Source organism: Ranitomeya imitator, chromosome 1 (genome assembly GCF_032444005.1).
Source record: "Ranitomeya imitator isolate aRanImi1 chromosome 1, aRanImi1.pri, whole genome shotgun sequence".
Taxonomy (NCBI): Eukaryota; Metazoa; Chordata; class Amphibia; order Anura; family Dendrobatidae; genus Ranitomeya; species Ranitomeya imitator.
The window spans coordinates 1,187,497,129-1,187,569,217 of NC_091282.1; the positions used below are offsets into that span (position 1 = coordinate 1,187,497,129).

Here is a 72,089-nt window from a genome sequence, read left to right on the forward strand (position 1 = left end):
AACTACTGTCACTTTGTTTATTAACTCTGCATATCTGTCGCAATTGGACTGCTATTCCCCGTTTAACCCTTCATTTCCCTGCGAGGAGTTAACCCCCTGTTAAATTAAAACTTACATTTAACCCTTGCTCTGCCTTCTGTCTGTCCCTGCATCCTGCAACCTGCTTTCAATCCTTCTATAGCAGAGGTCCCCAACCTTTCTGACCTTGAGAGCCACATTCAGCTATGAAAAATGGTCGCGAGTCACATTATGCTTGTATAATGACAGCCAAAGCTTTTCCACTGAAAGCACATCAAGGCAGTATGCCAAGCTCCAGGGTTTCCTATCTTACCCCATTCAGATCTGCTCTTCTGTGCAAGGCTACAAACAATAGTCACCATCTAGAGATCTACTATAAATAGCTGTTTGCTACGCCTGGTGCTCATGTAGCAAGCTGGCAGACAGCCTTGAGCCACATATCATGGGCCTGCAAGCCACATGAGTCTGTTAAGCTACAGGTTGGGGTTGGGTACCCCTGCTCTAAACATTTTGAGTGTGGGCTGCCTGATGACCCTCTAAATATTTGGAGCAAGGGCCGCATGATAACCCTGTAGATATGGTGCAGGATGACAACAACAAAAAGAAGCCATGAACAGAATATCCTTTTTTGGGTGGGAAAGAGTATATTAGAATACACCAGAAAAAAAAGGAACACCTAATCTTTGGCCTGGGAACTTGCCGGGTGTTGTTGCTCTGGGGAACAGTTGTATGACTTTTCCCTCTGGCCATCCCACTACCTCTTCCTGCCTGTTGCGGTGATGTGGTCTCTCTGCACTGCTGTCCTCGCTCTGCCTGGCACCTTCCCCGATTGGATCAGTAACTTCATCGTCCATCATCTCGTCTGTTACATCCGCACTCTTGTCCTCCTGACTTGTCGACTTAACAATATCACTAGTTGCCAACTGTGTCTCATCATCTACCTCTTGAGACACTAATTGCCTTCCCCACCCTTGTCTTCTGCTGACGGTGGCTGCTCATATATTTGGGTGACACTACACACAATCTCCTCATGTCCCTCTTGAAACACATGATGACCCTCTAAATATTATAAGTGAGGGCCGCATGATGACCCTCTAAAAATTTGCATCGAGGGACGACTGTTACACCAAAAAAGTTCTTGTTTCCACCAGAAAAGGTCAGATAAATTCAGTTGGAGCAGCCTGGCAGAAAAGTAGAAGCTCTGCTGCCCAACAGAAAGTGTTTTGTGCTATAGCTAGCTAGCAAGTGGAGGTGAGTAGTACTCATTGTATATGATGTGCTTTTCCTAGGGCCATGTAGAAGGCCACAAAGTTGTCGGTACTGTTCTCATACGGAGTTTGTCCCAAATGATGGAGAGAGAAGGTGAACAGTGCCACGGAGGACTCATTCCTGTGAAAGCGGCAGGGGGGCTGCAATATGCACAGCTAAATGAAAGCCCCCCCATGACTGTGGTGCCAAGGGGAGTGGGAGCATTTAAAGGCAGTGCAGTGGGATTGGTTGAAAGGGGACAAAGGAGGGGGCGGGTGTTTAGGCTGAGGAGGGAGTGGGTATAAAGAAAAATGTGTGGTTAGGGACAGTACATGTGGCATTAGCAGAGAAAGAAGAACCCACCCACCCTCCTTTGTTTTTGTGGGGATTAGTTGATTAGTGGGGGTTGGGGCATTCGGTTTTTTAACAGGATTATTTTACTTCTAGGGAGTTAGTGTTAGGTCATTGTCACAGTGACTGCGGGGGGTTGGGTTCTTGGAGTTGATGTTTTATGGGGTTGAACTGGCTTTGGTTTACGGGCTCTGGACGGGGTGTTTACCTCAGGAGCTTTTGGAGTTGGTTTGCCCGGAAACGGGTTACATGGTGTCCTCGAGCTGGTGGTTACGGCTGAGCGTAAAGAAGGTTAGGTTAAAAAAGTTTGTGGGGGGGGCTTTTGCCCATGGTGTGCCAGTTTTGTTAGCTCCAAGAACCCTCCCCTCAAGTTTTTTACACAATTGTATAAATAGTGTTATTATGTTTGTTTTGTTAATAAACGGCCGCTGTGGCCAATTTATCCAAAGAAAAAATGGTCATGTGTTAATTTGTTCAGTAATAAGTTTTGGTTTTATGGAGAATTTGGTATGGTGGGATTATGATGTCATGAGAGAGAAGGACCAATCTTGGCGATACGCAGTCATGAAGCTTATATTGTGACAAGGGGAGAACAAAACGACACTCCAGTGAACATTTCCGTTTGAGATTTCATGGTGACTGAACATGAGGGACTGTGCAGGATAACTGTTTGTAGGCCAGGAGAGTTTGCAAAATTGCCAGACAAGCCACATTAGTGGATTTCTGTCAATAAAGGAGACAGAAAGATGCTTAACTAACCGTGATCGTGACTAAGTGACAAAGAAACTGTGACAGAAGAAATTATCAGCAGTTTGTGGAAAGTGCGAGCCCACTGCTGTATATGCTGCTTACTGGTGGAGCGAGCAGGCAGAGAGATGGGTCATATCCAAAAGGTCAAGGTCAGGGACAAAAGCAAGAAAGCCCAAATAATGAATAAGAACATCGCCTCAGAAGCTGGTGAATTTGCATCACATTTATTCCACCTGCAACTGCGACGTTTCGATCAAAAGAGATCTTTATCAAGTGCTTGATAAAGATCTCTTTTGATTGAAACGTCGCAACTGGAGGCGGAATAAATGTGATGCTGATTCATGAGCTTGTGAGGCGCTGTCCTAATTCATTATTTGGTATTTGGACATGTTCCGAGAAGGACTCCTTGGAGGTGATGGGCGCCCCAACCTTGGGTAACGTTGACCCTATCTTTCCATGAGGTGCTGTGAGACAATGTTTATAAAATCAAGAAAGAGTCAGGTGGTCAAATAAAATCCGAGGTTTGGGGCAGGAATCAAACAGGCAGAATCAGAGTTGAATTGCAGGACTATGAACCAGGATAAGTATGACATAACTGACAGCTAGAAGTGTCTGCTTGAGGTTTAAATAGTCAGTGACCCAGCCCAAAACTCACAGCAGGAAGCTGATTACAACATAAAACCAGAACCCTTCAACAAGACATAGACATCCTGTCTGGGGGGACCACATGTCACAACCATAATGATTTAAAACAGGACTGTGTCTGCATCCCCCAACACCATTGGAAGTGAAAGCGTGATGCGCCTAGCGGCAGAGGTCATGTGGAAGGCTTCAGAAATGGCGATAACACTACCTCCGTTCAAGCCATTGTACTTTAAGAGACCCTGTAAACAAAAAGCTTGTTGGTTCTTCATGAGTAAAACTATTATTGAACAACAGTGCTTTAAAAAAGTATTCATTCCCTGTGAACTTTTCCACAATTTTTCACATTACACCTACAAACTTAAATGCATTTTATTGGGATTTTATGTGATATAACAACACAAAGTAGTAAGTATTTGTGAAGTGTAAATGAAAGTGTAAAGCAGTCTACCCATAAAGCTAAGTAGGAGAATGTTCGTTGTTTGATTGTTGAGCAATCACATAGAAGACACCGAGCTCAGCCTACATTTTTCTGGTGACTTGGTGAAACACTATTACTAATTGTTGAAATAGTGCTGATATTATAATTACTTTGTACTTTACTTCTGGAATAATTATACAGGAATAGGGCTTTTTTGGAGTGGGTGTCTGTCTGCAGTTACCGCGTATGTAATATAAAGTTTGTTCTAGAAGTGAATCAATGTAGAGCGCGAGCTACAACACTACAAGTAAAAGGTCATAATGGCGTAAAATGTACTTTACTATGAACAGAAACCTCAGCTCTGAAAAGAGATGGAAAATTAGAGAAATTAGATAGTATGGCTAACGCTCTGGTCCTATCTAACATTGACGTGTAACACAATAAACAGCGGACTGTTGGTGTAGTCTGAACCACAAGAACAAACCACACAGTTTCCAAGAGTCAAAAACTGAGTTTCTCAAGTTTCCATTTCCTTTTAATAAGAGCTCTGACGATGTGATTGGGGCACAGTTGTGACATTCTATGGTAATTATGTACAAATATCAAATCTTTAAATCATACACTCCATTATGGTGAAGGTCTACGTACAGTCATGAGAAAAGCTAAGTACACGTTTGGTTTTTCACATCAGGATATAAGAAATGAACATCAGGTCCTTTAGAAGGTCTGAAACTCCTGGTAAATACAATCTCAGTTGCAGAACAGCACATTATAAATTACACTGTGTTATTATCTATGTAATAAAAACTAGTCCAAAATGCTGAAGCAGAGTGTGAAAAATACAGTACACCTCATAAATCAACAGCATCATTGCTTAAAGGGGTTGTCCATGACTTTGACAACCCCTTCTCAAGCCCTATATTCTCCCATGTAAAACCATAACAGCCTATACTCATCTCCGGTGTCGGCGCCATTCCAGGATCAACAGACTGGGACTCGTGTTATGTTGTTATGTCACGTGAGTCCGACAGCCAATCAGCAGCTGCTAATGGATTGCTTCACCTTCACTTTACTTCTTTAAGAAGTGAGAACTGCTTTGCTCTCTGACTTTCTCAGGATGTCAATTTTATCCTAAGAAAGTGAGAATGAACCTGCTCATTAATGGCCACTGATTGGCTCCAGGGCTCAAGTGACATAACAACATCACACAAGCTCCGGCACCGATATCACTGGAATGGTGCCGCACAGGACATCATTATTTTAAGTGGGATAATATGGCTATTGAGAAGGGGTCCAAGCAGTGATTCGGACACTCCTTTTAAGTTCATAGAGGTTTGTGGGCATTCATTTATGGACAGGTCTCCTATAGTCCCACATATTTCAAGTGGGTTGAAGACTGGACTTTGACTGGGCCATTGCAAGCACCTTGAATCTTTTCTTTTTTCAGCCATTTAGGTGAAGATTTGCTTTTGTGCTTGTTTAGTCTTTTCTAATTTTACTGTCATGAACGTGAATATTTCACATGTTAACCAAGACCTTTAGAGTTTGATCTTGAGGTTTTTGCAGTTTCTCAGAGCATTTCACGCAGGGCTGCCACTAGGAATTTTGGGGCCCCATACTGGCAAAATTTTCGGGGCCCCCTTGAGACTCTGCCCAGGCTCCACTCCAGCCCCGCCTCCACCCCTTGAACTGTCCACAGTCAAAAGATTTTTAAAGCCGCCACCACGACAGGGTCAGGCCCTACCCTACTCTAACCTATTAAACATTTGTTAAAGTGTCCAATACAATTTAGGTATATTTTTATTTATTTTTCAATTTTTAAAATGACCAATACCACATACAGGGGAAAAATACCACCGCACCATGACCAGACCACATATTACCACCATATGATCACCAATAATACCACATACAGGGGACAAATACCACTGCACCATGACCAGACCACATATTACCATCACATATTACCACCACATAGTGACCAAATAATAGCACATGTAAGGAACAAATATCGCCACAGCATGGCTGGACAACATATTACCACCACATAGTGACTGAATACTACAATACTGATCAGTAATAAAAAAAAAACACAATACTAATATCACCATAAGTGGCAGTATTCACAGGAGATCTGTACTTAATATGTAGTGTGTTACATTATACACTGGTGCTCTGTATATAGTGTATAATGTAAAGGTAATTCAGTGATCACTGGTGACATTGTACACAGGACCACTGTATATAGTATTCAGTGTATAGCATCTATACAACACAATATCACTGGTGCTCGACACCTCAGCCCACTACATATATGCGAATAATAGGATATAATAACCCAGCCGCTGGTGGCCTCAGAATATGTGCCAATTCTGTAAAAGACAAATCAATATGCTAACAGCTGGCACAGCGCTTAGGTTAACCCTGATGAAGAAGGGCGTTTACCCTTTGAAACGCGTCGGTTAGTCTTTTTACCCTAAGGAGCCTCCGTAGGCCTGTGACGTCACACGCTGCTAGTCAGCGCCGGCCATCTTTGATTCTCAGTGCAACCAGGGACGCCTCCGGCCGGGACGTTCCCTGGCTCTGCACTCACTAGCGGTACCCTATACCGCCCCCGCCTGCTCATACCCCGCTGCACCCATCCTCTGGTTACCGCCAGCAGACCGGCTGTGCCTCCCGACCCACCTCGACATCGGCGGATCATCACACATCTGTACCTACATCCACCAGAATCAGCGGGGCACGCATACCATTGCAGCACACGGTAAGAGATCCACCTTTCTCTTGTGGTTCTGGCCATTACATGTGCGGTCATTTTCTACCATTTGGGGTCATAGTGCTCACACATGTTAGGGGGCATAGTGGCAGCATTCTAACAGCGCAACTTTTAGCACATTGGTTGTTTATTGTGATACACGCTGTTTCTTACCAGCATAATTGGGGTGATCGCGACCCTGTTGCCAGGCTTAGGCCACCTGAATAACCTAAGCACGGTGCCAGCTGTTAGCACAGTGTATAGCATCAGTGTACAGGTAACACACTGACTTACCAGTGACGTCTCTAGGTGAAGTCCTTCATCTTTGCTTTTAATCTTCATCCAGCACAGACCGCCGTCACTTCATCCAGCCAGGGCTCTTCTCTGCAGGAAATAACAATTATCTAAAGCACCGCTTTCAGAACACATTATTTATTTTTTTCCCAAATTCTAAACTACAACAGATGAAGAAAAAAAGCGACAGTGTTGGTCTGCACAGTAACAGGATCGCCCCACCCCCATTTAAAACAGCATTCTCAAAAAATAAAATAAATACATTACTGCAGTAATAATATCCCTTAATTAGCCCCTATGGTAACAATATTCCCCATCCTGGCCCCCATGTGTCTCATTCCTGGCTCCAGCCATATGTTTTCCTATCCTGCCCCCATGTGATGTTCCATCCTGCCCCATATGATCTCCCCATCCCAGCCCATGATCCTGCCCCATCTGTCCCATGATCCTGCCCCATCAGTCTCCATCCTGCCCCATCTGTCCCATGATCCTGCCCCATCTGTCTCCATCCTGCCCCATATTCTTGCCCGATCTGTCTCCATTCTGCCCCATGCCTCCTTTCTGCCTTCTGTGTCTCCATTCTGCCCACTGTCTCCATTCTGCCCTCGTGTTTCCATTCTGCCCTCGTGTCTCCATTCTGCCCCCTGTGTCTCTATTCTGACCACTGTTTCTCCATTCTGCTCACTGTCTCCATTCTGTCCACTGTGCCTCCATTCCGCCCACTGTCTCCATTCTGCCCTCTGTCTCCATTCTGCCCTCATGTCTCCATTCTGCCCTCTGTCTCCATTCTGCCCTCGTGTCTCCATTCTGCCCTCTGTGTCTCCATTCTGCCCCCTGTGCCTCCATTTTGCCCCGTGTCTCCATTCTGCCCCCTGTGTCTCCATTCTGCCCCAGTGTCTCCATTCTGCTCCCGTGTCTCCATTCTACCCCTGTATCTCCATTCTGCCCCATGTCTCCATTCTGCCCCCCATGTCTGCATTCTGCCCCAGTGTCTCCATTCTGCCCCACAGTCTCCATTCTGCCCCTCATGTCTCCATTCTGCCCAGTGTCTCCATTCTGCCCCAGTGTCTCCAATTTTGCCCCTTGTCTGCATTCTGCCCCCGTGTCTGCATTCTGCCCCACTGTCTGCATTCTGCCCCAGTGTCTCCTTTCTGCCCTTGTATCTCCATTCTGCCCCAGTGTCTCCATTCTGCCCTGTGTCTGCATTCTGCCCCAGTGTCTCTATTCTGCCCCAGTGTCTCTATTCTGCCCCAGTGTCTCCATTCTGCCCCAGTGTCTCCATTCTGCCCCACAGTCTCCATTCTGCCCCACAGTCTCCATTCTGCCCCAGTGTCTCCATTCTGCCCCGTGTCTGCATTCTGCCCCAGTGTCTGCATTCTGCCCCAGTGTCTCCATTCTGCCCCACAGTCTCCATTCTGCCCCAGTTTCTGCATTCTGCCCCAGTGTCTCCATTCTGTCCCAGTGTCTCCATTCTGCCCCGCAGTCTTCATTCTGCCCCAGTGTCTCCATTCTGCCCCACAGTCTCCATTCTGCCCCACAGTCTCCATTCTGCCCCACAGTCTCCATTCTGCCCCAGTGTCTCCAATTTTGCCCCCTTGTCTCCATTCTGCCCCATGTCTGCATTTTGCCCCAGTGTCTTTATTCTGCCCCAGTGTCTGCATTCTGCCCCAGTGTCTCCATTCTGTCCCAGTGTCTCCATTCTGTCCCAGTGTCTCCAATGTTTCCCCCTTGTCTCCATTCTGCCCCCGTGTCTGCATTCTGCCCCCGTGTCTCCAATCCTGCTCCCGTCCTTGTGTCTCCATCCTGAAACATTGCCGCTTTCAATTAAAATAATTAAAAAAATTTTAAAAATACTTTCTTCTTACCTGGCCACGCTCCTGCGGCGAAGAGAAGATCCCTCCTGGTGTTTCAGCGCGCACTCGCCAGCAAATGACAATGACATCATATGCTGGCGATGCACACTGACGTCAGCTGCCAGCCTCCGATTGGCTGGCGGCCTTAACCAATGCCTTGTGGGCCCGCACGGGCCCGGAAGGCAAACTGAACCTGCGTCTCGGATGCAGGTTCACGATAGCAGCCGCCTGCTGCTGGGGCCCGGGCCCGGTGAGCAGAAGAGATGGGGCCCGATGCGGGCGCCCTCTGCCCACCGGGCCCCATACACCAGATGGCGGCCCTGATTACACGATCTGAACTTGGTGGGAATTTCCTGGGGCTTCCACTCTTGGGAAGATCATTGGCTGTCTTGAATATTTCCCACTTGTGAATAATCTTTCTCAGTGCAGAATGATGGACTCCAAATAGTTTGGAAATCACCTTATTACCCTTCTCAGAATGATAGGCAGCAATAATTGCTTCTCTAAGTTCATTGCTGATGTCTTTCCTCCTTAGGTTATGTGCACATGACATCTTTTTCAGGCGGATTCCACATTGGAAACTGCCTGAAAACCTATCAGAAACCACTAGAAAGCATGAACATATGCACTTCTATGAAAAATTAAAGTGCTGAGCATGTGTTCAGGCTTTTGAACATCTTTTAAAGGCAACAGATCATGTGCAAATAACACTAGTATGGGGCTAATTTGCAGCTTAATTACGTCCTGAACTTGCCCGGCACTCGTACTTAGAACCCTGGCAGGGGTTTGCCCTATGAAATACTGACTGCAATAATATTTTGTAAGGGTGTAACTCTGTAAAGGATTTACAGCTTTTTATTAGGAAAATGAGCCTCCGATCATTATAGAGATGTATTAAGAAATGAACAGCGTAAAATGTAGGATACAAAATGACATGCTGTTATATGGTAGTCATTATTGTTAAATTATTTCCTGCCATACAAAAGTGAAAAATATAGTGTGGCAAAAATAATTTGAAATGATTTCCTGTCCAGAACATACAACAACACTCCTACTAAAAAAAACTAAAACTACGGTACCTTCCTTCACAAAACACCTACTGTATATAATGTACATGAATGTGCTGAATTCAATGTCAATAAGCTGTAGTAACAAGTTTGGGGATAAGGCAGGCGAAGAACATTCTAAAATTGTTTTTTTTTCTAATCACATACATAAAAACGAAAATTCATAGGTGCTGTAATCTTTTTTTTTTTCATCAATTTATTTTGTTTAAATAAAATAATATAACTTTATAAAAAAATATGAAAAAATGGATCAAAAATTTATAGACACAAAACACCAACATCATGCCACCATCTCATCCCTCAAATACACTCCTTCTTTAATGCAGTTACTGCTTTTAGAAGCTGATGTTCTTTTTTTTAACATTTTATCCTCTTTAAAAAGTCTTAAATTGGTCATTGACATTAGGCAGAAGAACAAGAAGTCATATGAGGTAGGTCACAGCCGTCCTTCTATGTACTGATGAAGTCCGACTGACGAAGACCAATTTGTTAGACTATTATACTCTACTGTATATATATTCTGTACTTTTATGTGACAGTTTAATGTACCACAGTAATGGTTCAATGAAAGCGGGATTGCTTCTGGGATTGGGTTAGCTTGATATACTGTGCATTGAAAGGGCCTTGCAAACATCATTATTAATCTTGAAGGATCATTGTTTCTTCATTGTGGATCCTGAATCCTGTTGGTGAAATTTTCTATAACCATATGGAATTCCAAATTTTCTGGAATGGCGAGAATTTTTTTTGTATTCACATTCTTAATACATTGTCGGACTGGGGTGACAAGTGCCAACCAGTAACCAACTCCAGGACCCCACTTTTCATCTACATGCAAATGTGACATTATCCTCAATCACAAATAGATTGTTAAATGAATAAGATGCCACCTTTGTACATAGTGATTCAAGTATATTGTGCCAAGTACTGCTCATATAAAAGGGTAGTGGCCCACTCCTGACAGGGGCCCACCAGAGGATTTTTCTGTTCTCCTGTAGGCCAGTCCAAGCCTGATTAAAGTTTTTGGTTTTGCCTTCAAAAATTGTCCATAAGGAGAATTGTCCATGTGAATTAATTTTAGTAGTAACCATGTGAAAGTCATTTAATTGGTCATACACTCCAAGGGCGGCCATATCGTACTTGCCACCTGTCCAGGCGCACCGGGGTACAGTAGGTAAGGAGCCATTGTCACTGACAGCTTTGGATTACATGTGAGGTGCTCGGCTAGTGCTTTGTGCTAAGCTACCAAACACCATTAAACCCATATACTGTTCTTGTAAAGGGGCCACTAATCTGGAGCCTTTATAGCCCCATGCTACTGCTTGACCCACTTCTTTTCTGATGTTACTCCACTGATGTTACCAAAGATCTCTTCAACTCAATGAGAGTCCAATCAGTAAAGTATCACACAGCACTGAGCGAAGACTCCTCTGATGACTTGGGCTTGGCCAAATTGGCTGTGGAAGAAGTGGCAGCTTTATCAGCCGGATTCCTTATCGCAAAATAATCAAAAGACTCATAAAGCGATGACTCGGCCTAAAATATAAAAGAAAACACTCAGTAGACTTCGTAATAACAGCATTACCTAAGTATTATAATATAGTCAGGTGATGAATTTCCAATGGACTTATATTTTAAAATCAAGCTGAATTAATTTTCTGATTTTTGTTCAGTTTTGCCTTTTGGTCATGTTTCCTTTTTCCACAGACTATAACGTTATGAACTGCAGGTCACAGTTGGATTGGCCCCCCTGCAGTAGCAGAGAATGATCTGGTGGGACTTAGCTATGACAGAAGAATGGTCCAGTAGAAGACAACCCCATTTGAGGTAATCTTGGAGCAATCTTGGGGTTTATTTCGTATGTCTTGTGTGTGCGATGATGGTACCGAAGATTACATGCACGTAACAGTGGACATGCACATGTTCTGTGTAGACTGAGGTTGGACTTTATAATTAATAATTCCCTCGGTTGAACCAGTTGGTCAAAAGAAAAACCCAGAAGTAAGGAGCGTCGCAGGCCTCCTCTCCAGTGGTAGTAGATTGCTGACCTGTCCAATGAGCCGGTGTCCTACAAATCGATTTGTCTATTTCTTTTTCAACTATTCTATAGTGCAGTGTTCGCCAACTCCAGTCCTCAAGAGCCACCAACAGGTCATGTTTTAGGATTTCCTTAGTATTGCACAGGTAATAATTGCATCACCTGTGCAATACAAAGGAAATCCTGAAAACATGACCTGTTGGTGACTCTTGAGGACCGGAGTTGGGGAACACTGCTTTAGTGTATAAATGCATGATTGGTGAAGGTCTGATTCTTGAGACCCCCATCTACTCACAGTATGAGTAGAGCAGTAGTGTGCATGTGTGACCACTATTGCATTGACTTCTAAGGGTCTATGGAATTGATAGAGCTCCTATAGACAGTAAGTGGAGCAGTGGTCCTACATGTACACTTTCGCTCCACTCGCAGCAGTTGTACACCCACGATTATACATTTACCAGTTATCTAGTGGAGGGTGAATTCACATTGTGCTTTTCTCCATGTTCATGGGTATTGCCGAGGCTTGCATCCCAACCCTCCTGCAAAACGGGATTCGGACAGATGGGGCCATAGACTCTAATGGTGCCAACAGAGCGAATGTGCGCACGTATGTACATCGTTTTCGTACATATATGTCTACAGGAGGCAGACATCCACATGCAGTCTCCTACGTCTGAATGTCCGCCTCCAGTAGGTGTATAAACGTGGAGAAAGGTACAATGCGAAAGCACCCTAAGTATAGAGGGTATTTTTCCCACTGACAACTGTAACTTCCATTGATATTATGTACTATATAAAAATTGATGTTTCCAGATTTCTACTATGACCCCTCGAAGTCATCAAGCACAACAAATGAATGAAAATATTCAAAAATGTGTGCAGGTAAAGTTACACTGAAAGCAGTGCCAATACCAATATCCTTCCAAAATTACCCCAACATATACAACTTAAAATCAATTATACTAAATTATGAGCCCACTTTAATAAAAAATAATCTTACACTTTTATGTAACTTGGTTTTAACATTTTACCTAAAATAAAACTATAAAAAAAAAACTATAACAATGGTATAAAATTAATCATATATATATATCACAGGAAAGTCCTTAAAAGTTTTGATCACTTTTATCATTAAAAGTGAACCTACCAGGATTTTTTTGCTATTAAAGCTAGAGGAATATTGGTATAATTCGTGGTGTAACAATAAATATGATACCTATCTTGTAATAATCCGATGTGGCAGCACTGAGAAATCGAGCTTTGAAGTCACATGCAAATTAACCTAGAAGTGCATTGGGGGCGTGTCAGTGTATTCAGAGTCCAGGCACATTTGCATGTAGCTTCAAAGCTTAATTTCTCAGCTATGGAGCATGGGATTACTACAAGACATGTATCATTTTTATTGTTGTATTAGGACCTATACAGCCGTACCATTAGTTTTAGTAGTAAAATCGTTCTGATAAGCTCCCTTTAAGGGCTGGAAACATAAACTGGAAAAAAATTGGAAACTCTAATAATTACCCATTGGACAGAGTGCCCTGAACTGTCTTCTTCTTCACCTTCAGCTGCATCTTGATGCATTTGGTTAAGCTCCACATGTTCCTGTCTTCTTCTCTGTGGGATTTTCTTAGCTTCAAATATAAATAGTATGTAATATTGAGTAACCACGGTTAAGTCAAGATTAAAGGAAAATACGTGGCACTCTTTGGTAATGTAAGTAGTGCATTTATATTGATTTTACGAGCTCAGATCGGGGTGATCAGTTAGGCTATGTTCACAAGTTGTGTTTTTTTTTAACTTTTTTATGCTTTTTTTATTTTCGCATTTCTTATGCAAACTTTAAGCCGCATTTTACAATACCAGCAAAGTCTATGAGATTTCATAAATTTCATGGTTTTTTTGTCCTCAGTGTGTTGTGCGAAATCTTGGGTTTTGCAGAATGGAGCATGTCACTTCTTTCAGCGTTTTTTTCAGCGTATGTCACCTATTGAACGCAATGGGTTGTGCAAAAACACTGAAAAATGCCACTATCAGTTTTTGCTGCGTTTTGGTGCCAAAACCTGATCAAGTAGAATCAGATTTTTTTATGCACTAAACTTTATCAGCATGCACAAGAGACAAATGTCTAAAATGAATGGAAAAAACGCACCAAAAGCACAGAAAAAAAATCTCAGCGAAAAACGCAACAAAAACTAAGCAAAACCTGCTTTTATGCAGCAAGTTTCTTACTGTCAAGAAAGCAGGTTTTGCCTGTGGAAAAAAAAACGCATCAAAAACACAGAGCGTGAACATAGTCTTATTCTATAATTTTAACCAAAGACAATGGCTGCAAACCAATTAAGGCAACCCAGCAGGCAGAGGAAGTAACACTGATAAACAAATACTGTACAGTTATTTTTAAAAATTTCATTTTTAGCAAAAAAATATTTTCGGCTACCATATTGGATTGGGTTGCCAAAATGGGAACACACCTTTAGGAGGGCATTTCAATGTCGGCATAAAAAAATATTAGCATTGTATAATAAAAAACTTTGGGTAAAAAGTGGGTAAAAAAATCTGTACTAGAAATATAGTAGATGGATTGTTAGTTGAAATGAGGATTTTTATTTGTTCTGCTCTGGTCCGGCATCCAGTCCTGTCCTCCATGGCAGCCAATCTTCACTTCTGCACCCAGCAGCAGGTGCCGACTGTCCCACAGAGAATCAGGTGAATCCCCCCAGTGGCCCCTTTGCCGTAATGGGGTCCCCACCCCCTAAATATGAGTTGTATTTGGCACAGTGCACTTGGTTCTCTATATACAGACAATGGCAGCATCTCATCATTTATTTAATGAATTACTTAGTTTATTATAATATAGAAGCAGAGGTAAATTTGTGATCGGGGGTAATGTAATGTTTGCATGTAAGTGAACAGTGAGCCCCCAGAGTCAATATTAGTGGCTGGCCCTTCGCACCACATTTCGATACTGCCTAGCATCCTAAGCCCGACTTTCTGAGTACCTCTGGCACTGACTAGGCTTGTAAAGACATGATGGAGCAACACAAGTTAATACATCGCGTGAACCCTAGTAAGTGCCAAAGGTTCCACAGGATTCCGGGATGAGGACACCAGGAGCAGAAATTAAGGTATACTACCATGGAAGATTGAACTGAATGCCAGAACAGGGAAGTGCAAATTTAACTGCTCGCTATCATTACAGTACAGTTAGGTCAAGGTCACACATTTAGAATTCTGTCAGGATTAAGGCACAGGCTTCTCATGACATCTGACAATTTATAGAAGTAAAAAACCAGCAGTGAAAATTGAACATTTTGGGGGGTGACCCTCCTGATTTATTAAGAAGTGCATGCCTCTTAATGAATCAGAGGAGGCGCGTACGGGCGTGTGCCGCTATATGCTCCTCACCACAAATCTTACTCCACTAGGTGCTGGAGTGGCTTAGCGAATGCCACCGCTCTCTTTGATCTTAAAGAGCGAGGGTCGCAACACCCCATCACGCCCCCATCTTGCACAAGCTCCACCCACTTTTTCATAGTTGCTGGAAGCATGGCGTAAAAATGTCAAAGGTTGCATTTTTTTGTGCAAACAAGATGTTGTGGAAGAAAATGTGATTTTTCAAAGTGTTGATGAATCGACCTCTTTGGCTTTTTTGAGGTTTGTTTCTCCCGCCACATGGTCACTCAGGTCCATCTGCTTACATTTCATTAATAATTTTTTCAATATGTTCAAAAACATGGAATGCTTAAAGGATACAATGACCAGGACTGATGGGGGAATTTGCTAGCTTCTCCTATGTATTGAAAAAATTGCTAGGAAATAGCTAGCTTTTTCTGGGATAGAATAGGAAATAGGTAGCTTCTTCTAGGATAGAATAGGAAATAGCTAGTGTCTTCTAGAATAGAATATGAAATAGCTAGCTTCTTCAAGAATAGAATATGAAATAGCTAGTTTCTTCTGGGATAGAATAGGAAATAGCTAGCTTCTTCTAAGATATAATAGGAAATAGCTAGCTTCTTCTGGAATAGAATAGGAAATAGCTAGCTTCTTCTAGGATAGAATAGGAAATAGCTAGCTTCTTCTAGGATAAAATAGGAAATAGCTAGCTTCTTCTGGAATAGAATATGAGATAGCTAGCTTTTTCTGGGATAGAATAGCAAACAACTAGCTTCTTCTGGGATAGAATAGGAAATAGCTAGCTTCTTCTGGGATAGAATAGCAAACAAGTAGCTTCTTCTGGGACAGAATAGGAAATAGCTATCTTCTTCTGGGATGGAATAGGAAATACCGTATATACTCGAGTATAAGCCGACCCGAGTATAAGCCGACCCCCTAATTGTGCCACAAAAAACTGGGAAAACTTATTGACGAGCATAAGCCTAGGGTGGAAAATGCAGCAGCTACCGGTAAATGTCAAAAATAAAAAAAGATACCAATAAAAGTAAAATTAATTGAGACATCAGTAGGTTAAGTGTTTTTGAATATCCATATTGAATCACGAGCCCCATATAATGCTCCATACAGTTCATGATGGGCCCCATAAGATACTCCATACAAAATATGCCTCATATAATGCTCCATATTAAAATATGCCCCATATAATGCTGCACAAAGGTTAATAATGGCCCCATAAGATGCTCCATAGAAACATTTGCCCCATACAATACAGTACACAATACAGATGCTCCACACATTATGGCCCCATGAGATGCTCCATACATTATGGCCCCATAAGATGCTCCATACATTATGCCCCATAAGATGCTCCATACATTATGGCCCCATAAGATGCTCAAAACATTATTCCCTAAAAGATGCTCCACACATTATGGCCCCATAAGATGCTCCATACATTATGGCCCCATAAGATGCTCCACACATTATGGCCCCATGAGATGCTCCATATATTGTGGCCCCATACGATGCTCCATACATTGTGGCCCCATGAGATGCTCCATACATTGTGGCCCCATGAGATGCTCCATATATTGTGGCCCCATACGATGCTCCATACATTGTGGCCCCATGAGATGCTCCACACATTTGCCCCATTTGCTGTTGCTGCGATTAAAGTAAAAAAAAAAAACCACATACTCACCTCTCTTTGCTCATGCCCCCGGCACTTGCGATAGTCACCTTCCACGTTCCACCGCTGCGTGCTGCTCTGTCTTCCATCCTCTGCACCGACTGTTTAGGCAGAGGACGGCGCGCACACTGTAACAACTCTGCTGGCATTACGTCATGGCCTCACATCTCTCACACTATCTTACCCACTGCTCCAGGTCATGATGTGGTTTCTGTTTATTGCCAGCTCCATGTTCTGTGTCTCTGCTCTCTGCATGCCTCATGGCTATGTGTATAGGGGGCCGGCGCCTGAACTCTCTGGTTTTATAGGAATCAGGTGCATCTGTCTAATCAGTTCCTGACCAATTATCAAGAGGACTCCTGTATATAGTGCAGCTCCACCCTGTGGTCTGGGCCTGTGCAACTTACTCCCTCAGTCAGTTCTTAGCTGCTGAGGTGCCAGGTCCTGTCTCGTTTACTCTCTCTTGTCTGCCACCCAGGGGGGCGTTGTACCCTGGTCTTAGTCCTGTGTAGCCACCCAGCAGGGCTTCGTACCCTGGCCTATGTCTGCCACCCAGAGGGGCATCATACCCTGGCTTGTGTCTATGTCTCTGTGTCTTGTCTTGTTCCTGACTCTGTCTTAGTCTAGTCCTATTCCACTGTCTGTTTATATCTGTCTTGGTTTGCCTTTTCTGCTCTGTTCGCCACTGTCTGTGGCTCTGTTTCTCTTTGCTCAGTTCTACCACAACCTGTGCTTCTGTGTCTCTCAGCTTTTCCCTCAGCTCTGCACTCAGACCTTGCTTCGCACTCTCTGGCTTTGCTCTGTGTCTCCGCTCTTTGCGGTTCTATCTGGCTCCGCCTCCTGTGTTTCTGCACTTGGCTCCATCTCCGCTCTTGGCTCTGCCTCCAGCGTCTCCGCTCTTGGCTCCGCCTCCAGGGTCTCCGCTCTTGGCTCCGCCTCCAGCATCTCCGCTCTTGGCTCCGCCTCCAGCGTCTCCGCTCTTGGCTCCGCCTCCAGCGCCTCCGCTCTTGGCCCCGCCTCCAGCGTCTCCGCTCTTGGCTCTGCCTCTTGCGTCGCCGCTCTTGGCTCTGCCTTCTCCTTCTCTTCTCTTTGCTCCACCTACTCATACTCGGCCTCCTGCGTTTCTGTTCTTGGTTCTAGCTCTTGTGCTTTCGCTCTGCATCCGCTCTTGCGGTCTTTCTCTACTTGTTACTTAGTCCTCCTGTCTGAACAGGTTCCAACCTGTTTCACATACCTGCCTGCAGACCGGTCCCTACCTGTTCTTCCTATGTTCCAGCCGTACCCACCTGCCTACCAGAGAGCCAGCCGTGTCCGCCTGCCCGCCAGTGTCTCTGTTGTACCCGTCTGCCTGCCTGTGTCCCAGCCGTGCCCGCCTGTCAGCCAGAGTGCCAGCTGTGCCCGCTCCGTTCCTTAGTGGGATCAGCAGCCACAGCCAGACATCACCCTCGAGTGGCACCTGGTAGCTTCCTATTGCACAAGTCTGACCTCACCATCAGAGGCTCCAGCGAACACCTAGGAAGCTACTTAGTTACGCCCCTTCCAGGGAAGTTTGGTCTGTGGTCCAGTGGGGCCACACCCCCGTATGCCCGCGCCAACCAGTCTGGGCGCGTGCGTGACACACACTAATCGCGTCATCGCACCCTCTGACCTGAACAGTCGCAGCCAGAGGACGGAAGACAGAGCGGCGCGCAGTGGTGGAATGAGGAAGGTGACTATCGCGCAATGCTCTCCTCCCCCGATATACTCACCTGCTCCAGGCGTCATCCCTGGCAGCGTCTCACTGTCAGATGGTCTCCGGGAGCTGGCGGCATCTTCCTGTGTTCAGCGGTCACGTACCGCTCATCACAGTAATGAATATGTGTGCATATTCATTACTTTAATGAGCGGTACCACATGACCGCTGAACACAGGAAGAGCTGCCCGGAGACCATCTGACATGTAGGGACAGCGCCAGGAGTAGGTGAGTATGTGACAGCCGCCAATCCCCTCACCCACCGACCCCACGCCAACACTGACTCGAGTATAAGCCGAGAGGGTCACTTTCAGCCCAAAAAAGTGGGCTGAAAATCTCGGCTTATACTCGAGTATATATGGTAGCTATCTTCTTCCGGGATATGATAGGAAATAGATAGCTTCTTCTAGGATAAAATAAGAAATAGCTATCTTCTGGGATAGACTAGGAAATAGCTAGCTTCTTCTGGGATACAATAAGAAATAGCTATCTTCTGGGACAGAATAGGAAATAGCTAGCTTCTTCTGGGATAGAATAGGAAATAGCTAGCTTCTTCTGAGATAGAATAGGAAATAGCTAGCTTCTTCTGGGATAGAATAGGAAATATCTAGCTTCTTCTAGGATAAAATAAGAAATAACTATCTTCTGGGATAGACTAGGAAATAGCTTGCTTCTTCTGGGATAAAATAAGAAATAGCTATCTTCTGGGACAGAATAGGAAATAGCTAGCTTCTTCTGGGATTGAATAGGAAATAGCTAGCTTCTTCTGGGATGGAATATGAAATAGCTAGCTTCTTCTGGGATAGAATAGGAAATAGCTAGCTTCTTCTGGGATAAAATAAGAAATAGCTATCTTCTGGGACAGAATAGGAAATAGCTAGCTTCTTCTGGGATGGAATAGGAAATAGCTAGCTTCTTCTGGGATGGAATACGAAATAGCTAGCTTCTTCTGGGATAGAATAGGAAATAGCTAGCTTCTTCTGGGATAGAATAGGAAATAGCTAGCTTCTTCTGGGATAGAATAGGAAATAGCTAGCTTCTTCTGCTATGTAACAGAAATCAATATATTGCACATGTATGTTTTTTATGACATTTTTTAGAATTACACCTTAACATATACATACATTTTTGTTTCCTTGGTTTGTAAGCACAGTACGCTGCAAGTGCCAGAAAAGGAAATATACCAATGACACCAATGGCAGAAATGTAAATTTGCGAACCTGTAATTTTGGAGAGAAAAAAAATACATTGTTAAAATAAGATGAATTTTCACTTAAAGTATTAAATCCCATTCATTTTAATTGAATTCACAATTGTGTACACCACTGAAAGGAATAATATATTAAAGGGAAAAGGAAGTGAAAAGAGTTATCCTTTAACACTATTCAATGTTAAAACCATAGTCTTTGTGCACACATTTAAAATAAGTCTCTTTTTTGCACTATGTCTCGGCAATTTATGCACAGGACATAATATTAATTGAATTATATCTTGCACTATAGCAATTATAATCATGAGCACAGCGGTGGTTCTACACTAAGTCCACTCCTGACATAATGTGGCAGGTAAAATAATTTGGCTGCCAATAGGTATAGTGGCCAATGTCCCCTCTTAGATATTGTAATTGGCTACTGATATAAATGAAATGTAATAACAGAAGGGGAATATTAATAAGTCTGCTGCAGTAACATTAGAATAGAAAACAACAGCATTAAAAGAGTTATCGGTCTTCTGGTAAAAGTCTATAGTCGCTCTATGCAACTGCAGATTTCTGCATCCTTTCAGTGTGTATCAACAATACACAAATTATAACCTTTCTACTCTGTTAGATAAATAACCTGGGAATAGCAAAAAAAATGTATAATTTAAGTATTAAAATAGACACATGCATATATGTGAATATTTTAGTTTGGAAATATGGTGCAAAATACATAGCCATGGCTAATACAATTATGCCACCCAAGAAAAATACCACACATACATGCCAGTGAAGAATTCAGTAAGTACACAGAGAAGAAACCACTCTAGATAGTGAGGTAGTGAGCAGGTATATATAATACACATCTGCTGGAAAGTGCCAATTAGAAGCAGGGTAAGAGCCTAGGGGCCCACAGTACTCAACGCACGTTTCGCCTAGAAATGATTCATCCAATCTACTATATAATTGTCTAAGGGTCACTTCCGTCTGTCCTTCTGTCTGTCTGTCACGGATATTCATTGGTCGCGGCCTCTGTCTGTCATGGAAATCCAAGTCGCTGATCGGTCGCTGCAAAACAGCCACGACCAATCAGCGACGGGCACAGTCCGGAAGAAAATGGCTGCTCCTTACTCCCCGCAGTCAGTGCCCGGTGCCCGCATACTCCCCTCCAGTCACCACTCACACAGGGCTAATGCTGGCGGTAATGGACCGCGTTATGCCACGGGTAACGCACTCCGTAATCGCTGCTGTTAACCTTTTTATGATGCTGCCTATGCGGCATCAATAGTAAAAAGATCTAATGTTAAAGATAAAAAAAACATTAAAATTAATAAAAAAACAAAAAACCTGCTATACTCACCCTCCGTAGTCCGCTGAGCCGCTCGCGCCTGCCGCCATCTTCCGTTCCCAGCGATGCATTGTGAAATTACCCAGAAGACTTAGCGGTCTCGCGAGACCGCTAAGTCTCCTGGGTAATTTTGTAATGCATCCTGGGAACGGAAGATGGCAGAAGCCGCGCGCGTATCGCCGGAGCTTCGGTGGATCCCATGGGGTGAGTATATAACTATTTTTTACTTTATATTATTTTTTTTTAACAAGGATATGGTGCCCAAACTGCTGTATACTACGTGGGCTGTGTTAGATACCGCGTGGCTGCTATATACTACATAGGCAGTGTTATATACTGCATGGGCTGTGCTATATATTACGTGGCCACTGTTATATACTGCCTGGGCTGTGTTATATACTATGTGGCTGCTATATACTGCGTGTGCAGTGTTATATACTACGTGGCTGCCATATACTGCGCGGCCTGTGTTATATACTATGTCGCCTGTGTTATATACTGCGTGGCTGCTATATACTGCGTGGGCTGTGTTATATACTGCGTGGCTGCTATATACTGCGTGGGCTGTGCTATATATTACTTGGCCAGCGTTATAAAGTACGTGGCTGCCATATACTGCGTGGCCTGTGTTATATACTACGTCGCCTGTGTTATATACTGCGTGGCTGCTATATACTGCATAGGCTGTGTTATATAGTACGTGGCTGTGTTATATACTGCATGGCCACTGTTATATATTGCGTGGCCTGTATTAACGCATCGGGTATTCTACAATATGTATGTATATAGCAGCCACATAGTATGTAGCACAGGCCACATAGTATTTGTCTGCTATATACTACATGGCTCCTATATACTACGTGGCCTGTGCTATATACTATGTGGCTGCTATATACATACATATTCTAGAATACCGGATGCATTAGAATCGGACCACCATCTAGTTAGCTATATTCAGCATTCCACATGGTACTTGTATAGAGATCATAGTGTGTAATTATACATGAAGTCCTCTGAATACGCAACTGAACTGCACGGTATGGGTTACAGAAGACTGTCAGGCAGTAGGCAATTGAGTTATCCCTCTGTATATGTCCATAAACTATGACAGGCTTTAGCAAGACTAATATGTTGTGTGCATAAACTGCCAGGGCATGTGCAAGAAAAAAAAAGAGACTTATTATAAATATACAGTGTGCACAATCACTGAAAAGTAATAAAGGATACTTTAATTCACATTCTATTCCCTTCCTTTTAATATATATAAAAAGTAAAGCATATAGCGCTCAGCAAGGATTGCACACTGTGCAGAGCAGGAGGCAGAACATGACAGCAATTTTTCCTTTGTCTCATTATCAGGACAGAAGATGAAGGGAAAGACGTCCATCTTACCATCATTACCTAAGAAAACCACACAGACGTGAATGGAAACAACGCTCCACTCTAAATACGTAAATGACCTAATATTTTGTTTCTATATGACGGGTATACACGCCGCTCAATCAAAGGGCATCATGTATCAGCCACCGGCTGTAGGATTTCAGCTGCAGAGGAGACTAGGCAGATAATGCAAGGATGCCTATTTCTGTTCACGGCATGGATCAATTATTTTTATATTTTAATAGACTTTTCTCAATGCAGTGATACTACATATATGTATTATTATTATTTTTAATTATCTTTATTTTTAATGGGGGGAAAAGTGTTGTGATGTTAACGTTTCGCTTAGTCCCCTCAGGGGACTTCAACATGCAATCGTCTGATCGCTTGTGCTACACACAGAGATTCCAGAGCATTGCTGCATACCATAAGAATCAGTGGCCTTTGGAACCCTGTCGCAGGCCATGACTATTTCTAGTTTTCCATCCATATAGCCATATGAGGGCTCGTTTTTTGTAGGACAAGTCGTTAAATGATTCCATTAATTTTACCATATCCTGTACTAGAAAATGTGGGCTGTAATGGAGAAAAAAAATATATTATCAGGGCACTCATTGTATGATAAAAAATGACCTGGAAGCATTATCCTCCAGGTTAGTAAGATAATGATGATAGCAAACTTGTATAGAATTTTTGTTATTATTCAAGTGGTGGAAAAAAATGTTAACGTTTGTAAATGACCGTGTGTTTTTTGTGATTGGAGCTGTATTACGCCTTTTTTTTGGCATCCAAAGCTTATGGTTTATGGTTTTATTTATGTCTATTTGGGCTACATACAAGGTTTTACTCTCTTTTTACTGTATCATTTAAGGGACTTGTGTTCGACTGAAAAATGCATTTCTTACATTTCGAGTTTTTTTTATGGTGCTTATCATACAGGTTAAGTTATTTTATGTCCAAATAAAGAACTCACTGGCATTGCTGATTTCTCGTATCAAACAATGAAGATGCAACTCTGGGACAAGCTGCTAGTAGCATACGTGATGCTTACTGAAAAAAAGCTCACATTCCAATGGGTAGCGAAGGATAACTATAAATCTGGGCAATCACCATTCCAAAGTTTTCATTTATGTATTATTCATCTTTTCGTGCAGCAGCATAAGAACATGGACAAATAATGGTCTCCGGTCGTTTCACACGATCACATGCTTCATCAGGGCCACGTGAAACATGTCCATTTATCCAAGATAAGTGTCCAAGATGGAGAATATAGCATAAATAATGTAGCATAGTGCACCCTGACCACCTTCTGACATGGTCCCTTGCTCTTGGTTTATGGCCCCCGAAAAACTAAGACTTGTTATTGCAAAAACAGAATAAAAGCAATCAAAGTTGAGATATATAATTTACAGTACAATCATGTCTACTTACCACTAATACCACCCTGGACATATAATTGTGTCCCATTTCCTTCTGCTTTTTCCAGTGTCGGGATCTCCCATGTAACTTTACAGACATACCGCCCTCCATCGTCCTCTGTGACTCCCTCTATGGTCAGCAGTGTAGTATTATTGGTTAGATTACATGTAGTTTTATTATTTCTCGCTGATGAACTTCTGTTGTTCTCAGACTTCAGTACAGAACATAACACGGTCCCATTGTCTTCTCCATTGCTTGAAATTTGCTTTCTCCATTCAACTCGGACCTGCTGATCATATTCACTAGTCCAGTTGCAACTTATCCTGGCAGTGTCCGATTTATTCAGATTTAGGATTTCTGGATGTTGAGTAATGATTTTCCCTATGACAATATCTGTATAATGAGAAAGCAATAAACAAAAAATGATAACATAGTGACATTAGGGGTGGCCACTTGTTTGGGAAATTCACAAACTGCCCATGGTTCCTATGGCCAAGCTCAGAAGGACGGGGACGGTCAATGGAGTTCTCTGAGGAGGACAATGTCTTCTGAAAATAAAGCTGCTCCTATGACCAACTGATTACCAGAAAAAAACTGGTGCCGATGTGTGGTAGATCTTATCCCCCAGATCTTGAAACTACCCAATATTTAAGGGTTAGTAACAAAACTATCACCCACTCTCCACCTCCAACCACTGGATCAACGAAGCAATAGTTCCAGCAATGTCGAGTGTTCCATTGAACAAGCTCTATTCAGAGATTTATCGGTTTGTGCCAAGATTGGGTATTCGCTCTCAGTCATCTGCATCCAGATTCTGAGCCTCAGCAGACCCAAAATGTCTCTGCATCATGTAAGGAGACTGGTGCTATAAATGAGGCTTGGTAGATGTGAGGCCCTGCTACAAATCAGAAATTTATTAGGCAGGATGCAAACTGTCTCTTCAGAGAGGAAGAGAACCTGAACTCTATAGCACGAGCTGTTGGTAGCAGCACTGACGATGGGCAGTAGCCCGAAACACCATGTCTGCAAAATGAGATTCTGATTTGACTTTTATCCTAAGTCATATTGCAAGACTCGTTAAAGGGTCAATAGTGAATTGTAGAAATGCTGCTTCCAACGGTGGCTCTATAGAGTTCAAGTCCTCTTTTTCTCTGAAGAGGCAATTTGCATAGTAAATTTCCATGAAGAGCCGATATGTCACTCTCCACAAGGAGAAACATTACCCCTTAGACTACAGTATAAGGCAGGATGTAACTCAGGATCAGTGCAGGATAAGTAATGTGATGTATGTACACAGTGATTGCACCAGCAGAATTGTGAGTGCAGCTCTGGAGTATAATACAGGATGTAACTCAGGATCAGTAATGTGATGTATGTACACAGTGACTGCACCAGCAGAATATTGAGTGCAGCTCTGGAGTATAATACAGGATGTAACTCAGGATCAGTACAGGCAGGGCCGGCTCCAGGTTTTCGAGGGCCCCGGGCGAAAGAGTCTCAGTGGGCCCCCCCCTTTAACACATACCCCGATTTATGATGCACAGATACGGCAGAGAAATGTATAGTGCAATGCCAGATTTCACTTCTTACATGAGTGACAGCTATTGTAAATTCTGCAGTGTATATATACAGGACAGGAGGAGTTGTACTGTGCAGTGTATATATACAGGAGGAAAGGTGCTGTGCAGTGTATATATACAGGAGGAGCGGTACTGTGCAGTGTATATATACAGGGGGAGAGGTGCTGTGCAGTGTATATATACAGGAGAGGTGCTGTGCAGTGTCGTGAGCAGGGCGTTGTTGTATCAGAAAATCTTTTCTGTTTTGAGTTTTTCTATGAAACAAAGACTTTTCTACATAAACAACGTTGTTTGGTTTTGCGGCCCTAACAGATCTATGCTACAAAGTAACAGGCGGCTCGGGCATTAATGAGGGACCTGAGGCTGAATCCTTTCCACAAACCCTAATGACCCAATTAGTGCCCCGTCATTAGAAGCTCATTAAACGCCTCCCTGTCCCAAGCAGTCATGTACAGTATGGGGGGATCCTGCAGCCCACCCCCTGACTGCTCCATACCATACACTGCCCTCTGTCGCGCTCACTATTATCCTGTGCATTTCTCCTTCATCGTTACCCCATGTTACACTTGTCACCCCCCACTACAGAGTAGCAGGGCAGCCAATGTCACCCCCTCCCGGACGCTAATGGCAGCAGGAAAAGTCTGCTCCTCTATTGGGTTGGAACCTGATTTAATCAAGGAATAATGTGGATTTGTTGCTGGTGGCTGCAGGGGAAGGGTTAAGTGATGCCATGTCCTTGGTGGGAGCAGTGGCAGCTGCTGGGACCTTGACAGACACAACCAATGTTGCTGTGACTGCACAGTGTGACCTGGAGGAGAGAAGCTGAGACGCAGAAATCACCCACATGCCAGCACTGGGCAGTCCCTCCAGTCACCAGCCTGGGGCCACAGGGCCCCAACGTACAGCCCACAGCTCAGTTTTATCCATGGCAGCAGCTCCCCTTCCTCCTGGCATCTGGGTAACCCCATTTATTCGGATCGGATTGTTATCTTTAAGGTTTAGCAATAACCTTCATACAGATGGGAAGGGGTTAAGCTTCTTCCTACCCCACTGGTGCAGGTTCGGGTGGGGCATGCATGTATTCTGGGTGAGCTGGGCCGCTGCAGGTTGCAGGCTGCACCCCACCAGCTGTCCTCCAGACATCACCCACATTTTTAGGCAGCGGAGACAGACAGCAGCAGACTGAGCCACAAGTCCATCTGCAACCACTGCTGGATACCATAGTACTCACTCAGGCACTGGTAGGACTGAGCTCCTCCGGAATCTGCCTGATAAGTTCAGCAGCACTGCAGCCAGCCAGGGGCGGAGATCAGAGCAGAGAACTCTCTCCGCCCACAAACAATGTCACACTGGCTGCCTTCTCTTAACCCCTATGTGTGCCTGCCTGGCTGCACTGACTGAGTGAGAAGATGCTTGTGTCAGAGCTGGCACATAGGGGTTAAGAGAACGCAGCCAGCAGTGACTTTGTGGGCGGAGAGAGCATGTTCTCCTGCTCTGCTCTCCCAGCTGTATCTATGACAGCGTGAGTGGGCCCCCCTCTCTTCCCAGGGCCCCGGCATTTGCCCAGGTGTGCCGGGTGCTGACACCAGCCCTGAGTACAGGATCAGTAATGTAATGTATGCACACAGTGACTGCACCAGCAGAACAGTGAGTGCAGCTCGGGACCCGTTGAAGCGCATCTGCGTGAAACGGCCGTAGTCCGTCCTTGCTCTCCCCCGCACCTATTCCTCCTTCCTGCCGCCTCTCCGCAATATGTCTAACACCGCTTAAAGCGAATAAAGGACACTATTTTCAGCAAGATTCGGGTGAGTGCTGCATCTTTTGTTATTTAGTAATGTAATGTATGTACACAGTGACTGCACCAGCAGAACAGTGAGTGCAGCTCTGGGGTATAATACAGGATGTAACTCAGGATCAGTAATGTAATGTATGTACACAGTGACTGCACCAGCAGAATAGTGAGTGCAGCTCTGGGGTATAATACAGGATGTAACACAGGATCAGTACAGGATCAGTAATGTAATGTATGTACACAGTGACTGCACCAGCAGAATAGTGAGTGCAGCTCTGGGGTATAATACAGGATGTAACTCAGGATCAGTACAGGATCAGTAATGTAATGTATGTACACAGTGTCTGCACCAGCAGAATAGTGAGTGCAGCTATGGGGTATAATACAGGATGTAACTCAGGATCAGTACAGGATCAGTAATGTAATGTATGTACACAGTGATTGCACCAGCAGAATAGTGAGTGCAGCTCTGGAGTATAATACAGGATGTAACTCAGGATCAGTAATGTAATGTATGTACACAGTGACTGCACCAGCAGAATAGTGGGTGCAGCTCTGGAGTATAATACAGGATGTAACTTAGGATTAGTACAGGATCAGTAATGTAATGTATGTGCACAGTGACTGCACCAGCAGGATAGTGGGTGCAGCTCTGCTCAGCTGCTGCTCATTGTGCTAATTGTGGGTGCGGTCGCTGCTGAACCTGCAGTGTGCTCCTGAGCTCCAGAGAACCACCATCTCTCCACCTGGGGACCTGCTCTCTCTCTTACCCAGGGAGGGAGTGGGTTTCCTGGGATGAGTGAGGGAGCCAAGTCCCAGGCTTCTGCTTCCCGGACCAGGCTGGCGGGGGGCAGAAGGAACCAGCAACCAGCCTGCACATCAGAGGATTCGGGGGTGAGACGCTCCACCAGGAGTCGCAGCAATGTGGCTCCTACTCCCCCCAGGTCTGCAGAGACCCAGAGAAGCCGCAAGGCTTCCATGGAGGAGAAGCCTGCTAGTATGCAAGATGGCGGCCCTTCTGGAGGAAAGCTGAGTGCTCACGGAGGTGAGGCCGACCTCACCGAGGATGGTTGGGCGCTGCAGGGTCCCCAGGAGTCTGTGACCACCTATGCCTCCCGGGTCATGAGCCACCTCCGTGAGTATGAAGATGCTAGCAAGAGACTGATGAGACTCCGGGAGGAGCTGCGCTGCACAAGCAACAAAGCTGCAAGTTCTCCAAACCGAGGAAGAATCAGCTCCAGGTGGAGGTAAGGAGACTGAAAGAGGACATCAATGAGCTTGAAGTCAGAAAAGCTTTCATAAGAGAAAAAAGTGGACCGTTTAAGGAAAAACTTATTAATGAAGATCGATTCAGGGAAATGGCTGATAACAGAGAGCAAAGGCAGATGGGGCTGCAGCCTGAGTGCCAGGTGGATGATGATGATGAGGAGGAGGATGACCAGCAGAAAGCTCCACCTGGCAGCCCTCTTAGTCACTCAGAGGCCACGTGCAGCGAGCTCCCTGCTGGACAGGCGATGATGACATCTCGTCGCAGTTCTGCTGGCTCTGGGGAGGACAGTGACATCGGCCAGGAAGGGGCGCTAATGGCAGAGATCAAGCTGCTGGAGTCCCCAGTGTGCCTTCAGAACTTCCATCTTGGTGATGATTTACCAGAGGAGGCACCTGGAGGCCAGAAGAAAATGGTAAAGAAGATCAAACCTAAGCTGCAGGAAGCGGTAAGCTATGTATATGCCCCCCTCCCTGTACCCCCTGAGTCGGCTGCAGGGTCAGCTCGCTGTATAAGCCCCGTTGCCCAGCCCAGCCCGGGTTCTGCTGTGGATCCGGTGCAAAGGCGCGGGGAGATTACAGAGCACGGTAATGAGGCGCAGAGCTCCGTCTCTGCTTGTAGTAGCGGGGATGTAGCAGCAGGTGCATCAGCCAAGAGGCTGGACAGTGAGGGCGGCCCGGCGGCGGGCAAACGATCAGGCCACGATGCTGTGCGCTCCTCAGTGGGAGGGGGGAGCGGCCCAGTGTCGGGGGCAGCTCCGGTAGCCTCGGTACCCTTGAATGCTGTTGCCGCTGATCACTTAGTTGAGGAGAGGCGGCAGTGTGAGGGGGTTGCTGGGGCTGGGAGTTCCGGTCCTCCTCCCAAAGTCCTGTTCTGTGTTGGCGCTGCTGGTCAACAAGATGCTGACATAAAGGATCAGCGGCGCCCCACAGTGGCGAAAGATCAGCGGCGCCTGGTAACAGTAAAGCAGCGGAAAATATCATCTGATGACGCGGAGGGCACACGTAAGACCAGGGGTGAGGTCACCTCCAGTTCTGTGGAGGAGAATCAGCCCCTTGTGCCTGATGATGCGGAGGTCAAAATGTCACCCCCTGTTGTCACTGGTCCAGCAGGAGTGAATGTGGTGGTGGGTATGGATGAGGAAAACTCTTTGTCTAGTGGTGTGGTTGCTGGTTTGGTAGAGGGTGAGGGGGTTATGGAGGTGGGTAATAGTGATGCTGTTGGTGTGGATGTGGTCACTGGTCCGGTTGCCCCCCCGGTGGTGGCAGCGCCTGTCAGGAGTTATGCCGCTGTCACCTCCGGGGGAAATAGGGCATCCTCCTCATCTCCGGGCTCTGGGGACGGCATGTTGCAACGGCGTCTACTGGAGGCTCTAAAGAAGGGGGAAAGATCACTAATGGTAGAGGGTCGAGAGGTTGATCTATCCTTCTGGATAGAGAGGCATGGCCTCGGGGCCTTCCGAGAGCAAAGAGGGGGGGATACAGTGTGGTCCCTCCCAACAGCCGGGCCGGGTAGTGTGCGTAGGAATGTGGTCCGTCTTCAGTGGAGGGGCAATGATGCGTGTCCTCCAAGGTCTAAAGTTGTGGAGCTCCTGCTGAGGATGGGCTTCAGTGCGATTGACATCTACGCCTTGATACATCCCTATTCCACACCTAATTTTGATGTCAGCTTTGTTCGGCCAGAGGGGCTGGAGCTCTTCTGGTCGAACTATGAGTTGGCAAAAAATGAGCCCGGCTGGCGAGACTTTGCCGTTCAGGTGGTGTCTCGCCAAAACCAAGTCAAGAAAGTGACCGTGATGACTTGTAACGAGTCACTTTCTTGTTATGACATCATGACGTGGCTTAGCCGGTATGGAGAGGTGGTAGAAATGCCAAAGAAAAACCGTGACGAGTTTGGTATCTGGTCAGGGGCCTGGACGTTTATGGTAAAACTTAAGCGTTCAGGTGGTACGGTTGCCCACATACCATCATCTGCCTTCCTGGGTAGGGATCGTATCCTGGTCTTCTACCAGGGGCAACCGAAGCTCTGCCACAAGTGCGGCGACCCCACACACTTCAGCGCAAACTGCACTGTGGGGATATCGGCCATCTTGCTGCCTCTTGTGTGGAGATTAGGTGTCACCTGTGTGGTGACTTAGGTCACCCATTCAGCCGTTGTCCTCGCTCCTTCGCTAATGCAGTCGTGACCCCGGTGGGAGAAAGCCGTGAGGCTGATTCTGCTGGGGAAGGGACTAGCAGGGGTGAAGGAGCTGAGGGGCCAAGGAAGAAAAGCAATAAAAAGACGCCAGCCCAGCTAAGGCGTCTAGACAAGCGCAGACAGGATAGGGAGCTGGGCGAGCCTCGTACTACTGGGGCGGCCCCTGTTCTGGATGCCAGTCTTGCTGCTGAGGCCCCGAGGGATGATGAGTTGGATGAGGAGGTCAGGAGGATCCACAGGGAGGAAAGTGCCACTGCCTCAGAGTCCTCCCATTATGAAAGTATGGATGAGGATAATAGGCAGTGGCTAGAGGACAAGCGTAAGCTCTGCATCAAAAAGAAGAGAAAGAAGGGAGATAAAACATCTTCTCCCACTCTGACCAAGGTACCTAAGGAAGGAAAAACCGACTCCCCTCTGGTTGGTCTTTCCAACCGGTTCCAAGCCCTTGAAAACATCTCTTCCTCTGAGGAGGAAGCTGAGGGTGAGGTTCTGGCTTCGGCGGGGCTCACAGGGGACGCCGAGTCTCCTTCTGGGAATGTAAGATCCTTGGAGGGAGGGACTGGCCCAGAGTCCGGAGACGAGGACCAAAAAAATAAAAAACACGTGGGAATGGATACTTCATTGTCATTAAAGAGGGGGAAGGATTCCTCCTCTGAGGCAGAGGATAAGGGGAGTGGGAAAAAGAAAGCCATCTAACTCAATCACCAATGATGGCGGTACCCACTCCGTTGACGCTGGCGTCCATTAATGTCGCCAGCATAAAGTCAAATACAGCTAGATTTGCGGCCTTTGATTTTCTCAGCCGGGTTGAAGCTGACATTTTCTTTTTGCAAGAGACCAGGCTGCCAAACATGGCAGATGTGTTTAAAGCTAAGAGGGAGTGGAGACTCGGGCCCTCCTATTGGTCTCTTGCGGCCGAGCCGTATAGCGGAGTGGCGGTCCTTTTTACCGCACCGGTGGAATGCCGACGGGTTATTGAGTTAGAAATGGGGAGGTGCCTGATCTTAGATGTCCTCATGAAGGGACAAGAGCTCCGGCTCATTAACATCTATGGTCCCCAATCTAAGTGGGACCGGAAGTGTCTCTTTATGAGGATCAAGCCCTACCTTTTTACAAGTCGGCAGGTTGTCTTTGGAGGGGACTTCAATGCTGTCACGAGGCCCCGAGATAGAGGAGGTTCCAGAGACAAGCTGACTTATGATAGCGTCGCCCTTAATAGTATAGCTAGTGAGGCTCGCCTGGTGGATGTCCACATTCGGCACACCCCAGGCCACGAGGGGTTCACCTATCATAGAGGTAACTGTAGGTCCAGAATAGATAGGTTTTATTTAAAGGAGGAAGCTGTCTCTTCAGCAGTGTCTGTTGTTGAGGTGGAGTTCTCCGACCACTGTTTAATTTTGTTTTCTCTGAATGTTACAGAGACCCTCCGGATGGGAAGAGGCTTTTGGAGGCTCAATTCATCTCTCTTGGAAGAAGCGGAGATAAGACAGTCCTTTGAGGATTTTCTTCAGAGCCAGGTACCATTACTGGATCTTTGTAGTAGTAAGTCAGAGTGGTGGGAGATGTTCAAGGAAAGGGTGGCGAGATTCTTCCGCCAGCTCTCAAGCCTCAGGAGTCTGAGCAGGTACCGCCTGTATCAGGGTCTGAGGAGGAAACTCGAGTATCTTGTCTCAACTGGAGGTAGCCGCGAGGAGATCTCCAGAGTGAAATCTTTGCTTATGAGGTGTCAGTACGATAGACACGCATCTTTGGTTTTTGAGAGGGATTACGGGAAGTACCGCTCACCCGACCCTTACAGAAACTGCAAGATGTCAGTGAATAGTAAAGTGGTTACAGGACTGGTCGACACTACGGGGTCCCTGAGGCGATCCAGATCAGGGATCCTGGAGGTTGTCAGATCCTTCTACTCGCACCTCTTGGGGAAGAGTGATCTTGATTGGGATGAGATGTCGGCTTTCCTGGCTGAAGCTGTGCCCGAACCAGGGGTAGACCCCTCTCTTGACGTTTTGACAGAAATGATCAGGGAAGAGGAAGTTCAGTTGGCGATTGAAGGGCTTGCCCCCAAAAAATCGCCTGGTCCAGATGGCTTAACATCTGAATTCTATAAGACCTTTAAGGACGTTTTGGTTCCCCTCTTGACTGAGGTATTCAATGAGTGTCTTTCCTCGGGCACTCTGCCGAAGTCAATGAGGAGGTCTGCTCTGATCATCTTGTCAAAGGGTAAGGACCCGTCTTGCATTGAGAACTGGCGTCCCATAGCGCTTCTCAATGCAGACAGGAAGGTTCTGGCAAAGGTGCTGTTTAATCGGCTGGTGAAATTTTTCCCTATATTTAACATTGAAAACGCATGCGTTTTTTTTTTTCAAAAATGCAACTTGTAGTATTTTTGTGGGGCGTTTTTTGGACACATAAAAACGCATGCGTTTTCATGCGGTTTTTTTTGGGCCAAAAAATACATTGGAGTCAATGGAAACGCATGCGTTTTTTTCTGCATGCGTTTGTTTGCGTTAAAAACGCATGCGTTTTTATATTAAAAAACCAGAAAACACACTGATATGCCACCCCCCAACATAAAGGTGATAAAGGGGATCCTAACCCTAACCATAAAGGGATTAGAGTTAGGGGTAGGGTTAGGGGTAGGGTTAGGATCCCTTTAGGGTTAGGGTTAGGATCCCTATAGGGTTAGGGTTAGGATCCCCTTTATCACCTTTATGGTGGAGGGTGGCATATCAGTGTGTTTTCTGGTTTTTTAATATAAAAACTCATGCATTTTTTTGTGCATGCGTTTACATGCGTTTTTTCACCATGTGTTTTTTTTTCCAAACGCATGCGTTTATAAACGCAAGTGTGAAACCAGCCTAACAACTTGCATAATTTTTTAAAATTAAATAGTGAAAAAAAAATTGGATTTATTAAAAAAAAAATTTGTTTGCGTTGCCATGTTTTTTGATATTTATTTAATATTTTTCCCTGCTTATTTGTGGGGGTCCTGATCGCTCAATAGACCCCCAAGCAGCTCACAGAACGGAGCACACATCTCCTGTCTGAGCGTGCACAAAGCAGAGTTAGGCTTCAATAGGTTAATTAATTAGAGTGGAATTGAATTCTACTTGAATTTTACAAAAATCCGCATCCTCCAAAATGAGTGTTTTTCTTGTAATTTGATTCCTTATGGATCCAGCAAAGTGGTGTCCGCTGGCCGCCAGCCGCCTTTTTTCTCGGATCATAAAGTGTCTTCAAATGGTTAATCCTTATACTCCTCTCTCTGGCCTCTATGTTCCTCACCATCCCCTATCCGGTACTCATCGCATCTTTTGATCGCGACCACTTGTACTGAAGTTCTCGGGCCTCTCAGACAGAGCCAGGACTTTAGTCGCGCACAAGATCACTGTTCACAAAATTGCTCAGAGCTATCCTGGGCCCCAGCAGAACCGGAAGTCCTGGCTCAGTGTGAGAGGCCCGAGGATTTCAGTGTGAGCAACGGCGATCAGAAGATATGAAGAGGACAGGACGGGTGATGACGAAGAGCGGAGGGGCCGGTGAAGTGAGTATGGGGATTTTTTTTATTTTTGACATATTATGCTTATTATGCTTTGACTACGTGAATAGGTGAATTCAAATTTGCCTGATCTACTCATTTCTACACAATATGATCTAATATGTAATTTCTCAGTTATTCCATAAGAATTAGACCCTAGCGTCAAGTGATTGGCGCCCAAGTCACCTTCACATTAGGTTGTCTTCTGGCTGACCTTTGGAAATGATTGTGTTTAAGTCTGTACTTACCAAAGAAACTCCTCGTTTGGGCAGTCTGACCATGTACTCTCATGACACACGAAGAATTACATTCATACACATGCGAAACAGAGAAAAAGAAAAGGACTCTGCCGAGACAGACAAACAGGAAAGAAAGTAAATGTATATCTGATTAATAGAAATTAATATGCCAATGATCCTTTTGGCATTTTAGTTATGGGGTCAGTAGATCACATTTAGTAGTAAACCTCACCACAGCCGCGATATACTGGCATGAGAGATCACCAACTCATGTCTTTAACAAAAATAAATTGATTTCTATTCTTAAAATTGTTAACTTTATCCTGTATATTAGCACTAGTGTACGTCAATCAATATTGTTATTTTTTATTTAGTTTTATTAGCCGTAAGGGCCAATGACGAGAAAAACTGTACACCATCAAACTCTTACACCTTCAATGTAAAGTAATCCTCCACAAATAAATAATGCCATATCATCTTACACCAGGAAATATGCAATAAATTAAGAGAACGAAAATCTTGTAACGAAAAATAGCTCTATAGTTCAAAAATGGAAGTTTTAAAAGTTTAAATTTACCGGTAATTTATAAATTAACAAACCGTAAAGGGAATTTAAAAAAAATAGGAATCTAAATTGTGTCAATATATTTTGCCTTCAAAACAGCATGCAGTCTTGCAGGTACAATATATTTGTACACAGTTTTTGAAGGAAATCAGCAGGGACCATGTTCCAAACATCTTGGAGAACTAACCACAGATCTTATGTGAAAGTCACTTGTGCAAATCCTTCTGTGTCTTCATGTAATCCCTCACAGACTGATGTTGAGCTCAGGGTTCTGTTGAGCCATCCCTTCACTTCCAGGACTCATTCTTCTTCTTCTTTTCTCTGCCGACTGCTCTTAATGACATTAGCTCGATGTTTGGGGTCATTTTCCTATTATATATATATATACAGTGGGGCAAAAAAGTATTTAGTCAGTCAGCAATAGTGCAAGTTCCACCACTTAAAAAGATGAGAGGTGTCTGTAATTTACATCATAGGTAGACCTCAACTATGGGAGACAAACTGAGAAAAAAAAATCCAGAAAATCACATTGTCTGTTTTTTTTAACATTTTATTTGCATATTATGGTGGAAAATAAGTATTTGGTCAGAAACAAACAATCAAGATTTCTGGCTCTCACAGACCTGTAACTTCTTCTTTAAGAGTCTCCTCTTTCCTCCACTCATTACCTGTAGTAATGGCACCTGTTTAAACTTGTTATCAGTATAAAAAGACACCTGTGCACACCCTCATACAGTCTGACTCCAAACTCCACTATGGTGAAGACCAAAGAGCTGTCAAAGGACACCAGAAACAAAATTGTAGCCCTGCACCAGGCTGGGAAGACTGAATCTGCAATAGCCAACCAGCTTGGAGTGAAGAAATCAACAGTGGGAGCAATAATTAGAAAATGGAAGACATACAAGACCACTGATAATCTCCCTCGATCTGGGGCTCCACGCAAAATCCCACCCCGTGGGGTCAGAATGATCACAAGAACGGTGAGCAAAAATCCCAGAACCATGCGGGGGGACCTAGTGAATGAACTGCAGAGAGCTGGGACCAATGTAACAAGGCCTACCATGAGTAACACACTACGCCACCATGGACTCAGATCCTGCAGTGCCAGACGTGTCCCACTGCTTAAGCCAGTACATGTCCGGGCCCATCTGAAGTTTGCTAGAGAGCATTTGGATGATCCAGAGGAGTTTTGGGAGAATGTCCTATGGTCTGATGAAACCAAACTGGAACTGTTTGGTAGAAACACAACTTGTCGTGTTTGGAGGAAAAAGAATACTGAGTTGCATCCATCAAACACCATACCTACTGTAAAGCATGGTGGTGGAAACATCATGCTTTGGGGCTGTTTCTCTGCAAAGGGGCCAGGACGACTGATCCGGGTACATGAAAGAATGAATGGGGCCATGTATCGTGAGATTTTGAGTGCAAACCTCCTTCCATCAGCAAGGGCATTGAAGATGAAACATGGCTGGGTCTTTCAACATGACAATGATCCAAAGCACACCGCCAGGGCAACGAAGGAGTGGCTTCGTAAGAAGCATTTCAAGGTCCTGGAGTGGCCTAGCCAGTCTCCAGATCTCAACCCTATAGAAAACCTTTGGAGGGAGTTGAAAGTCCGTGTTGCCAAGCGAAAAGCCAAAAACATCACTGCTCTAGAGGAGATCTGCATGGAGGAATGGGCCAACATACCAACAACAGTGTGTGGCAACCTTGTGAAGACTTACAGAAAACGTTTGACCTCTGTCATTGCCAACAAAGGATATATTACAAAGTATTGAGATGAAATTTTGTTTCTGACCAAATACTTATTTTCCACCATAATATGCAAATAAAATGATAAAAAAACAGACAATGTGATTTTCTGGATTTTTTTTTCTCAGTTTGTCTCCCATAGTTGAGGTCTACCTATGATGTAAATTACAGATGCCTCTCATCTTTTTAAGTGGTGGAACTTGCACTATTGCTGACTGACTAAATACTTTTTTGCCCCACTGTATATATATATATATATATATTTGTGCTCAGAAGGGTATGTAAACTTTTGATCTGGGTCATTTGGATGTTTTGGGTTGTCATTGTGATTTAAAAAGTGAAAACACAGTAGTTTGACAATAAATGGCTTCACCCAACCACTAACCATGAGTGGAGAAAAAGTGTTTAAGTGTTTTCATTCATATTCTCTGAAAAAAGGCCAAGAAAGCAAAAATTCTGCTGGGGTATGTAAACTTTAGAGCACAACTGTATAGGTATATGCTTATAGGTATATGGTTACCTGCTTAGGATGCAATAATCTTCACCTCCCACTGGAGCTACCGACTGGAGACTTCCTGGTCTCCAAACACACACCCTTGGGTAGGAGATATGGTGAGTGACTTTCCTTTTCATCTCTTACAGCCACTCACGAAAAAACCAACCCTGTCATTTCCAATTAACCCCACAACACATAGCATGCTGTAGAGAAACATCTGGATTTCACATCATGGACGATAGCAACCTTTGTGGCACATATCTCCCCTCACATACAGTACATCGCCAGTAACCCTGTCACCATATATAGATCTATATAGATCTGTATATGAAGTGTGTATGTGTGTGACATTCTGTGCGCAAAGCAGGAAACATAAAAAAAGAAGAGGAAAGCAGGATATCACTAGATAGCCATACTAAAAAAGTAAAGGAAGAAGAAAACGCACCAAAATTTTTGTAGCAAGTGCAATAAAACATATTGACTTGCTAAGCAGATTTCCTACCATGGTATTTCACTCTATAACCGAGGCTCACTGTTATCAATCACTGCATTTTTAAATATTTTACTTACTCTGATTTGGAAATTGCAAAATATATTTTACAGATACTACAGGTGTAAAATTAGGAAGTGATATTTTAATTTTTTTTTGCTGCCTTTGATTCCAACTGAAACCTGTGGTGTAATTCCACAAAAAAGTTGAAAACATAGCTTGCCAGCAGGTAAGACAAAAGTCACCTAAAGTTGATGATTAGCAGAATAACCTTAATGCGCCATACAAATTAGATAGCTGTCAGACAAATGATCAGCTATCTCTCCCAAAATTCCCCATAAACAGGAATGCTGAGCTTGGCCGATCGCTTCTGTGTTCTTTATGAGAGTTGCAGACAGATTCATCTGACGTCATATCTCCATGGAGGACAGAAGGATTGTCTACTGAAGTTTAAGAGAGACTGGATACTTCTCCGGTTGGGAGGCCCCTGTGCATATTAGACTGTGAGTAAATTTCAACAATATCGGCAGGTTTGGATATTTTTTTCTCTAATGCCTTTTGACTGCCCAACGATGGTCGCTGTTGTATGTGATCCAATTCGTAGTTACTGTGTCCGAGTATACATGCTTATGAGTAGAGTTGAGAAACTTTTTCATTGTTCAGTTCCAATTATGATCGGCGGCGAATATAGTTTTTGCAATATTTGCCAAACACAGCCGAATGTCATTGGAGTCAATGGGAGTAGAAATTAATGAATACTTTCGGAATCGATCATCAAACATATCTCATATCCATCATCTACCTATCTATCTACCGTAGAGAAAAAAAAAGTAATAACTTACCAGACAAATGAAGAATTGCAAGTAAAATAAATGGCATTCTTGACATTATAATAAGATGATCATGTTCAGTGTCACATACTGTGAATTCAGGAAATACACGTGAGAATATACATTGCACTTCTCTCTGCCCTAAGACTTCCTCTTCTCGTTCGTCACAACTCATCAGTGTCGGTATTCTTTACTTCCCTTACACTAAATCTTCTCTTACGATAGTTGTTTTTTTCCCCTCACTGGATATGGGGATACACAGTTGCAATCATTACTTTTTCAATCCCCATTGCAAACTAGGTTTATGACCAAAATTGACAGTCTTTCTGCTGCTTACAATCAAACAATCAAACAAGAACAATCTAAATAGCTCAAAACAACTAAAATAACAAGTGGTTTCTGAAAAATCATCACAAAATACCACTTTCACTGACTGCTGCAGTCTCAGAATTATTCATCTCCTTGATGACAAATGTCTTTAGTACTTATAGCCCTTTTGGCTATTTTGACCTGTTGCAAACTTGATTTATAGCCAGACATCAGACATCAGGTTCGGTCAGCGTTCCTGAGGAATCTTAGTCCAGTCCTCATTGGCAATGGCTTCCATTTCATTAATATTCTACGGTTGTCAAGAGAGTAAACCAAAAAGTTAGGAGAAGAGATTGCTGCTTTGCACAATTAAGAAAAAAGATATAAAAATGTACAAATGTATTGAAAGTTCCCAGTGATACAGTTGGGAATATAGTTCACAAGTTCAAATAGATCTAGTTCAGGATATTTCCCCCCTTTTTGACCAGGTTTAAGTTACGCACTTTTAATGGCTCAAAAAAAATTATTGATTAAATATTCAAATCATTTTTGCCTCTTCTTCACTAAGTATTGTGCTTAATTTTTATGTCATTTTTATATTTCTTTTTTTTTTTTTGCAAAAAAAAAGGAAATGTGTGTATAGTGTTCACATTTTATATATATTTATCAATGCCTACACAAACCCATGAAAAACTTTTTAAATTGCGCTCTCTCTTCCATAGAGATTATTTTTATTTTTATGTTTCGGCCACCGCCATCAGGGGCTTTTCTACAGCATTCTGTAATGCTGTTGATAAACCCCCGATGTAACCTGAAAGGTAAGAAAAACATGTTAGATTATACTCACCCAGGGGCGGTCCCGCTGCGGTCTGGTCCGATGGGCGTCGCGGTCCGGGTCGGCGCCTCCTATCTTCATGCAATGATGTCCTTTTCCTTGCTTCCTGTCGCGGCTCCGGCACAGGCGTACTTTATCTGCCCTCTTGAGGGCGGAGCAAAGTACTGCAGTGCGCAGGCGCCTGGAACGGTCAGAGGCCCGGCGCCTGCGCACTGCAGTACTTTGCTCTGCCCTCAACAGGGCAGATATAGTACGCCTGCGCCGGAGCCGCAGCGTTGAAGACAAGAAGAGGACGTCATCCTATGAAGATGGGAGACCCCGGACCGGACTGCGACGCCCATTGCATCGGACCGCCCGCCCAGGTGAGTATAATCTAACCTCTTTTCTCATCTTTCAGGTTATGTCAGGGGCTTCTCTACAGCATTCCAGAATGCTGTAGAGAAGCCCCTGATGGTGGTGGCCGCAGCTTATATACGAAAAAGTAGGTGTCAGATTCCCTTTAAAAAAAATTCCAGAATGGAGAACACCTAACTCTTTGGCAGAGAAATTCATGAGTGTTGGTGCTCTGCAGAACAGGCTCGCCTTGTCCCTCTGGACACTCCACTGCCCCTTTCTGCCTGTTTCGGCGCTTCCGATCCCTTCCCCACAGCACTACTGGCCTCACTTTGCATGCCAGCTTCCCAGCCTAATGATGACATCAATTTTTATTGAAAACTTTTTCCATTTTTATTCAAGATGTAGCCAGGCCCTTTAATATTGGTTGGGTGAATTGGGTGTCTGTCCTTGTAGGGTACACTTATATAGTGCTGAGCAGCCCACCTGATCTAATAGTATTTGCGTCATCAATAGGCTGTCCGTGAGAAGTAACTAGACAGTATCACACAGATGCTGTGCATAACACATACCCGTGTGACTGGCACCCTAAGCAATCCTCATCTGTGTTCATTTTTAATACTAGACAACCACCTCCTCCATGCATTGGTAAGTTTGTTAGTGGTCGTTTCATCAGTATTTTGCACGTGTGCTGCGGCATTCTCCTAGTGCATTGGCAATCTTCCCTACTATTGGTAAGGCTATTTCCTTTTTTTTGTGTTTTTTTTGGGGGGGAATTTAAAGAAGGCGCACGCAAACTAAGAATATTGCCAAACTGGAGGCCATTGTCCAGGAGGAATGAGCTAACATTCCTCAGCAAAGCTTCCAGAGGCTAGTGTCCGGCTATGTATCAGATTTGCAAGTCATAACTGTTGTGAATTCTGTGGCTGAATTCACTCCTGTGGTCACAAGTGGTACTGCAGCTTCTGAGCTTCCTCCCTCAGGTGTTCTGGTGAGCTCGTTATCTGCTTCATTACTTAACTCCGCCTGATGCTGCTATCCTTGCTCCTTGTCAATGTTTCAGTGTTGGATCTGAGCTTCTCCTGATTGTTCCTGTGACCTGCTGCTCTGTATAGCTAAGTGCTTTTTGCTTTTTTGTTGCTTTTTTTCTGTCCAGCTTGTCTTTTGTTTTGCTGGAAGCTCTGAGACGCAAAGGGTGTACCGCCGTGCCGTTAGTTCGGCACGGTGGGTTTTTTTTGCCCCCTTTGCGTGGTTTTGCTTTAGGGTTTTTTGTAGACTGCAAAGTTCGCTTTACTGTCCTCGCTCTGTCCTAGAATATCGGGCCCCACTTTGCTGAATCTATTTCATCCCTACGTTTTGTCTTTTCATCTTACTCACAGTCATTATATGTGGGGGGCTGCCTTTTCCTTTGGGGAATTTCTCTGGGGCAAGTCAGGCCTATTTTTCTATCTTCAGGCTAGCTAGTTTCTTAGGCTGTGCCGAGTTGCCTAGGTAGTTGTTAGGCGCAATCCACAGCCGCTTTTAGTTGTGTTTAGGATAGGATCAGGTGTGCAGTCTACAGAGTTTCCACGTCTCAGAGCTCGTTCTTGTATTTTTGGGTATTTGTCAGATCACTGTGTGCGCTCTGATCGCTAAGCACACTGTGTTTCTGGATTGCCTTCATAACACCTGTCATTAGCAAACATAACAGTACAAGGAGCCAAACTAATGATTCTCAATAGAGGGAAAGAAAAAGTTCTGACATCATTTTTTTTTTTTTTTTTTTTCTGCTCTGTGTTCACTTTTTTTTTCCCCTAGACATTTGGGTGATTCTGGACACAGGTGTGGACATGGATATTCAGGGTCTGTGCTCTTCAATGGATAATCTCGTTATAAATGTACAAAAAATTCAAGATACTATTGATCAGAAATCTATGTTAGAACCAAGAATTCCTATTCCTGATTTGTTTTTTGGAGATAGAACTAAGTTTCTAAGTTTCAAAAATAATTGTAAGCTATTTCTGGCCTTGAAGCCTCATTCTTCTGGTAATCCTATTCAACAGGTTTTGATTATTATTTCTTTTTTGCGCGGCGACCCTCAAGACTGGGCATTTTCTCTTGCGCCAGGAGACCCTGCATTGAGTAGTGTCGATGCGTTTTTCCTGGCGCTCGGATTGCTGTACGATGAGCCTAATTCAGTGGATCAGGCTGAGAAAAATTTGCTGGCTTTGTGCCAGGGTCAGGATGATATAGAAGTATATTGTCAGAAATTTAGGAAATGGTCAGTACTCACTCAGTGGAATGAATCTGCGCTGGCAGCTTTGTTCAGAAAGGGTCTCTCTGAGGCTCTTAAGGATGTCATGATGGGATTTCCTATGCCTGCTGGTTTGAATGAGTCTTTGTCTTTGGCCATTCAGATCGGTCGACGCTTGCGCGAGCGTAAATCTGTGCACCATTTGGCGGTACTGCCTGAGGTTAAACCTGAGCCTATGCAGTGCGATAGGACTATGACTAGAGTTGAACGGCAGGAATACAGACGTCTGAATGGTCTGTGTTTCTACTGTGGTGATTCCACTCATGCTATTTCTGATTGTCCTAAGCGCACTAAGCGGTCCGCTAGGTCTGCCGTCATTGGTACTGTACAGTCCAAATTCCTTCTGTCCATTACCTTGATATGCTCTTTGTCGTCGTTTTCTGTCATGGCGTTTGTGGATTCGGGCGCTGCCCTGAATCTGATGGATTTGGATTATGCTAAACGTTGTGGGTTTTTCTTGGAGCCTTTGCGGTGTCCTATTCCATTGAGAGGAATTGATGCTACACCTTTGGCCAAGAATAAACCTCAATACTGGGCCCAGCTGACCATGTGCATGGCTCCTGCACATCAGGAAGTTATTCGCTTTCTGGTGTTGCATAATCTGCATGATGTGGTCGTGTTGGGGTTGCCATGGCTACAAACCCATAATCCAGTATTGGATTGGAATTCCATGTCGGTATCCAGCTGGGGTTGTCAGGGGGTACATGGTGATGTTCCATTTTTGTCGATTTCGTCATCCACCCCTTCTGAGGTCCCAGAGTTCTTGTCTGATTATCAGGATGTATTTGAAGAGCCCAAGTCCGATGCTCTACCTCCGCATAGGGATTGTGATTGTGCTATCAATTTGATTCCTGGTAGTAAATTCCCTAAAGGTCGATTATTTAATTTATCCGTGCCCGAACACGCCGCTATGCGCAGTTATGTGAAGGAATCCCTGGAGAAGGGACATATTCGCCCATCGTCATCACCACTGGGAGCAGGGTTCTTCTTTGTTGCCAAGAAGGATGGTTCGCTGAGACCGTGTATTGATTACCGCCTTCTTAATAAGATCACTGTTAAATTTCAGTATCCCTTGCCATTGTTATCTGACTTGTTTGCTCGGATTAAGGGGGCTAGTTGGTTCACTAAGACAGATCTTCGTGGTGCGTATAATCTGGTGAGAATCAGGCAAGGAGATGAATGGAAAACTGCATTCAATACGCCCGAGGGTCATTTTGAGTATCTAGTGATGCCGTTCGGACTTGCCAATGCTCCATCTGTGTTTCAGTCTTTTATGCATGACATCTTCCGTGAGTATCTGGATAAATTCCTGATTGTTTACTTGGATGACATTTTGATCTTCTCAGATGATTGGGAGTCTCATGTGAAGCAGGTCAGAATGGTTTTTCAGGTCCTGCGTGCTAACTCTTTGTTTGTGAAGGGATCAAAGTGTCTCTTCGGTGTGCAGAAAGTTTCATTTTTGGGGTTCATCTTTACCCCTTCTACTATCGAGATGGATCCAGTTAAGGTCGAAGCCATCCAGGATTGGATTCAGCCGACATCTCTGAAAAGTCTGCAAAAGTTCCTGGGCTTTGCTAATTTTTATCGTCGCTTCATCTGTAATTTTTCTAGCATTGCCAAACCATTGACCGATTTGACCAAGAAGGGTGCTGATTTGGTTAATTGGTCTTCTGCTGCTTTGGAAGCTTTTCAGGAGTTGAAGCGTCGTTTTTGTTCTGCCCCTGTGTTGTGTCAGCCAGATGTTTCTCTTCCGTTCCAGGTCGAGGTTGATGCTTCTGAGATTGGAGCAGGGGCGGTTTTGTCACAGAGAGGTTCTGATTGCTCAGTGATGAAACCATGTGCTTTCTTTTCCAGGAAGTTTTCGCCCGCTGAGCGTAATTATGATGTGGGCAATCGAGAGTTGCTGGCCATGAAGTGGGCATTCGAGGAGTGGCGTCATTGGCTTGAAGGAGCTAAGCATCGCGTGGTGGTATTGACTGATCATAAGAACTTGACTTATCTCGAGTCTGCCAAGCGCTTGAATCCTAGACAGGCCCGTTGGTCGTTATTTTTTGCCCGCTTCGACTTTGTGATTTCGTACCTTCCGGGCTCTAAAAATGTGAAGGCGGATGCTCTGTCTAGGAGTTTTGTGCCCGACTCTCCGGGTTTATCTGAGCCAGCGGGTATCCTCAAGGAAGGAGTCATTGTGTCTGCCATCTCCCCTGATTTGCGGCGGGTGCTGCAAAAATTTCAGGCGAATAAACCTGATCCTTGTCCAGCAGAGAAACTGTTCGTCCCTGATAGGTGGACTAATAAACTTATCTCTGAACTTCATTGTTCGGTATTGGCTGGTCATCCTGGAATCTTTGGTACCAGAGAGTTAGTGGCTAGATCCTTCTGGTGGCCATCTCTGTCACGGGATGTACGTACTTTTGTGCAGTCCTGTGGGATTTGTGCTAGGGCTAAGCCCTGCTGTTCTCGTGCCAGTGGGTTGCTTTTGCCCTTGCCGGTCCCAAAGAGGCCTTGGACACATATTTCGATGGATTTCATTTCTGACCTTCCCGTTTCTCAAAAGATGTCAGTCATTTGGGTGGTCTGTGATCGCTTTTCTAAAATGGTCCATCTGGTGCCCTTGGCTAAATTGCCTTCCTCCTCTGATTTGGTACCTTTGTTCTTTCAGCATGTGGTTCGGTTGCATGGCATTCCTGAGAATATTGTTTCTGACAGAGGTTCCCAGTTTGTTTCAAGGTTCTGGCGAGCCTTTTGTGGTAGGATGGGCATTGACCTATCCTTTTCCTCGGCTTTCCATCCTCAGACTAATGGCCAGACCGAACGAACCAATCAGACCTTGGAAACATATCTGAGATGTTTTGTTTCTGCAGACCAGGATGATTGGGTGTCCTTTTTGCCGTTGGCTGAGTTCGCCCTTAATAATCGGGCCAGCTCGGCTACCTTGGTTTCTCCATTTTTTTGCAATTCTGGGTTCCATCCTCGTTTCTCTTCAGGACAGGTTGAGTCTTTGGACTGTCCTGGTGTGGATTCTGTGGTGGATAGGTTGCAGCAGATCTGGACTCAGGTAGTGGACAATTTGATCTTGTCCCAGGAGAAAGCTCAACTTTTCGCTAATCGCAGACGCCGTGTGGGTCCCCGACTTCGTGTTGGGGATCTGGTTTGGTTATCTTCTCGTCATATTCCTATGAAGGTTTCCTCTCCTAAATTTAAACCTCGTTTTATTGGTCCGTATAGGATTTCTGAGGTTCTCAATCCTGTGTCTTTTCGTTTGACCCTCCCAGACTCCTTTTCCATACATAATGTATTCCATAGGTCGTTGTTGCGGAGATACGTGGCACCTATGGTTCCATCTGTTGAGCCTCCTGCCCCGGTTTTGGTGGAGGGGGAATTGGAGTATATTGTGGAGAAGATTTTGGATTCTCGTGTTTCTAGACGGAAACTCCAGTATCTGGTTAAATGGAAGGGTTATGCTCAGGAAGATAATTCCTGGGTTTTTGCCTCTGATGTTCATGCTTCCGATCTTGTTCGTGCCTTTCATGCGGCTCATCCTGGTCGGCCTGGGGGCTCTGGTGAGGGTTCGGTGACCCCTCCTCAAGGGGGGGGTACTGTTGTGAATTCTGTGGCTGAATTCACTCCTGTGGTCACAAGTGGTACTGCAGCTTCTGAGCTTCCTCCCTCAGGTGTTCTGGTGAGCTCGTTATCTGCTTCATTACTTAACTCCGCCTGATGCTGCTATCCTTGCTCCTTGTCAATGTTTCAGTGTTGGATCTGAGCTTCTCCTGATTGTTCCTGTGACCTGCTGCTCTGTATAGCTAAGTGCTTTTTGCTTTTTTGTTGCTTTTTTTCTGTCCAGCTTGTCTTTTGTTTTGCTGGAAGCTCTGAGACGCAAAGGGTGTACCGCCGTGCCGTTAGTTCGGCACGGTGGGTTTTTTTTGCCCCCTTTGCGTGGTTTTGCTTTAGGGTTTTTTGTAGACTGCAAAGTTCGCTTTACTGTCCTCGCTCTGTCCTAGAATATCGGGCCCCACTTTGCTGAATCTATTTCATCCCTACGTTTTGTCTTTTCATCTTACTCACAGTCATTATATGTGGGGGGCTGCCTTTTCCTTTGGGGAATTTCTCTGGGGCAAGTCAGGCCTATTTTTCTATCTTCAGGCTAGCTAGTTTCTTAGGCTGTGCCGAGTTGCCTAGGTAGTTGTTAGGCGCAATCCACAGCCGCTTTTAGTTGTGTTTAGGATAGGATCAGGTGTGCAGTCTACAGAGTTTCCACGTCTCAGAGCTCGTTCTTGTATTTTTGGGTATTTGTCAGATCACTGTGTGCGCTCGCTAAGCACACTGTGTTTCTGGATTGCCTTCATAACACCTGTCATTAGCAAACATAACACATAACAGCCAAATAAACTCTTCTAGGTACTAAAGATGCTTGCCATGAAAAGGGTGAATAATTCTGAGACTGCAGTAGTCATTACAAGTGGCATTTTATATAGAATTTGGAGAAATCACTCGTTATGTTAGTTGTGTTGAACGATTTACATTGTTCTTTTTTTTTATTCAATTATTGTAAACACCAGAAAGTTTTGTAACTGTAATTTTGACTGCAATGTAAAGAATGGTTCATAGACTAAGGTAAAAGGACCCCTAACCCCTTCACCCCAAAGCCTGTTTTCACCTAAGTGACAGGGCCAATTTTTACAATTCTGACCACTGTCACTTTATGAGGTCATAACTCTGAAACGCTTCAACGGATCCTGGTGATTCTGACACTGTTTTCTCGTGACATATTGTACTTCATGATAGTGGTAAAACTTCTTCGATATGACTTGCATTTATTTGTGAAAAAAACAAAAATTTGTCGGAAATTATGAAAATTTAGCAATTTTCAAACTCTTAGTTTTTATGCCCTTAAATTAGAGAGTTATATCACATAATATAGTTAATAAACAACATTTCCCACATGTCTGCTTTACATCAGCACAATTTTGGAAACATAATTTTTTTTTGTTAGGACGTTATAAGGGTTAAAAGTTGACCAGCGATTTCTCATTTTTGCAACAAAATTTGCAAAACCATTTTTTTACGGACCACCTCACACTTGAAGTGACTTTGAGGGGTCTATATGACAGAAAATGCCCAAAAGTGACACCATTCTAAAAACTGCACCCCTCAAGGTACTCAAAACCACATTCAAAAAGTTTATTAACCCTTCAGGTGCTTCACAGGAATTTTTTGAATGTTTAAAAAAATTGAACATTTAACTTTTTTTTCACAAAATTTTTAATTCAGGTCCAATTTGTTTCATTTTACCAAGGGTAACAGGAGAAATTGGACCACAAAAGTCGTTGTACAATTTGTCCTGAGTACGCCGATACCCCATATGTGGGGGTAAACCACTGTTTGGGCACATGGCAGAGCTCGGAAGGGAAGGAGCGCCATTTGACTTTTCAATGCAAGATTTGCTGGAATTGAGATCGGAGCCCATGTCACGATTGGAGAGCCCCTGATGTGCCTAAACAGTGGAAACCCCCACAAGTGACACCATTTTGGAAAGTAGACCCCCTAAGGAACTAATCTTGATGTGTGGTGAGCACTTTGAACCTCCAAGTGCTTCACAGAAGTTTATAATGTAGAGCCGCAAAAAAAATTTATATTAATTTTCACAAAAAATGATCTTTTTGCCCCCAATTTTTTATTTTCCCAAGGGTAACAGGATAAATTGGACCCCAAAAGTTGTTGTGCAACTTGTCCTGAGTACGCCGATACTTCATATATGGGGATAAACCACTGTTTGAGCGCATGGCAGAGCTCGGAAGGGAAGGAGCGCCATTTGACTTTTCAATGCAAAATTGGCTGGAATTGAGATCGGACGCCATGTCGCATTTGGAGAGCCCCTGATGTGCCTAAACAGTGGAAACCCCCCACAAGTGACCCCATTTTGGAAAGAAGACCCCCTAAGGAACTTATCTAGATGTGTGGTGAGCACTTTTAACCCCCAATTGTTTCACTAAAGTTTACAATGTAGCATTGTGAAAATTAAAAAATCATTTTTTCTTTCCACAAAATGATGTTTTAGCCCGCAATTTTTTTTCCCCAAGGGTAACAGGAGAAATTGGACCACAAATGTTATTGTCCAATTTGTCCTGAGTACGCTGATACCCCACATGTGGGGGGGAACCTCCGTTTGAGTGCATGGCAGAGCTCGGAAGGGAAGGAGCACCATTTGAAATGCAGACTTAGATGGAATGGACTGCAGGTGTCATGTTGCATTTGCAGAGCCCCTGATGCACCTAAACAGTAGAAACCCCCCACAAGTGACCCCATATTGGAAACTAGACCCCCCAAGGAACTTATCTAGATGTGTTGTGAGAGCTTTGAACCAACAAGTGTTTCACTACAGTTTATAACACAGAGCCGTGAAAATAAAAAATATTTTTTTCCCCACGAAAATGATATTTTATCCCCTATGTTTTTATTTTCCCAAGGGTAACAGGACAAATTGGACCCCAAAAGTTGTTGTCCAACTTGTCCTGAGAACGCTGATACCCCATATGTTGGGGGGAACCACTGTTTGGGCACACAGGAGAACTCGGAAGGGAAGTAGCACTGTTTTACTTTTTCAAAGCAGAATTGGCTGGAATTGAGATCGGACGCCATGTCGCGTTTGGAAAGCTCCTGATGTGCCTAAACAGTGGAAACCCCCCCAATTCTAACTGAAACCCTAACCCCAACCCAAACCCTAGCCCTAACCCTAGCCCTAACCCTAGCCCTAACCCTAGCCCTAATGGGAAAATGGAAATAAATACATTTTTTTACATTTTATTATTTTTCTCTAACTAAGGGGGTGATGAAGGGGGGTTTGATTTACTTTTATAGCGTTTTTTTGGCGGATTTTTATGATTGGCAGCCGTCACACACTGAAAGACGCTTTTTATTGCAAAAAATAGTTTTTGCATCACCACATTTTGAGAGCTATAATTTATCCATATTTTGGCCAACAGAGTCATGTGAGATCTTGTTTTTTGCGGGACGAGTTGACATTTTTATTGGTAACATTTTCGGGCAGATGACATGTTTTGATCGCTTTTTATTCCGATTTTTGGGAGGCGGAATGAACAAAAACCAGCAATTCCTGAATTTCTTTTAGGAGGGGCGTTTATACCGTTCCACGTGTGGTAAAATGGATAAAGCAGTTTTATTCTTCAGGTCAGTATGATTACAGCGATACCTCATTTATGTAATTTTTTTTATGTTTTGGCGCTTTTACACAATAAAAACTATTTTATATAAAAAATAATTGTTTTTGCATCGCATTATTCTGAGAGCTATAACTTTTTTATTTTTCTGCTGATGATGCTGTATGGCGGCTTTTTTTTTGCGGGACAAGATGATGTTTTCAGCGGTACCATGGTTATTTATATCCTTCGTTTTGATCGCGTGTTATTCCACTTTTTGTTCGCCTGTATGATAATAAAGCAATGTTTTTTGCCTTGTTTTTTATTTATTTTTTTTGCGGTGTTCACTGAAGGGGTTAACTAGTGGGATCGTTTTATAGAGCGGGTCGTTACGGACGTTGCGATACCAAATATGTGTACATTTATTGTTTTTTTTTTTATTTACATACATAAATGGATTTATTGGGAAATGTTTTTTTTTTTTTTATTTGGGGATTTTTTTTTTTTACACATTATATATTTTTTTTTTTTAACTTTCTAACATTGTCCCAGGGTGGGACATCTCTGTATTAGATCAGATCGTTGATCTGACACTGTGCATAGCACTCTGTCAGATCAACGATCTGACAGGCAGCTTAGCTGGCTTTCCATTTCATGACCCGGAAGGAGTCCGGCGGTCATCTTGGATCCGGGGACTCCTTTTGGGTCACCGGAGCAACGCGATCTCATTGCGTTGCTCCGGTGGGAGAGCGCAGGGAGCCCCCGTCCCTGCGCGATCCCCCTCTATGCCGCTGTCACTACTGACAGTGGCATCAGAGGGGTTAAATGCCCGCGATCGGCGATAGCGCCGATCGTGGGCATTGCTGCGGGGTGTCAGCTGTCATATACAGCTGACACCCGCACCCGATCACCGCGGCGCTCAGCGCGAGACCGCGGTGATCGGTGCGCCGTACTAGTACTGCTGCTGGCACAAATGCAGTGGCGGCAGCGCAGTACTAGTACGGCGCATGTCGCGAAGGGGCTAACCGCCTCCGATGGGCTAGATAACACGCTCTGACCACCACTTCTGCTACAATTGTAATCTTTTTCACCAAAGCATACCAGCAAAAGTTAAAAAAAAAAGTGCTGTACTTTAGCGGTGAGGCGGAACAGGGAGCATGTTTTTGAAGTTAGATATAGAATCATTCATTGCTTGTGAACCATTAACACAATACCAGAGTCAAATAGTGATAATCATCCCTGTCATCCTATTTTATATGTCAAACACCAGGACAGTTATGAAAACTAATGTAACCTTAACTATGATCAGGCTGCGTGGTTTCAATTAAGGTATCCAGCATTTGGCGGATATCCTAATATATAAAAAAAAGATCCCTTTATAGCTAAAAGGATATGCATTATTGTTTTTATACTGTATATGTAATGCGACAAATACTTTTTGCTACAAAACTGATGATGGTTCTGGTGCCATATTCGTGTACTATTGGTGGTTCTGGTTATGTATTCCTGTACTGATGGTGATTCGGGTGACATATTCCTGTATTGATTGTGGTTCTGGTGATGTAGTCATATAGGTGATGGTTGTTCTGGTGCTATATTCATGTAGTACTACTTATGGATGTGGTGATGTATTCATGTAGTGATGATGGTTCCAATGCTATGTTCATCACCAGAACAATTAGTAGTTCATGAATGCAAATACAAAATTATCAGTACATAAAAAGAACGCCAGAGCCACCAACAGTACATAAATACATCACCAGAACCATAATCAGTAAATAGGTCACTAGAACCACCATCAGTTTATGAATAATTCACCAGAATGACCATCAGTGCATTAATGAGTAATTAGAACCTCAATCAGTACATGAATAAATCACAAGAACCACTGTCAGTAAATAAATGCACCAGTACCATCATCATTATATATATACATCACCAGAACCACCATCAGTATATGATTACATCACGAAGCTTAGTACAGAAATCAATTATTTTGTCAAGTTAGGCCCATATACAATTGTATCTCATGAACCTACTACTCCCAGTATGTCATTAACAATGGTAAGGAGATGCTTGCATTTGTTGATATCGGTCATTATCAGACTGTGGACCATACAGGAACCACAATACTGATGAAACATAAACATGTACATCCAGGTACTCTATAGGTGACATCTTCTCTGATTAAGTCATTTCTTTCTTTTTGTCTCCATCTTGTCCAGATGCCACTTTTCCATCCACAGCTCTTCTATGCTGATTCTCTCTTCTCTAAGTGTCATTAAAATGCCCTTTACATAAAAATATCTGTCCATTCTATGCCCTAAATAAGCCCTCTTTGGTATTTGGCCTCCACACTACCGCCCCAATGATCTATAACCACCCCACTGTCTGCCATCATCAGCTATAGCCACCACACCATCATCCCTTATGAACCGCAGCCTATACCATTGCTGTCCCCTCTCCACTGTTTTTCTTTGCACTCTCTATATCTCTATGTCTCCCCACCATGCTAACCTCTCTCAGTATGGTGCCCCCACTTCACGCTGCCCCCTCTCCATATCCATTCTGTGCCCCTTTTCACATACTGCCTACCACATTGTCCTCTCCAAACTGCTCCTGCCTAACACTGACCAACTGCATGGCATGATAGCCACCATAGCTGCCCATACAGTATGATATCCACAAAAGTATTCCAAAATACACCATGATGTCCACCAGAGCCCCCCAATATACAGTATGATGTCCACCACAGCAACATAAACAGTATAATGTCCTCAACAGCCCCTATATAGTATGATGCCTCCCCACATATCCTAGAGTATGATGTCCCCACAACTACAAGTATAACGTTGCCCACAGTCTCCCATATAATATGATGTCCCCATAGCCCCTCTTGTTTTGTCCCCACAGCTAGCTCGTTTCATGTCCCCACTGCCAGCCCCTCATATGTCCCCACAGCCAGCCACATTTATGTCCCCACAGCCAGCTATACATATGTCCCCACAGCCAGCCACATTTATGTCCCCACAGCCAGCTCTACATATGTCCCCACAGCCAGCCCCTCTTGCTATGTCCCCCATTCATTGGCAAACTGATAAGAAAAATTAAAAAAGCTTTTAATCCAGGCTCCCGGCCATCGCAGCCTTCGTCTCGTCTTCTGTTTTGTGCAGCAGTGAATGCTGAACGGTGCAATGACGTCACTGCCCAGCACCGTCTGACGTCCTCTACGCACACCATCTCCTTCAGTGCGCAGGCCGGAAGTGTCCTGCATCCTGCTGGAGTTCCCAGAGGAGCAGGAAGCTGATTACAGCTCCTCTGCTCCTGTCACAGGTGGCGCCGACGTCAATTTTATGCGCTAATACAATTCAGTTCAGGGAGGGAACAACAGCCGGGGCGAGCGCCGAGGGGCGAGAGAGGGGCGAGCGCCATCAGTGGCTGACACTGCTCCCCTGTTTGCCTGCCCCACGACTGTCACTGTGCTGAATGCCTGTGGCTGGACGAAGGTGCCGGGTGGCCGCAGGCATTCAGCACAGTCACTTTTCCACCCAAAGTGCACCCCCCTCAGGGAGGCAGGAGGTAGCGCCCTAGCTAGGCAGGTACCTACCCTGCCTACTCCTTGTCCCAGCCCTGATGTAATCTCTCACAAGCACACACACACATATATAGACATACAGATTATACAATGGAAACAGAATCGAAGACAAAACAGCGGAAGAATGCAGGACCTGTATATTTTCTGCATCTTGTGCTCTTCTTTGTGCTATCTACTTCTGCATTTGGGGCACATGCCACGCTAGCCCACCCCAATCTATGCTCTTGAGGGGCGACTGAAAGTACACATTGAAATATAAGGAGATACTTATTCCAATAAATAATTACCAGTGGACTGACAGACCAGTGGGGGATTTTCCTAAGAGCCATGAGAGGACTGGTCTGTGACTAGTCATGTTGAAGGCATATATAGCATCTTTATATAGGGGTCCTCTGTTGTTGGTTTCCATCTCTGCGTAGATCACCGTGTTATCAGGAATCTATGTGGTATCAGTGAGTTATAGTTCATGGTATTGATAAAAGCCGAAGGGAACATAGGTCAAAATTGTACTTAGCCTTGTGTATGGAGATGATCTGAGCTTAAGTAGTCATACCCCTGAACTTGGTTCAGCATTTCATTGTTTTATGACTATCCAGAGGAAGTTTACTAAATTAATTGACAGACAGAACAATTTATCTAGGTTAAAGAAAAAAGTTCACCATCTCACGAAAAGCTATTTGTGAACATTGTGGGTAGAGGTGAGAAATATGTGCAACTCACATGTAACACGTCAACTTATAAATACTAAAATGGTACAATAGAAAATAAATCAATCACCCTCTACCAGCTGAAAACAATTCTCAAATACTGTCTTTCCTCTCATTTGAATTGGCAAAATCCCAGTGCAAGCCCTCATCCTCTCCCAACTAGACAACTACAACAACCTGCTCTGTGGTGTCTTGTCTTACATTCTTGTCCCCCCCATGAACGACCTTCAACACTGCACCTCTCCCCTCAATATTCCTCTGCTGCTTCTCTCTGACAATCCCTTCACTAGTTTTCCATTAACCACAAGACTAATTAACAATATTAACAATGCCTTACAAGGCTGTCTCATCCTGTCCCTGCCATGGTAGCTTTCTAGCAGGAGGCAACTACTCCACCAATTTAAAGGTTATATGTCAACAGGTTGTTGCTCCCTGATCTGAGAGCAGCGTAATATAAGGGCAGTGACCCTGATGCCAGCAATGTGTCACTTACTCGGCTGCTTGCTAAAGTTTTGATAGATCACTGTTATCATAGCATAGCAGAGGATTATATCTAATAAACTATTACACCTGCTGCCAGGTAGTCCATCGACGTCCCCAACACTGATTTGCAGCTTTCTGCCTATGCACAGCATACACAGGAAGCTGCCAATCACTGGTGTGAGTGGGCGTATACCATCTACCTAAAGTTGTGCTCAAAAGTTTACATACTCTTGTAGAATTTGAGCAATGAGACTAAATACAATTTCTGTTCGACGTTCCTTCTATATTTACACTGTTCTGATTGTCTAGCAGTTAAACGACCGTGGACGACAGGCGCTCCTCTTTCCTTTGGACATAACCAGGCCGTCGCTGCTTGACATGCGAAGTCTGTACTTTTAGGCATGACCAACGAAGTCTGGACTTTGGAACTTGACTAGCACAGTTTCAACTATGGGGCATGAGGAATCAGATCACTTTCACCACTATCTACTGCCTCAGTGGCCACAAGTCCATCCTGCTGCTCGCACATCCTCTCCTCCTTTCTTGTGGGCGCCAACTGAGATCCCGCTTCACCATCTTAGCCTTTTAAATTTAGCAACTGCGCCACAGCTGTCACCTGATTCCACATCCCCTTCAATCTCTTCTCTCTGGAAACACTGTCTCCATCCTTCAGTTCCAGCCTGTCCAGTCCAACGAGCAGATAGCGGCATTAAATTGTGAATGCTGTGGAATGTTAACTACCGTAAGTACTTATTCTGCTCACCACCCCTTTACAAGAGGGTCACAGAGTAGGGATTATTACTATATATGGGCAGTAGCGTAGGTACCGGGGGGCGGAGGAGGCAGGCGCCCTGGGCCCCACGCTCAGAGAGGGCCCACCCAGAGCTACGCTACTGTAACTGTATCGGGAGTCTGCCTATGGGGAGTGCATTATACTATATGGAGGCCTATGGGGAGTGCATTATACTATATGGAGACCTATGGAGAGTGCATTATACTATATAGAGTCTGACTATGGGGCGTGCATTATACTATATTGAGGACTATCTGGTGCATTATACTATATGGAGGCTATCTAGGGGGCCATCATACAGTATGGGGATTACAGTGATGGGACTATCATCCAGTGTTGGAGTCATTAAACAGTTTGGGGGATATTAAGGGGTCAGTATATGCACAGTAAGAGGGCATTATGCTGTGTATAAGAGAGCATCATGCTGTGTATAGGGGAGCTGTACAGGGGGAGACTCGGGACATTATTAAATGTAAAGTAGATACTTATTGTTATAGGGGAACTCAGGTTACTGTGACTGTCAAAGGGGCACACAGAGGGCATTATCACTTTTTAGGGGACAAAATGTAGGCTCTGTTTTCTAGGGCACTTGCATGCGGCATTACTATGTTATAGAGGGTTGCTTTAGAATTTAGAGGGCACATAGTGCCACACAGCAGGTGCAGTAATAGGGTCACATAGAGCAGCAGCGACATGGCATTGGGGTATCGGCAGAATGAGGAGTTTGTGCAGGTTGGGAATAGCCCCATTGGGGACAGTGCTGAAAATGTGAGACGTGAAATGTGTCTTTGTTGTAATCTCTGCAGACGAGCACTGGGTGGAAGAAGTTATGTCGGTCTGGGCCAGATGGAAAAGACGGGAAAAGTGAACGATTCCATCAGAAAGGACGTCAGCGGTAAGACACTATCTGTAACTGGGCTGTGATCTCTTATATGTTCTGTAGGACTGACCCTATGACGGTAGTATCCATATTGGAGATTATTTTCAGTAACATCGCTATCATCTGCTGAGGTTCTCCTCCTCTATTAGGGTGCGTCACCCAGTTGTAATCAAGGTCACCCGGTTAGGGGCCCACTCAGAAGTTTTGCCACCCCTGAACCAAAACACTAGCTACACCTCTGTGTGGGTGCCACAAAGGGGGTATTATTAATATATGGAGGCCACAAAAGGGGCATTAAATAATATTAAAGGAACATGACAAGAAATTTTCTTTCTTTAAGAAGAGGTTCTAATATAGGTTGGGCTGTGAAATAAACAAATGTTCCCTACTTTCTAGCCAATGATTATTCAGCAGTGTTTCAGAGCAAAACTTCGCGAGCAAGAGTCTCCTGTCAGATTTTCTTTAGTGCATGGGGGTGACAAAAGAGGGCATTAATAATGTATAGGCTGTAAAGGGGCATTAATAATGTATGGTATTTCTGTGTATTAATTTCTTCACAAACGAGTCGTGGCAGGAAGAAGTGATAGCGGTCTGCAACGCATGAAGAAGATAAGAAAAGATGACTGACTTCAATTGGACGTATTACCGATGAGTCAAAAGATTTGTCTGTACTATATAAACTTTTATGGTCTACAGAGCTTGTAACTGGTATCATTAGATGATCACAGTATGGGGGGAACATTAGTCTTAGTAACATGTTTTTGATTGATTGATTGATTATTGATCAATATGGTGGGATTTTTAGAGCACTATGGGATGCAAATATGTGGTCATGGTGCTGTTGTGTTCATCCCGTGCATTGCATGTCATTGGTATATTGGCCTGGGTATAGTTGGTTTTGTCCTTTGAAAGGATGAAGGTAATATTCAGACTCTATGAAGGGATAATATATGGTCATGTGCGGCAGTGTAATGGTCACACAGGGTGAGGTGTTCTGTCATGACCCTAGACACCAGTGAAACATGTTCTTCAGGGTGAGTGGGATGTTAACCTCTTAGGCTGTATCTTGCTCTTAAAGGTACCCAGATTTACAGTATGGACAAGGAAGGATTCAGTCCGTATTATTAAACTGGATTTTACTGATGTACTTGATGTAACATATATAGAGAGAATGGCAGGTGTATGACTTGTAAATCACACATTGATGGTTAAACATAGTGGCATATAACTTATGCAGTATCCAGCAGTCTTTCATATTTTCCAACAGTACTTTCCTTTCCTCATATTTTCCGACAGTACTTTCCTTTCCTCATATTTTCTGATAGTGCTTTCCTTTCCTCTCTGTCTGCTTCCCATTCCACGGAGCAATCTGTGCCTTAGCTTTACTATCTAGACTACTTCCTCTAAATTTCAAGTCTGGCTTACACATGCCCCTGACTCTGTTACCTTGCTATCTCAGGGTCCACACAAACTCCTGGCTATCTCTTGACCTCAGCCTCAGCACCACTGAAGTTGCTCTCTTCACTTCTTTCCCTGATTCCAGTCCTGGTCCTTTGATCTTCCAGCTGTATTCCAGCTTCTCAGGCAGATATCAATATTGGGGTCAATTTAGAAGCATTCTATCCTCATCCTTCCTTATCACACATACCCTCATGTGGCCTAGTGTCTCCTCACTTCTACTCACTTCAACTCTCAATGGTCAATGAAATTTTAACAAGTAAAGCCATAAGAACAGTCTTATGGCTTTATGGGTTAACTCGAATAGCTGGTGTCTGTGAGGTCATAAACTTTAACAACACCCGGATATTTCCCCTTGCATAATGGTATTATTCAGCCACCACCGTGCATGTTTTTATTTTGTGGTCATGGTATGGTAGTACTTCTATTATTGCTAATACTGGTCTTGGAATAGTGGGTTTTGTTTAGTTATGGTCCGCTGATTATATTTGTTAGTTCTCTGCGTGATATACAGCATATATATTTTATTCACAGGGCCTAACATTGGTCTTTATAGATTACAGTACACTATTGGGGCCCACACTTCTGAGCACAATCTGGTAGTGATGGCAGACCCCGCTCCAAATTTTTCCCTGGGACTCAAAGGTCTCTGGTTGCACTTTTAGCTCCTACGTTTTCTAAGGTTCTAAAAAATATATGTACGTTTTAAAAAAAAATATACTAAACATGTTGTGTATGTTAATAACTTTGTGTATTATTACAAGCAGAAATTTTTTTATTTTGGAAAGGGAAATTTTTCCCAAATTTTCCATCATTCATCTTGTTTTTCATAGATGAAAGAATATAAAATAGCCCACTATCTTGAAGTGCAATGTGCTATAACTTTTTCAGAATTACTTGTATGAGAAAAAGCATTAAATCTTTTCTCACATAAAACAACACATTCCAAACTTCTTCATACAATAGCACATGCATCTGGAGCGCCCCTAGACACAGGGCCATGAGTTCTCGGTACCGGGCCTCTCTGGTTCGGTTCTGAAGCTGTCACGGTGGCTATACCCGGTCCGTGACCCTGCTAAGGGGCATCCAATAAAGGTGGTACAGTCTGTCAGGGATTCGTGACGCCACCTGTGGTGTTCGGTCAGGGCGACCGACGCTGTTGTGGGGTCCGCTGGGGTGATGGAATGGCAGCTGGATGGTATACCTTCCCACAGGTGAAGTATGTCCCCAGGGCTTCCCAGTAAGGTGGATGGTGATGGTGTGAGGTGCAGTCAATAATGAGGACACAGGTTTGCAGTCTCTTTACCTCTTTACTGAAGACTTCAGGATCCGCAATCCAGAGCACGCTTAACAGGGCTATCTGAGACCGGCCGGTCCGATGGGCAATTCCAGAATTCCCTTTGCAGGTGGAAATCGTTGCCTACCACTAGCGTCTGTGTGTTGTAGTGCTGAGAAAGGGGAGAAGCCAGCGCTGCCTATGGTCAGAATGCGATACATAAAGTGCAAATGCACATATTGATTTCTAACTGTATTTCAAAAATGAGACATTTAGCAAACAATTGATCAATTCTTTGAGCTACCCCGCCACTTCACGGCAATCTCATAATGGGGCAGTCCTACGCTACGTTTTTTATATTCGCTGTGCCATAAAGGCTACCTAAATAAATTAAAAGCGAGACCACATTAAATGCAAACTGTGCACTTTATGTATTGCGTTCTGACCATAGGCAGCGCTGGCTTCTCCCCTTTCTTGCTTCGATATTGGTTCCGTGGCTGACCACCACTGTAGCCGTGCGTCGCCTGGTCTTGTGCGCCATTCTTTCTGTGTTTCCTGTGATGATAGGCTGCTGTACACACATACAGCAGCCCTGCCCTGCCTTAGGCTCTGCTTAATTGTGCACCTGTGTCTCAGCCTGTCTCACTCTTCATCTGTGGCGCTGACTGGGCAGTGTGGAAGTTGGACCCGAAATGTCTGTTTGGACCTGGTCAACCTTTATCCTTATCTGCCCCTCTGACGCTATGGGAGTGATTCAGAAATGCTCTAGGTACAGTTTGCATTTAATGTGGTCTTGCTTTTAATTTATTTAGGAGGCCTTTATGGCACAGCGAATATAAAAAACGTAGCGTGGGACTGCCCCATTATGAGATTGCCGTGAAGTGGCGGGGTAGCTCAAAGAATTAATCAATTGTTTGCTAAATGTCTCATTTTTGAAATACAGTTAGAAATCAATATGTGCATTTGCACTTTATGTATTGCGTTCTTACCATAGGCAGCGCTGGCTTCTCTCCTTTCTTGCTTCGATGTTGTAGTGCTACCCAGCTGAGCATTCGGAATAGTCCTCACAACTTCTGTTCTCGTTCGTTCATTCGTTCTTTCTAATGTGTTCCAGATGTTTCTAGTTCAACATCTCCCAGGTATGTTATGGCTAGGACCCACCCGTATGACGGGAAGGCCGGGAGGTCTTCCGGGACCCTAGAGACGCCCCTCTCCCACTGTTGCCCCCTATGTCTTCGCAGGTGTTTAGGTGAGACAGCCAACCTATAATTAACTGTCCTGCGGAGTTTGAAGTAAGGCGTAGAGTCAGTTACTCCCTCGGTGTTCCGGCCACCGGTTACGCGCCTCAGTAGGATGTTGCCTCGGTCTCACGGCACGACTCCTACTGGCTCTCCTTTGTGCTTGATCTCGTTTCTCACTGTCTCACAATATCCTTTGCTTCGTGTCTCTTTCTTAGGATACCGCCGCGGGGTGTGCAGGCGCGGTTCCGTAACGTTCTGTTCTGGTCGCTAGGTGCCAGGTTCCCACGCCTGACAGGGACCCCCCTGTGTCTTCTCCCTGCAATACCCCCTGCCACGGGATGTTGCCTGAATCCAACCCAGTCAGCTTCTGACTAACTTCCTATCCAACCCCTAGTTTTACCAGTGTGAAGAGAGGCCCAATAAATAAAGCCTTTGGCTCCCCCTAGTGGCCGGAGTGTGAAGTGTAATGTGTGCTGGTGATACCTGGTCAGTAGAATTCCTTCAGTGCCATCAGACGTACCATCACTCCCCTTAGTGGCAGAGTGTCATACTGCAACGACTAGATCTCTGGGGCGCTGCACATCTTTTCAGAAAAAAATCTGTTTCTTTCTCCTCCTGGGCTGATCTTTGAGTCCCAATATTTTCAATTATTGAATCAATTCAATTAAAATCTGTCTTCAATGACTACCAACGTCCCCTTTACTGACAGTTGGTGCTCATAAAGTTCTATTGAGAGGGGAGAAAGGCATATGAAGTAGAAGATAGAGGCAGACACAGACATTCGGCTGCAAGTTCACCTGAAATGACAGTTACACTGTAAATAATGGGGCCATGTCATAATGGTCAAACTATGTGCTGCAAAAAGGAGTTGATGTAAACCCTTACAGACTCTGCCCCCTGAAGAAGTTGACAGCGAAACGCGCGTCGGGGTGAGGGGACGCTACGAGCACCATCACGAGCCACCTGGTAATTATCTCTCTTATATTATCTCTCTTACACTGTTATTGTCTGGTACACCTAGATGGTTTGTTGGCATGGATTGTTATGGAGACAGTGTAATTATTTATTGTGACATATCTCCTGTGTACCTTTGTTTTACCATACACAATGTCATTTCTTTCTTTACATTTCTTTTTTGCCACATCCTAGTGGTGTACCGATCAGGTGATACAATTTAACCCCTTCATGACCATGGGATTTTTCGTTTTTCCGTGTTCGTTTTTCACTCCCCTCCTTCCCAGAGCCATAACTTTTTTATTTTTCCGTCAATTTGGCCATGTGAGGGCTTATTTTTTGCAGGACGAGTTGTACTTTTGAATGACATCATTGGTTTTAGCATGTCGTGTACTAGAAAACGGGAAAAAAATTCCAAGTGCGGTGAAATTGCAAAAAAAGTGCAATCTCACACTTGTTTTTTGTTTGGCTTTTTTGCTAGGTTCACTAAATGCTAAAACTAACCTGTCATTATGATTCTCCAGGTCAATACGAGTTCATAGACACCAAACATGTCTAGGTTATTTTTTATCTAAGTGGTGAAAAAAAATTCCAAACTTTGCTAAAAAAAAAAAAACATTGCGCCATTTTCCGATACGTGTAGCGTCTCCATTTTTCGTGATCTGGGGTCGGTTGAGGGCTTATTTTTTGCGTGCTGAGATGACGTTTTTAATGATAGCATTTCAGTGCAGATACGTTCTTTTGATCGCCCGTTATTGCATTTTAATGCAATGTCGTGGCGACCAAAAAAACGTAATTCTGGCGTTTTGAATTTTTTTCCCGCTACACCGTTTAGCGATCAGGTTAATGCTTTTTTTTAGTTGATAGATCGGGCGATTCTGAGCGCGGCGATACCAAATATGCGTAGATTTTATATTTTTTTAATTGATTTATTTTGATTGGGGCGAAAGGGGGGTGATTTAAACTTTTATATTTTTTTTATTTTTTTCACATTTTTTTTTACTTTTTTTTTTTACTTTTGCCATGCTTCAATAGCCTCCATGGGAGGCTAGAAGCTGGCACAGCACGATCGGCTCTGCTACATAGCAGCGATCTGCTGATCGCTGCTATGTAGCAGAATTGCACGTGTGCTGTGAGCGCCGACCACAGGGTGGCGCTCACAGCGACGGGCGATCAGTAACCATAGAGGTCTCAAGGACCTCTATGGTTACAATGGAGATGCATCGCCGACCCCCGATCATGTGACGGGGGTCGGCGATGACGTCATTTCCGGCCGCCCGGCCGGAAGCGGTAGTTAAATGCCGCTGTCTGCGATTGACAGCGGCATTTAACTAGTTAATAGGTGCGGGCAGATCGCGATTCAGCCCGCGCCTATTACGGGCACATGTCAGCTGTTCAAAACAGCTGACATGTCCCGGCTTTGATGCGGGCTCACCGCGGAGCCCTGCATCAAAGCAGGGGATCTGACCTCGGACGGTATAGTACGTCCGAGGTCAGAAAGGGGTTAATGTATTTTTTTGTCTCTTAAAGGGGTCTTTATTTAAAATTATGGACATTATATGGTCTAGCATGTATTGATATTATGACCGCAAATAATATGCGCACATTATGGCGCAATACTATTACTTTATACTATTAATTCAGTTGTGGTTATATATAAAAGTTTGCTGTATCCTACATGACCTCCCTTTTATTTGGAGTTTATTTTGATGTGCTCTAGCGTCCCCTAGAAGGCATTTTGCTTTTTATTATTGTTTTGTATTATATTGCTTTTATGGCATAATTAATAACGTTTGATTTTTTTTATCATTATGGTAGGGATCTCTTCTTTATCCTGTATATTACTTTCTATGGGATTGGTTGTCTCATTGTTATGAAGTGCCCGTAGTACAATTGGACATATGTTGCTCTGTGTTACTGTTGCTGAGGCTTCCAGTGCTGGGCCTACTGTTGTGAATTCTGTGGCCAAGCTCCCTCCTGTGGTCGTGAGTGGTACTTCGGCTGGTTCTGTCTATGAGCTTCCTTTGGTGGATCAGAGTGGTACTGCGGCTTCTGAGTTTCCTTCCTCAGGTGATGAGGTTAAGTCGTTAGGTGCTGCTCTATTTAACTCCACCTAGTGCTTTGAACCTGGCCTCCAGTCAATGTTCTAGTATTGGTCTTGCTTTCTCCTGGATCGTTCCTGTGGCCTGTCTTCCTGCATAAGCTAAGTTTTGCTTGTGTTATTTTTGTTTGCTATTTTTCTGTCCAGCTTGCTATATTGGTTTTTCTTGCTTGCTGGAAGCTCTGGGATGCAGAGGGAGACCTCCGTACCGTTAGTCGGTGCGGAGGGACTTTTTGCCCCCTCTGCGTGGTTGTTTGTAGGGTTTTGTGTTGACCGCAAAGCAATCTTTCCTATCTTCGGTCTGTTCATTAAGTTGGGCCTCACTTTGCTAAATCTATTTCATCTCTGCGTTTGTATTTTCATCTCAACTCACAGTCATTATATGTGGGGGGCTGCCTTTTCCTTTGGGGTATTTCTCTGAGGCAAGCTAGGCTTATTTTTCTTTCTTAGGGCTAGCTAGTTTCTCAGGCTGTGCTCGAGGCGCATAGGACTGGTCAGGAGCGCTCCACGGCTACCTCTAGTGTGGTTGGATAGGATTAGGGATTGCGGTCAGCAGAGTTCCCACGTCTCAGAGCTCGTCCTATGTTTTTGGTAATTGTCAGGTCACTTTGTGTGCTCTGAACTTCAAGGTCCATTGTGGTTCTGAATTACCTGTTCATAACAGCCTACACTGCCAGATATGTCTTTGCTTGCCCTGTAATATTGTATACTGTGCAGCTTCTTCCACTACCCCTGTCATTTCACAGACGTGCCAGCCACATGATTCCTGGTTGCCCACTTGATTCTATACTGTTATATTCTGTGCTGATGGTTCTGCCATAGATGGCCCTAAACTGCAAGACATCTCTTTGCCTTCCATGGAATATTCTACACTGTGCAGTTACTGCCACTTTCTCTGCCACTGCCTAATGTGTTGTTTAATTATATTGTACTGATGGGAAGCATGCCCTCTCCTCTGTACAGACACATAGAACTGCCCCAATAATAGGGATACTTTTTTCATTACTTGTTGACAAGTCGTTGCTTCTTGACTTTGAAAACAACTAACCTGTTCCTGCTCTGTAAGTAAAGGAATAATGTTACAACTCTGTTGTTGGACTTCCCAGGACCAGGGTCTCCTTCCCTGTCCCTAACACTATGGGTGCCATAGCTCACCCCCTGTTCCCCGGATTTCTTCTGTTGGTGAGGACGCCGAGGCCACGTACCTTGCCTTAGCTCCTGAATCTGCCCTCAGTAAGTAGTTTTCCCCCACCAAGGAAAGAGGGGAGTAGTAGTGTAACATAATGCATAAACCAGACTTACAAGGTAATGCAAACGGATAAAATAACAATCATACAAATATACTCACGCAAACAACAGAGGTATACACCGGGCAATGGGGTAAAACCAAAGTAGGAGAACAAGGGAAATTAGCACACACCCAAAACCTAGAAACAGTCACAGGTAAATCCACCCAACGCCTGCTCAAATAACAACCACCAACCAACAACCTCCAGTCATGCAGCAAAAGCTATCTCTGACAATAAGTGCTTGCTGGGGCCCAGATTATTCACAAATTGGGAGTGGGCTAACATGAATAAAACCCAATTATAGGTAGATATAATATATAACTTTTAATATTAAATTTAAAAAGAAGGGACAAACAATATTTACAAACACCACACAAGAAAGTGCACACTATGTTCAACCTACTTATAAACCCTGAACTGAATGCCTGCTTGAGGAGGTTGGCACCCTATACACAGCCTATACGAGAATGGCGCCCCCGCTGAACGATGGCTGACCCTACTATCCTATTATGCCCTATTGATAAGTGATAGTTTATATACTCTCATAATTAATGATGAGCGAGTATACTCATTGCTCGGGTTTCCCGAGCACGCTCGGATGATCTCCGAGTATTTGTAAGTGCTCGGAGATTTAGTTTTCCTCACCTCAGCTGAATGATTTACAGCTGCTACATAGCTTGAATACATGTGGGGATTCCCTAGCAACCAGGCATTCCTCACATGTATTCAGCCTGTCTAGCAGCCGTAAATCATGCAGCTGTGTCAACAAAAACTAAACCTCAGAGCACTTACAAATACTCGGAGATGACCCGAGCAACGAGTATACTCGCTCATCACTACTCATAATATTTGAGGACAGTACTAAATAGTGAAGGTCAGAAACAAAAGCAGTGCAGGCATATATCAGGTCAGTGAAAAAGGTGAGTCGCCATGCCTGATTCACAATGATGCAATAAAGAATGAGATAAGCATACCCCTCTGATCTGTACCTAAGCTGAAACCTGCCTATACGGCGGAGGTTGGCACCCTACTTGTTAGCGGATAAGATGGCTGACCCTGAAAGACCCTATAAACTATTAACCCCAGTGATAAGTAGGCAGGGGTAAAGAGTGCTTGGAAGTCAATGACACAACATGGTTGATCTGATCTTCAGATATTCAGATTATGTCTTAGAAAAAAAAAGAAAGATACATATAATATATTGACAATAAGACAGTCAGAAGGGGTACTTATCATTTAGATGCCATGTGACCTCTACTTGTTTCACCACACGGCTCATCAGGAGGTTAGATGGATAGATGCTGTTGTGAATTCTGTTGTTAAGCTCCCTGCTGTGGTCATGAATGGTACTTTGGCTGGTTCTGTCCATGGGCTTCCTCTGGTGGTTGTGAGTGGGGCTGCGGCTTCTTAGGTTCCTTCCACAGGTGACGAGGTTAATTCGTTAGCTGGCTGCTCTATTTAACTCCACCTAGATCTTTGCTCCATGCCACCTGTCAATGTTCCAGTATTGGTCTAGTTCGCTCCTGGATCGTTCTTGTGACCTGTCTTCCCAGCAGAAGCTAAGTTCCTGCTTGTTTTTCTCTGTTTGCTATTTTTTCTGTCCAGCTTGCTATTTTGATTTTTGTCTTGCTTGCTGGAAGCTCTGGGACGCAGAGGGAGCGCCTCCGCACCGTGAGTCGGTGCGGAGGGTCTTTTTGCACCCTCTGCGTGGTCTTTTTGTAGTTTTTTGTGCTGACCGCAAAGTTACCTTTCCTATCCTCTGTCTGTTCAGTAAGTCGGACCTCACTTTGCTAAATCTATTTCATCTCTGTGTTTGTAATTTTCATCTTAACTCACAGTCATTATATGTGGGGGGCTGCCTGTTCCTTTGGGGAATTTCTCTGAGGCAAGGTAGGCTTTATTTTTCTATATCTAGGGCTAGCTAGTTCCTTAGGCTGTGACGAGTTGCATAGGGAGCGTTAGGAGCAATCCTCGGCTATTTCTAGTGTGTGTGATAGGATTAGGGATTGTGGTCAGCAGAGTTCCCACGTCTCATAGCTTGTCCTGTATTATTAGTGTTATGCCCAAGAGACCGGGATACCCAGCACCGGACCAATGGGGTCTGTCTCTTGAGGGGGATGTCACGGGTGGCTTGACCCGGTGCTGTGGCCTCAGGCAATGCACAGTGTAAGGGGTATCGTGAGGGGACAGGCACTTACTTGATCAGCAGCAGGTTCTCCCAGTGGCGATGATCCCGATCCTGGATAGATGGCTATTGTCCAAATGAAAGACTGAGGCACTGAAACGTTTAACCAGTTTACTTTAACATAAAAGGATTTACAACCAGTCCTGTCACCGGAGTCTGTATGGGAACTCTGAGTTACTTTGACCCTGCCGGGGTCTTCGCCTCTTATTGTGCGCAATTTCTGTGTGGCCCTGCTGCTGTATGTGAACTGGCTGCCGGCCCAATCTGTCCCCTCCGGGTCCTGGTTCGACGGGCAACCCGAGTCCTTTTATCGGCTTACCCCCTCCGGGAGTACCGCTGAACTCTGTGTCTGTTGCTGCGTCCGGCCCTAGTGAAGCTGATATCACCTCACGTTTTTCCGGTTGCTATATTATATATAATGAATACAGCCACGGATCCGGTATCCGTCTTTGCGCCTGTTCTGGGTATTGATTAATGCTACCCGGTTCTCACAATGTCCCTTTTCTCTGTCCCTCTTCTCCTCAGGCCGGTGATTTGGGCCTGGAAACCGTCATAGGGCTGTTAGAAATTCAGCTGTATGACCTCTCACTATCAGCTCCTTAGCCCAACTGCCATTTCTTCTCTCAGACCAGAATGGATTAAGGGGAGTCTCTGGAGCTCCCCCTTCTGGCCGGAGGTGGTAGTGCAGTTTTGCTATTTTAGTATTTGTGTCTAGTGTCAGTAACTATTTTTGTGGCAAATACCCCTAGGGGTGCCACATTCCCCCTTAGTTAAGAACAGTACTCCGGGACTGTGGGACGATAACATTTTGAAATAACAATTAATATGTACAGAGTCTTAAAAATGAAAAGTTACAAAAACCACTCAAGGAAACAAAAATAGAGTTCTGTAAAAAGTCACTTCAAATAGCGTCCATTAATACAGTTCTACCCTTGAAGGTACTCAATATAAAGTCTAAAGAAAGTTCAAAAAGAGCAAAAAGCAAAGTTCAAAAAGCAGTCTTTCCGGAGCTTTGATTTAGTGCCTCCGGGCTGATAACAAGTTCAAGAATATGCAAGAAGTTCATACAGACAAGTCTCTGTAGGTACCGGGCTTAAACGTTGTAGACTGATAACAATGACTATACTACATTTTCTGTTTAACTATATACGGCATAACATATATACAATTCACATTATGAGCTTTATAGTTGGTAATCTGCATACCTGGCCGGTAATTGACCCTGGGTACTACGCTGTGATCTACGTAATAGCGGTATCTCTTCATGTGGAGTACTACTGTCTACTGCGGATGTAGTAACTGCCCGCTCTGCTAAAGATAATTCCATAACTATGGAGTTGGCAAGTCCACCGTGAATGGGATTACTCTTTTCAGGAATCTGTTCTTCCTGGCCTGGAACCTCCTGTAGTACGGGGTCAGCCTCTTCCTGTCTTGGGACTTCTGGTATTGGGTTCGGTGTTGGATAAAAGGCCACCATGGGAACCACTACTGCACCATGGTATGTTAGTAGGGTTTTGGGAAAGTCTCCTATACAGGTGTGATACACTTCTTCTTTTTCCTTTACTGGTTGAACCTGTATGGGTTGAATAACTTCTGGTTCTGGCTGGACAACGTCTGGCTCTTTGAATGCTTCCGGACATAATTTAAGATTGTCTCTTGACACTAGTACAGATGTTAAGCCTCCGTTTTTGCTAATGAGACACATTTTAGGATTATCCACTCTTGTTGGTAAAACTGTGTAGGGTACGGCTTCCCACCGATTGACCAGTTTATTGGTTCGACGATTTCTCTTGAGCACTTGGTCACCTGGTCTTAATGGGGTCGCTAGAGCATTCTGGTTGAAAGTTCGCTCTTGTCTTTCTCTAGTTTGCTGAAGGCTTCTTTCCACACTCTCTTGCACTTGGCGATACTGCTTTTGCCGCATGATATCCCAATTGGAGTCTTGAACTTCTGCGTCTGGTTTCAGAATTCCCATTTCTAGATCGATTGGTAATTGGCCGGGTCTTGCACGCATAAGATAAGCTGGGGTGCAGTTGGTGGAGCTCACAGGGACATGATTATACAGATCCACCAAGTCAGGCAATTTCTCTGGCCATTGATTCCTTTCTGTCTCAGGTAAAGTCTTTAGTAGGTCTATTACAATATGGTTCATCTTCTCGCATAAGCCGTTTGTTTGTGGATGATAGGCCGTCGTCCTGATCTTTTTGCAACCATACATATTACAGAATTCTCTGAAGATCTCTGATTCAAAGGCTGTACCTTGGTCGGTGAGAACCTGTTCCGGATATCCATGGGGTCTACAAAAGTACGTTTGGAACGCTTTGGCTGCTGTTTTTGCTGTCAGATCTTTTACGGGTACTACTACCAAGAAGCGTGAATAATGGTCCACGATGGTCAAGGCATAGACATAGCCGGACCGGCTTGGTATTAACTTCACGTGGTCTATGGCTACAAGTTCAAGTGGTTGTTTGGTGATTATGGGCTGCAGTGGTGCTCTTTGGTTCTTTTGATCGTTTCTTCTGAGGTTGCACGGGCCACAATTTCTGCACCACTGTTCGATTGATTTTCTCATCCCGACCCAATAAAATCTTTCTCTTAGAAGTACTTCTAACTTTTTCCAACCAAAGTGACCAGCACCATTGTGGTAAGCTTCGAGGACCATCTTGACATCTTGTTTAGGCACGATAATCTGCCAAACCAATTCATGTGTTTTCGGATTGGTGTACCTTCTACAGAGCTTCCCTTGATACAGGAACATTTTGCCTCTCTCTTTCCAGAGTTGATGCGTCTCTTCTGGGGCATCCTCATCGGGATATGCACTTTGCTCAGTTAACAGTTCCTTCACCAACTTCACAGCCGGATTGCTGTCTTGGGTGTCAGCCCATCTATGATGTGCTAACGGATTAAAATTCACCTCTTGTTGTTTCTGATAGGTACTTGACTGATGATGTTTTGCCTTGGGATGATGGAAGGCTGGTAGTTCAATTTCTTCAAGCTCCCCCGTTTCTTCTTCTACATCTCTCAAGTGTGGCATCCGGGATAGGGCATCGGCATTTCCATTCTTGCGACCTGCTCGATACTTGATCTTGAAGTTGTAATTAGATAACCGGGCTATCCATCGCTGTTCTAACGCACCTAATTTGGCTGTGTCCAGGTGGGTCAACGGATTGTTGTCAGTATAGACAATAAATTCTGCAGCGGCCAGATAGTGTTTGAAACGTTCCGTCACAGCCCAAACTACTGCCAGTAGTTCCAATTTGAAGGAGCTATAATTTTCTGGATTTCTTTCAGTAGGCCGGAGCTTTCTACTTGCAAAGGCGATGACTTTCTCCCGACCTTCTTGCTTTTGTGACAGCACCGCTCCTAGTCCCACATTACTGGCATCGGTGTAGAGGATGAAAGGTTGATGGTAATCTGGGTATGCCAGAACCTCTTCTCCGGTTAGTGCCTTCTTTAGTTGTTCAAAGGAGTCTTCCCTTTCGTCGTTCCACTGGAAAGGAGGGTTTCGGTTTGAAGGTTTCTTCATCTGCCCTACCAAGGCGTCTTGCAAGGGTGCTGCCAACTTGGTAAATCCTTTTATAAATCTGCGATAGTAACCCACCAATCCCAGGAATTGCCTCACTTCTTTTGCGCTGGTAGGTCTCGGCCAATCCCTTATGGCGGTTATTTTCTCGGGATCCGGTGCTACTCCCTCCGAACTCACGATGTGTCCCAGGTACTGTACCTTTGGCTTGAGAAGGTGACATTTGGATGGCTTGATTTTCATGCCATACCTGGATAAGGCTTCGAACACTTCTGCCAAGTCTTTTAAGTGTTGTTCGTAAGTCTTTGAGTAGACGATCACATCATCTAGGTACAGGAGGACGGTCTCGAAGTTCTTGTGTCCGAGGCAGCATTCCATCAGCCGCTGGAAGGTACCGGATGCATTGCAGAGTCCGAACGGCATGCGATTAAATTCACTTAGACCCATTGGTGTGGTGAATGCCGTCTTTTCCTTATCTCTCTCAGCCACAGGGACTTGCCAATACCCGCTTGTTAAGTCTAAGGTGGAAAAATAATTAGCAGATTTCAAAGCAGTCAAGGACTCTTCTATCCTAGGCAAAGGGTAGGCATCTTTATGGGTGATGTTATTAATCTGCCGGTAGTCTACGCACATTCTCATAGTTCCATCTTTTTTTTTGACAATCACTAGAGGGGCCGCCCAGGGGCTACAGCTGTCTCTTATTACCCCGGCCTGTTTCATTTCCCTCAGCATATCTTTTGCACATTGATAGTGAGCGGGCGGTATGGGTCTATATCTTTCTTTTATTGGGGAATGGTCACCTGTGGGGATTGTGTGTTCTACCCCTTCTATCCGTCCGAAGTCCAATGGGTGTTTACTGAAGACTTGTTCATATTCCGTCACTAGCCTATACACCCCTTGTTTTTGATGGGTAGGTGTTGAATTTATGCCCACGTGTAGCTGTTGGCACCAATCCTCCATTTCTCCATCTGAGCCATTGCCTTCCACCTGACAGGTTGGTTCTAAGGGCTCAATGGTTGTGATGGCATTGTTGTCAACAATATATAGCTTTGCCATTGTAGCATACCTTGGCAAAGTGACCTCTTCCTCTCCACAGTTCAAAAGTCGTACCGGCACTCGTCCCCGGTGTACCTCAACTATCCCTCGTGCTGTGAGTATAGTGGGCCTGCTGTCGGTGTACACTGGTTCTATTAAGGCTTGATAATCTCGTCCCTTAGTACCAATGGCTGCTCTACACCAAACCAGCATTTCTGTTTTTGGTGGGATTACAATAGACGTTGAATCACTTACCCTCACACTGCCGATTTCTCCACCTGCAACTTCTACCTGTTGCCTTAACATCAATACTTTTATTTCCCTCCGGAGAACTCTCTGCTGGCAGGATTGGGCAGTTTCAGCAATTTGCTGTAAGACAGAAATGACTTCGGAAAAGCAGTTCTCTAACACATTCATTCCTATCAATACAGTTGGTTCACAGTTCCGCCGGTCAACATCAACAACAATTATACCCTGTTTCTTCAATTCTACTTTACCAATCTTTATGGTCATCTCCCTGAATCCTAGTTTCGGTACCAACTTACCATTACTGGCCCATATATCTAGTTCAACATCAGAGGGCCCTTTATCAATATCTGCATCAGCCCAGTACCTCTTATAAAGGATATACGGTATAGATGAAATCTGGGAACCTGTGTCCAGCAAAGCGTTGAGGGGCATTCCGTCCAGCACGATAGGGATAATGGGTCGTCCTCCGATGTACCTGTCGTGCCAGGGTGTTGGGCCTTGAAAGTTCATTCCTGCGAAGCGGCCCGCATTCCCAGGGGATTCCCGTTTAAATCACAATCTCGTGCAAAGTGGCCTGGCTGCTGGCAACGGTGGCAAATGGGCTGTCCATCCAGTTGGTAGCGGTCGCGGGGTCGTCCTCTCCATGTCGGGTATCTCCGGGGTCTCATCCATGGAACACCTTCTCTACGGTTTGACAACTCCATCTTGGGTCCTCTCATCTCCTGCATGGTTTTAGCCATTGAAGCAACAACATCAGTTAAAGAGTCAAGCTTTTGTTGAAGAGCCTCATTAGTACTGGGCCCCAGGGGCTTAGCAATGGCCCCGGACATAGCTGATGTCACTGGTACTCCATGTTGTTGAGGAGCCTCTGCCATGAGTTGCGCAGGCTCCTGATCCCGAGGTGCCTCTGCCAGCTGGAGACGTATAACGCTCTCCTTTAATTGGGCAAATGTCAATTCAGGGTTCTTAAAAACAAGCATGCTCACATGCCCCCGGTGAGAAGGGGTGTAGAGTCCTTCAATAAATTGATCTCTTAGCAGTTTATCCGCTC

General features: G+C 44.4%; 1 protein-coding gene across 1 annotated transcript; it reads right to left on the reverse strand.

Moving 5' to 3' along the window:
- Positions 1 to 9,606: 9,606 nt before the first annotated feature.
- LOC138658350 (uncharacterized) lies at positions 9,607 to 38,514 on the reverse strand. Its single transcript, XM_069745806.1, has 5 exons — positions 38,355 to 38,514; positions 23,610 to 23,990; positions 19,377 to 19,472; positions 12,959 to 13,068; positions 9,607 to 10,935 (listed from the first exon to the last, which is right to left on the reverse strand). Exons 1-5 carry the CDS (start codon positions 38,398 to 38,400, stop codon positions 10,804 to 10,806), a joined length of 765 nt encoding a protein of 254 aa, XP_069601907.1. The 5' UTR covers positions 38,401 to 38,514; the 3' UTR covers positions 9,607 to 10,803.
- Between the last annotated feature and the right edge of the window lie 33,575 nt (positions 38,515 to 72,089).

What these genes read in the sequence shown, in the direction of transcription:
- LOC138658350 (XM_069745806.1), bottom strand. Translation starts at nt 38,400, where the DNA reads ATGTCAAGAATGCCATTTATTTTACTTGCAATTCTTCATTTGTCTG. An exon ending in TGTCCAGGGTGGTATTAGTG is followed by an intron (nt 19,473 to 23,609) that starts GTAAGTAGACAT and finishes CCAAAATTACAG; the next exon opens with GTTCGCAAATTTACATTTCT. An exon ending in CAAACCAAGGAAACAAAAAT is followed by an intron (nt 13,069 to 19,376) that starts GTATGTATATGT and finishes TTATATTTGAAG; the next exon opens with CTAAGAAAATCCCACAGAGA.